Source organism: Pseudochaenichthys georgianus, unplaced genomic scaffold (assembly GCF_902827115.2).
Source record: "Pseudochaenichthys georgianus unplaced genomic scaffold, fPseGeo1.2 scaffold_622_arrow_ctg1, whole genome shotgun sequence".
Classification (NCBI taxonomy): domain Eukaryota; kingdom Metazoa; phylum Chordata; class Actinopteri; order Perciformes; family Channichthyidae; genus Pseudochaenichthys; species Pseudochaenichthys georgianus.
The window spans coordinates 37,501-102,222 of record NW_027263180.1 but is presented as its reverse complement, the minus strand read 5'-3'; the positions used below and the strand labels follow the sequence as shown (position 1 = coordinate 102,222).

At 42.1% G+C, this 64,722-nt stretch overlaps 2 protein-coding genes across 3 annotated transcripts; one reads left to right on the top strand and one right to left on the bottom strand.

Moving 5' to 3' along the window:
• Nucleotides 1-16,989: 16,989 nt before the first annotated feature.
• LOC117443528 (sulfotransferase 2B1-like) lies at nucleotides 16,990-24,742 on the top strand. Of its 2 annotated transcripts, none has more exons than XM_034079457.2 (6): nucleotides 16,990-17,203; nucleotides 21,137-21,348; nucleotides 21,442-21,568; nucleotides 22,050-22,144; nucleotides 22,308-22,470; nucleotides 22,853-22,943. In XM_034079457.2, coding segments are annotated over exons 1-6 (738 nt in total). In that variant the 5' UTR covers nucleotides 16,990-17,064; the 3' UTR covers nucleotides 22,855-22,943. The 2 variants fall into 2 exon arrangements, with proteins under 2 accessions (XP_033935348.1, XP_033935346.1); XM_034079455.2 differs by having other exon boundaries at nucleotides 16,991-17,203; nucleotides 22,308-22,488; nucleotides 22,853-24,742.
• Nucleotides 24,743-29,720: 4,978 nt separating this feature from the next.
• On the bottom strand, nucleotides 29,721-50,638 carry esd (esterase D/formylglutathione hydrolase). Its single transcript, XM_034079458.2, has 9 exons — nucleotides 50,528-50,638; nucleotides 49,108-49,182; nucleotides 48,500-48,588; nucleotides 48,038-48,136; nucleotides 46,890-47,014; nucleotides 40,003-40,122; nucleotides 36,087-36,185; nucleotides 35,112-35,279; nucleotides 29,721-30,041 (listed from the first exon to the last, which is right to left on the bottom strand). Exons 2-9 carry the CDS (start codon nucleotides 49,173-49,175, stop codon nucleotides 29,961-29,963), a joined length of 849 nt encoding a protein of 282 aa, XP_033935349.1. The 5' UTR covers nucleotides 49,176-49,182; nucleotides 50,528-50,638; the 3' UTR covers nucleotides 29,721-29,960.
• Between the last annotated feature and the right edge of the window lie 14,084 nt (nucleotides 50,639-64,722).

The following is a 64,722-nucleotide window of genomic DNA, read 5'->3' as shown; positions in this document are numbered from 1 at the left end:
TGTAATATAATTGCATATAATGCAAGATTTCTTTTCAGCACTGTAGCCAGGCTGACAGAGAGCCACAGCTCGATTGAGCCTTCTATTCCCTTAGCACTCAGTAGTAATGATTTTATGTGCTTTTTTAACGATAAAATTGTTACTCTTAGAAACAAAATTAATGACCTCTTGCCTTCGACCAGTATAGTGTTATCAACAGCTCCCGGAATCGTAAGTTCTAATATTACACTAGATAGTAAACTAGAATGCTTTTCAGCCATTAACCTTGAACAATTACATTCAATGATTCTCTCTTCTAAACCATCAACGTGCATGTTAGACCCAATTCCAACTAAGCTGTTGAAGGAAGTTTTTCCATTAATTAGCACTTCTTTATTAAATATTATGAATATGTCTTTATTATCAGGCTATGTTCCACAATCATTCAAAGTAGCAGTGATAAAACCGCTTCTTAAAAAGCACAACCTCGATCCAGAGGTTTTAGCCAACTATAGACCTATTTCTAATCTTCCGTTCCTCTCAAAAATTCTTGAGAAAGCGGTCGCAAAACAGTTGTGTGATTACTTAAAAAACAATGATTTATTTGAAGATTTTCAGTCTGGCTTTAGAACACATCATAGCACAGAGACAGCTCTGGTTAAAGTCACAAATGATATTCTAATAGCCTCAGACAAGGGACTTGTCTCTATTCTTGTTTTGCTCGATCTTAGTGCTGCATTTGATACTATCGACCATGATATCCTATTGCAAAGACTAGAGCACTTAGTTGGCATACAGGGAACTGCTTTAGGCTGGTTTAGGTCCTATCTATCTGAACGCTCTCAGTTTGTACGTGTTAACGATGAATCTTCCACGCAAACCAAAGTTAGCCATGGAGTGCCACAGGGCTCAGTGCTCGGACCTATTTTGTTCACATTATATATGCTTCCGTTTTATTATATATATATATTATAAGGAATCATTCTGTAAACTTTCATTGTTATGCGGATGATACTCAACTATATTTATCAATCAAGCCTGATGAAATTAATCATCTAAATAAAATTCAAGACTGCCTTAAGGACTTAAAAACGTGGATGACCTTAAACTTTTTGATGTTAAACACGACCAAAACTGAAGTTATTGTACTTGGCCCGAAGAATCTACGAAACAAATTATCTAAAGACATACTAACTATGGATGGCATTAATTTGGCCTCCAGTGAGACTGTAAGGAATCTTGGTGTTATATTTGATCAGGATTTATCCTTTAACGCCCACATAAAATCAATTTCAAGGACCGCCTACTTCCATCTACGTAACATTGCAAAAATCAGGCATATCTTGCCTCAAAACGATGCAGAGAAACTAGTCCATGCATTTGTTACTTCTAGGCTGGATTATTGTAACTCTTTATTATCAGGGAGTACCAAGAAGTCAATCAAGTCGCTTCAGCTGATTCAAAATGCTGCGGCTCGTGTACTAACCAGAGTTAGGAAAAGGGACCACATTACTCCTGTTCTGGCTGCCTTACACTGGCTCCCTATAGAACACAGGATAGAATTTAAAATTCTTCTTCTCGCCTACAAAGCCCTTAATGGGCAGGCGCCATCTTACCTTAAAGAACTCATTATACCCTACTGTCCTACTAGGGCATTGCGTTCCAAGAATGCAGGGTTGTTGGTTGTTCCTAGAATCTTTAAAAGTACAATGGGAGCCAGAGCCTTTTCTTATCAAGCTCCACATTTGTGGAATCAGCTTCCAGTTTGTGTTCGGGCGGCAGACACCCTATCCGTGTTTAAGAGTGCGCTTAAGACCTTCCTTTTTGATAAAGCTTATAGTTAGGGCTGATTAGATTCAGCCCCTAGTTTTGCTGATATAGGCTTAGTTTGTCGGGGGACATCTTACTTCTTCCTTCTCTCTGTCTATACCTGTGTACACTCATGTTCCGATTAACCCAGCTTCCCCACATGTCTTTCTTTTTGGTGTCTATATACGCTGGGATCCGGAGTCATGGATGATCCTGCGGTCCTGTGTCCTGGATCGCGAGCGCTGGATCTTGAGTCGTGGCTGTGGTCCTGGATCATAGGTCCTGGATGGATATCCTCGTGGATTCATCTTCCTATTATACACACATGCATTTCCAAATATCTGGACTACCTATGTTGCAAATGTATTATCTTTTCAATTTACACACGGCATCTATTGCACGTCTGTCCGTCCTGGGAGAGGGATCCCTCCTCTGTTGCTCTCCCTGAGGTTTCTCCCATTTTTCCCTTTAAACTGGGTTTTCTTTGGAAGTTTTTCCTTGTACGATGTGAGGGTCTAAGGACAGAGGGTGTCGTATTGTCATACTGATATTCTGTACACACTGTGAAGACCACTGAGACAAATGTAACATTTGTGATATTGGGCTATATAAATAAACATTGATTGATTGATTGATAATGTACCGGTCACATCCTCACGATGCTGATGGCAAACACTCTACCGATGCAATAGGGAACGTTCTGAGTGCCTCATAACAGCCTTCATAAAGATCTCATCAGCATCAGAACCAGAAGTCCTTTATTCGTCCCGCATCGTGGAAATGTTCATGAACAGCAGATCGTGCAGGTAAGGTCAAGAGACAAATAAAAGAATGGCTAAGTATGCACACGTCATTAATAACACAATAGGTACAAAACAATATGACAGACATGTTCGCCATGTTAGTAAAAGTAGCAGTAGGAGGGTATATTGCACAAAGTATTGTATATTTTTAATTGGAAGATAAAAACCTCTTTATTGGTCACAAATTCATTTAAAAAGCACACAGTGAAATGTGGTCTCTGCTTTTAACCCATTTAAAAAAAATGCATTCATCATCATAATTATTCTATATATATAATTTACACAGTGCCTGTAAACCGGAGGAGAACGCTGGCATGTCTCCTCCTACTTGAAAGACTATGGAGGGACAGGGTCTGCAAAATGAGTTTGTGTGTGTGTTTTTATATATATATATATATATATATATATACACAGGGTTGGGTGAAGTGTTTTGCCCAAAATACCAAAATGCCTCATCAGCAATTTTCCCCCTAAAAATGAATTGTAATCAATACTTTTAGATGTAAATGATTTATTGCATGATTACTATGGGTCTCTGAAACAATGTTACCGCACTGTTAGCAGACTGTTAGCAGACTGTTAGCACTCTTTTCCCCACTGAAACAACTTCAAATCATCAGTGTCACTATTGTGGGGATGTAGGAATGTACCTGTGCCTGGTGTGGAGCCTCCCTGCACTTTACATCAATTGATTTGCCTTTATTGATCGTATTTTCTGCTGTTAATGCACTGTGCTCATGTTGGGTGATGCGCTCCCTGGAGCCCTCTTGCGGGGAAACTTGGAACTGCACTTAAATCACTTAAATCACTCTGTTTTCATTGGTTAACCTCCGACCTTTTCTTTCTTTCTCCTGCTGGATCGTTCCTCCTCTTTGTCGATGACACGTCTTTTTTTCACTTTTTATATTTCTATTTTTTATTCTTTCTCTTCTCTGTTGTTTCCTTTTTCCTTCATCTCTAATCTCCTCCTTAATCCTCGTTGTCCTCTTGTATCACCTGCTTGTTACCTCCATCTTCATCTTTCCTCCTCCTCCTCCACCTCCTCCTCCTCCACCTGGTGTTGTGTTTTTTCTATCCATCTTTTATCCTTTTTATTTGTAAAACTCCTAACCCTTCAACGTTCCTCCATCTTCTCACCTCTTCCTTTTCTTCCACATACTATTCATCAATCTTTTTTCATCTTCCTCTCTCTTGCTTCTCTCCTCGTCTCAAATTCATTTGATTTTAATTTCCAATTTTTTCGTATTCCCTTTCTTCCTCCCCCTCCCTTGTACTCCCTTGTATCCTTCCCTCATCATCTTATTCAATGTTTCTTAACTCTTCCTCGTTCCCTTTCCTAATCATTTCCACACTTGCTGTCAGCCCTGCCCACTTCCTGTCAGTCATCTGAAAGTCCCGCCAACTTCTCGTCAGTCATCTAAAAGTCCAGCCACTTCCTGTCAGTCATCTAAAAGTCCCGCCCACTTACTTGTCAGACATCAAGTAGACTCCGCCCACTTACTGTCAGTCATCTAAAAGACCCGCCCACTTCATGTCAGTCATCGGAAAGTCCCGCCCACTTACTGTCAGTCATCTAAAAGTCCCGCCCACTTACTGTCAGTCAACTGAAAGTCACGCCCTCTCCATGTCAGTCATCGGAAAGTCCCGCCCACTTACTGTCAGTCATCTAAAAGTCCCGCCCACTTACTGTCAGTCAACTGAAAGTCACGCCCACTTCATGTCAGTCATCGGAAAGTCCCGCCCACTAACTGTCGGTCATCTTAAAAGTCCCGCCCACTTACTGTCAATCATCTGAAAGTCCAGCCCACTTACTGTCATTCATCTGAAAGTCCAGCCCACTTACTGTCAGTCATCTGAAAGTCCCGCCCACTTGCTGTCGATTATCTGAAAGTCCCGCCCCCTTACTGTCAGTCATCTGTAAGTCCCGCCCACTTACTGTCAGTCATCTGAAAGTCCCGCCCACTTACTGTCGATCATCTGAAAGTCCCGCCTCCTTACTGTCAGTCATCTGTAAGTCACGCCCTCTTACTGTCAGTCAACTTATAGTCCCGCTCACTTCTTATCAGTCATCTGAAAGTCCCACCCACTTACTGTCAGTCATCTGAAAGTCCCGCCCACTTACTCTCAGTCATCTGAAAGTCCCACCCACTTACTGTTAGTCATCTGAAAGTCCCGCCCACTTACGGGCAGTCATCTGAAAGTCCCGCCCACTTACTGTAAGTCATCTGAAAGTCCCGCCCACTTACTGTTAGCCATCTGAAAGTCCCGCCCATTTACTGTCTTGGATAGTTTTAGGAAAAAACACACTAATATTCTCTGAGATTACATTTTTAAAAAATAAATTAAATTATAATATATACTATATATACTCTTAAATTAAATTAGCTTATTTCTTAGAAAAAAAACTGAAAATTCTCTGAGATTTTAAAGTCATACATTTCCAAGAAAGACCGACAGAGAAAATTCAGTTAACTAATAATTAATTGCATTTATTTTAGCGCTTTACGTTATCCCACAGAATACAGCAAACAATCAATACCATATAAATAAAATCCAGATTAAATTAGGAGGCATTACGTACCGCCCCTTTAAGAACACTCTCTATCCGGCATCATGTTTTTATTTAAATGCAATAAAAGACCTTTATTTCCTGACGCTCTGAACCTGCAGGATTTAATGAACGAATGAATATTAGTTGTTATTGTTTGTGTAAATACGAAGCAGCTTGGTATCCAAAGCTTTATCTCCTTATAGATTCAGCAGGTCAATAAAATGAGACGTTTCCACCGGACCATTCAACGGTTGCCAAAACAAACATTTCTCTTTATTTAAATGTGAATATAATAAATCAATAAATAAAAGTATCTCTGCTTCTTGTATATTTCACCAGAAAACACCTGAATCATCCACAAGATCACGTGTTTTAATGCCAATAGATCTTGCATTTTGACACTCTTGTAACACACGTACTGGTTTGTATTGATCAGATATAATGTGATTATTATCATGTGTGAAATAGAAATAAAGCAGCGATATATCTTCCTTATATTTCTTATATTTCCTGCTGAAAAACAACTCTAGGACTTTTATTATTATTTATTATAGTTATTTTAGCGTTTCTCACACTGGTTAAATATGTGGTCAAATTTGAGAGGAGAAACATGTAGATTAAATATAAATAATATTATGAGAATAAAGCTTTATCGGGAGTTTAATAAATATATATAATTCAACATAAAAATGACAATTAAGTTGTGATTTTATTATTCATTTAAGTGGCTTCATTATTTTTATAATATTGTGTTTAAGCCACATTTTATGGGGGAAAATGCATCTTTATTCTCACAATATAACACATTTTCTTAAATAATTACATTTATTTCTAAAACATTCTTTGTGGTTTTAAAATATATGTTTTTTACGATTGATATAAAGTCAGAATTGATGATATTTGGTTGTAATTTTATTGGTGAAAACAGGAAGAAATCAGGAGTAAAACGTGATTAAAAACTTTAAATAAAGCTGGGTTTTGCTCCACAGTTCTGTTCACAGAATCTGCACTTTAATCAACTTTAATACACTTTATTTATATCTTTGTTTTGGCAACTGAGGGAATCTGAAATGAGCGTTTTTAAATGTGTAAATAATCCCTGCTGAGTTTGTAAATAAATCTTTCCTGTTTTCACAGTTTTGTACTTTTCTGAGCGAGGAGGAGGAGATTTATTTAGATGTGACTTTGTGAACCTTTTGTAGCGTTTGCTGTTCAGCAGAATGCATGTTCCTCTAGCTGCTGAGAGATCTGTAAATAAAGCTCCAGAAACACCTCAGACTGACTCCACTACTTTCTCTACACATATCAGGATATGCAAATTAACTATTTACACTTCAATCTTTTCCAAACATTATACTATGACTTTTTCATGGATTAGTTTTTCGACAAACTAAATATTCCCTTTTTTAAAAACATTTCAAAATACTTTACTGGAACTTTGATGATTTTTTTGGGAAATGAAACTCAGCGCAAGTTCAACCAGGAAGTCTGTCTTTACTCATTCATTTACTATTTCCATGTAACTACTCTCTCTCCTCTCCATAAGTGATCGGGGGCGTCACTCTCCAGCTTAACCAATCACTTTGCTCTATTCCCACAAGCCTATTGTAGCGCTCTGCCAAACCTTTTAAATCTGCTCTCCCCTCTGACAGCTTTCATTTCAGGTGACTCGACGCAACCCTCCTCCCCCCTTTTCACCTCCTGTCCCTCGGAATCCCGGGTTGCAGTCGAATAGTCCATTTAGCTGAGGAACCTTCCTAACAGTGAAATGACCCGGAAGTCCCTCAGTGGCAGCCATGATAAGTGCTGTTCGAATTCTCTACATGACAGGAAAGGAGGTTTCAAACTTCCTTTATAACCTCCTTTAGCTTAGGAACCACTGGACCTCCCTCACCGAGAGGAGAGGAGAAAATGCTGCCCCACAATGCCTTGCAGCCGCAGCATTTGCGTCACACAACAGTCGGCCGTTCACGGAAACAAACGATTATGACGGAGAAATTATATCATGAAAGTTACGGTGCTTATTAAGCATTTTAAAACCTATGTGGTAAGTTGCCAAAGTGCTTTGTTCTGAACGTTCATCAGTATTATAATCAAAGAGAGAAATATGAACATTAGTTTTTACTGAAATGATCAAATAAAGTCAACATTTCAGTCTTTACTGAGCTGTGTGGGGTTTGTTCAACTTCTAAAAGATGTTTGAATGGTGATATACACAGTGATAGATGTTAAGGACTAACGTTTATAATAAATACATCTGTATTGATTTAAGATCTTTAGTTCATACAATCATACGTATTGGGATCATTGGTATTAATGTGGACCGGAGGGAGAGGGTGACGAGCATAAGTTTCACTTTCCTTTTTTATTTCAATTCCAGCTTTGGTCCTGAAGAATATGTGTTACGCTCCTCGTAAAGAGACTCAAAACTTGAACCCGCTATGCAAGAACACTTGGGACGGAGACTTAGGGGAAGTGTCAAAAAGACTGGATTTATTTAAGTCTTCAAAAAACAGGCAGGAGACAAAGTAAACTCTCAACAGAGTGAGAAGAACGTGGAGCAGGGCTGAGACGGAGGTTGGGCTGGACGTGGCAGGCAGGACGGAATGGAATATGGAGTTTCTGGAACAGGCACAAAACAGAACAGGATTAGTATATGAACAAATCCAACTGGAAGAGTATACAAAAAGACTAGCAATTCTAGTCAGCCGGAACTGGAGTTTACCACTGTGAGTATACGAAGAACTGGCGAAGTGTGATGATCGAACCGGAGTTTTAAGCAGCAGCAGGTGAGTAGTGGTAATCAGTGATGATGAGAAACAGGAGCGGAGGTGAGTTGGCGGGAAACGGAAAGTAGGTCAACCACGCCCAGCCAGGAAGACAGACAAACAGAAAAAAGGAGAAGGAGATACTGCAATCCCTCACAGTACCCCCCCCCCCCTCAATGGGAGCCACCTGGCGACCACCAGGCTTGTTTGGATGAGCCCTGTGAAAGGCCCTCACCATGATTGGGTCCAGGACACGGGAACGAGGAACCCAGCATCGCTCCTCGAGGCCATAACCCTCCCAGTCCACCAGATACTGGAAACCCCTGCCCCGACATCTGACATCCAAAAGACGGTGCACCGTATAAGCAGGGTGATTGTCGATGATACGGGCGGGAGGAGGGGGTAAGGCCGGAGGGCTCAATTCACTGGTGAGAACCTGCTTAATCTGAGACACGTGGAAAGTGGGGTGAATTCTCAGAGCTCTGGGAAGCTTTAACCGAACCGCGGAAGGGTTAATGATCCTTAGGATGGGAAAAGATGAAGCGTGGGGAAAGCTTCTTGGACTCAGAGATGAGAGGAATGTTGCGGGAGGACAACCAGACTGACTGGCCTGGGACATATAGAGGAGCTGCCTTTCTGTGACGGTTGGCTGATCGCTGGTTCTGTGCCGAAGTCTGGAGAAGGGCAGATCGTGTATCTCTCCAGATTTTCTGACAGCGACGCACATGCTGCTGGACTGAGGGAACTGCTAAGTCTCGCTCCTCTTCGGGGAACAGGGGCGGCTGGTACCCTAATTAAGCCTCAAATGGGGAGAGACCAGTAGCCAGGGTTCGTACGGGTGCTTGAAATCCTTGAAAATGCTTGAAATTTGACGTGGTGTTTTCAAGGTTGGGAAAGTGCTTGCATTTTGGGAATGGTGCTTGAAATTGAGATAAAGTGCTTGAAAATGTAAATGCTTTACTTTTACAATAAATTGCTGTCTGACTGAATAGTTCGCTTTTTAGATTAAAAGAAAATAATTGCTTCGCTTCTACATAAAACAGCTCGCTGCACCTTCCCGCGCTATGCGCGCGACCTGCAAGTGTTTGTGTTACGTGTGACCTGGGCATTCTGATGAGAGATAGATGACTGTGTGCCAGGAGGCTGCCGTTTCAACGAGCGTTGGCTAGCAGAAGACAAATACAAGCCATGGCTAAGACGAGGGTCAAGCCCACGAGTAGCCTCCTGCAAAGTTTGCAAAAATAACGATGCGAGAGTCTGCGCTGACGAGCCACATGACAGGTACGCCGGAGAGCATTTTAGATTAGGCTAACGTTGCATGTTACGTTTGTTTAAGCTAACGTTAGCGAGCTGAATAGCAAACTCCATGAGGGATAATAATAATTGCAGGGGACAATCATTTCAGAGGAGCGTACCTATCTTATGTGCGTTACAGTCGCCATCGTGTGGTGTTCAGAGGACGAAGCTCTCACGGCATTTCGTGTTATAGTCACGAAATATAATCTATTGATTCGACACAGAGCGATTTTGAAAGCAATGTATTTCTACTGTATGTTTCGTGCCTAAACCAAATGAGACTTGCTCTATCGAAATCAGTTGCATTGACCCGTTTGTATTACTGGTCTGGGGGAAGCTCGCGAGTGTGTGTGTGTGTGTGTGTGTGTGTGTGTGTGTGTGTGTGTGTGTGTGTGTGTGTGTGTGTGTGTGTGTGTGTGTGTGTGTGTGTGTGTGTGTGTGTGTGTGTGTGTGTGTGTGTGTGTGTGTGTGTGTGTGTGTGTGTGTGTGTATTTTTGCGTTTGTGTACCGGGGAAACACTCACAAGAAACACCGGCTGTTGTTCTGCCTGCTGTGATGTTACATTAGTCCGTTCTCTGCTTGTAATTATGCCGAAGCTTCAAAGTTGTATTTATCATCTGAATTTGCCGAAACAAGTTTAATATTCTGAAAGCCAAGACTTTGTTTATTTGAAAACATGAAAACAAACTGTCTTTTATATAAAATTGAAGTATTATACAATTAAAACTACATTTTGCTTTAATGCCATGTAATTGTAGAATGAACAGTCTTCCTTTGGAGATGTATAAGTCAGGAGTCTTGAGTCGTCAACATTACCTAAAATCATTGTACACATTTGTAAATATTATTTTCCACTTGTTACCATTGTGAGTCTATTCGTATGCAGCTCTGCGTGATTTTGTGGCTACAATTCAGGCTAATACACTACCAGAGGTGGAGAAGTACTCAGATGTTTTACTTGAGTAAAAGTAGAAGTACTCAGATCTTGTTCTTGAGTAAAAGTAGAAGTACTCAGATATTGTTTGAGTAAAAGTAGAAGTACTCAGATCTTGTAGTGAAATTATAAGTACTCAGATATTGTACTTAGTAAAAGTAGAAGTACTCAGATCTTGTACTTGAGTAAAAGTAGAAGTACTCAGATCGTGTACTTGAGTAAAAGTAGAAGTACTCAGGTCTTGTACTTGAGTAAAAGTAGAAGTACTCAGGTCTTGTACTTGAGTAAAAGTAGAAGTACTCAGATCTTGTACTTGTGTTAAATTAGAAGTACTCAGATCTTGTACTTAGTAAAAGTAGAAGTACTCAGATCTTGTACTTGAGTAAAAGTAGAAGTACTCAGATCTTGTACTTCGTAAAAGTAGAAGTACCAGAGTGTAGGAATACTCTGTTACAGTAAAAGTCCTGCATTCAAAATGTTCCTCAAGTGAAAGTAGAAAAGTATTCTCATCTAAATATAGTGAAAGACAGTAAAAGTAGTCGTTGTGCAGATTGGTCCATTTCAGAATAATATATATGATATGTTTTATAATGATTGATCATGAAAGTGTTCTCAAAGCTGGTGAAGGTGCAGCTAGTCTGAAGTACTTTGTAGACTGCATGGTAGCTGGTGGATTTACTCCAGGTGGAACTAAAGTCTGATTCAACACTTGGTTATATTTCACATCATTCATCTGTGAAGTAACTGAAGGGATTAAATACATGTAGTGGAGGAAAGTACACCATGTACCTCTGAACTGTAGAGGAGTAGAAGTACACCATGTACCTCTGACTTGCGTTCACTACCAACAATTAATCAATAATGTATTAAAGTTATTTGGCTGATTGTTGTATATCGGCTCAGACAGGTTATATGGGAGGCCCAGTCTACGTACAGGTCACTCATTTTGAAATATTAAACTGAGTTTTCTTTTCTTGAATTTTGCATCCTCGTGTAGAATGCTATCACGAAACACACATGTGGTTGTTTACAGCATAAAGAACATCTGATTTAATGTGAGGTAGGGAAATAATCATTTGAGTATGTGTATATAAATATGTAATTTACAACAGCTGTGAGATGCTTGAAAAGCTGGAAAATGCACCTTGAAAATGCTTGAAAAGTGCTTGAATTTGACTTTTGAAAAGGTGTAAGAACCCTGTGTTAAGTCCTGCATTCAAAATGTTACTCAAGTAGAAGTACAAAAGTATCAGCAATCAGCATCAAAATATACTTAAAGTACCAAAAGTAAAAGTACTCATTATGCAAATGTTAATATGTGTTGCCCTTCAGAAAGCCTGAGTCTGCTACTACTCCACAAATTGTCATAACACTACTGTATCTGGGGGTGGGATAATAATGCAAAAGTTGTAACATCCTTTTGTGACCTCTGGAGGAAGCTGCACAAAGGTCAGGGGTCACCTTTCTCAGTAGGATGTATACTCTTGGGACAACAAATGTGTATAACAATCCACTAAAAAGCTGAGTTGTTGAAATGGAATCTCATGATAGTAATATCTTTGAATACACTCAAATAGAAATACTTTCCCATGGCTCTTCGCCGACTGGATGTAGGAGAGATTCTTGTGGTCCGTCCAGACCAGGAAAGGCTGCTTGCTGCCTTCGAGCCAGTGTCTCCACTCCTCTAGTGCCAACTTAACAGCCAGAAGCTCCCTGTTACCAACATCATAATTGTTTCCACCTGTGCCCACTTACCTCATGTATATATTGTCCTGTCTCCCCTTGTTAGTTGTCGGTTCGTCTTGTTCATTGCTCCAAGAAGTAAGATCTAAGCCATTGTTTAATGAAAGTCAGTGTTTTGCCTTTTACCCTCCACGAGAGCGCTTTACGTTTGTCAGTTTGTTCATTCCTCTAAAAGAGTGATTTTGTTTATTTGCAAGTAAAGACTATTTTTTCTTCAAAACCTTTTTGTCTCTGGGTCGTGCATTTGAGTCCTCCAAGCTATTGAGTCAAGGTTCCTGGATTCCTGGAGAAAATCAGGATGTCGTCTAAGTAGACAAAGACAAAGCGGTTAAGGAAGTCACGCAATACATCATTGATCATAGCCTGGAAAACTGCTGGGGCGTTAGTGAGACCAAAAGGCATGACCAGATATTCAAAACGGTGTTAAACGCTGTCTTCCATTCATCCCCCTGGCGGATGCGGATCAGATGATAGGCGTTTCGAAGGTCAAGCTTGGTGAACAGGGTTGCCTCTTGGAGAGGTTCAAAAGCTGAGGTGAGAAGGGGTAATGGGTACTTGTTCTTGACCGTGATATTGTTTAACCCCCGAAAGTCTATGCAAGGTCGTAGCGACTTATCCTTCTTGCCTACAAAGAAGAACCCGGCACCCACAGGAGAAGAGGAGGGACGAATAATACCAGCAGCCACAGAGTCCGTGATATAAAGCTCCATAGCCTCCCTCTCAGGACGGGACAGATTGTAGAGGCGGCTGGAGGGTAGAGGAGCTCCAGAGAGCAGATCAATTGGGCAGTCGTAGGGTCGGTGGGGAGGAAGAGAGAGAGCAGACGTGCGTCCCTTCTTCAGGGGGTACGCAGGCTGCGACAGGGGGCGACAGTGACAGCTTTTACTGTCATGCAGACACTGGGTCTCATGGCGGCTGCTCACATGGTGGTCCCGTTAGGGTTACTACATATGCGCCGCCTGCAGAGGTGGTTCTCCAGGCACAAGCGGCGGCTGGTGACCATCCCCCCCTCAGTGGAGGGCAACCTCCGGTTTTGGGGGTCCCCGGATCACCTCCGGAGGGGTCACACCTCCTACATCACAGTGTTCACGGATGCATCCAGAACAGGATGGGGAGGGACCTGCCTGAAGAGGGCTATAGGTGAGCGCTGGGCTATAACAGAGTCTCGACACAGCAACCTCCTAGAGCTACGGGTGGTAGTGTTAGTCCTCCAGCATTTCAGGCCCCTAATTTAGGGAGGCATGTAATGGTCAGGAGCAACAACAGCACCACAGTGGCTTATATCAACAAGCAGGGCGGAGTCCGCCTTGTTGACCGCAGCGGAGGAACTGTGGTTATGGGCTTCAGAGGTGGTGTTATCTCTGAGAGCCCTCCATATCCCGGGACTGGAGAATAGAGGGGCCGACCTCATGTCGAGGGGCGGCCCCCTGCCGCAGCAGCAGCAGCAGCAGGCTGTGACCCTGGCGGAAATAAATTGATTGTTTTAGCCAGGAATAAGTGTTTAGAAGGCGGGTAAAGTGTTCCTGCAGCTCCTCCATGACGGTAATAATGATTAGAAATCATTTACAGGGCAGAAAGCTGTTTGTAAAAGTGAAAAAACGATTTGAAACCGTTTGAAATGACTGGCGGGTGCTGATGGAAAGCAGGCGGAAACAAATGGATTGTTTACCCAGGAAAAAGTGTTTAAAAGGTGGGTAAAGTGTTCCTGCAGCCCCTAAGTGCCTGATTGTTTCAGAGACCCATAGCCGTGACACAGTGAACCATTTACATCCAAAAGTATCCATTTAAAAGTCATTTTTGTAGGGGGAAAAGGGTGCAGAGAGAAGCCTGAATATGCCTCTCCAGGACCCCGGAGAGCTCGCAGGTGCTGGAGAGGGGGAGACAGGCTCACAGGCAGGCCCGGGGACCCCTGCAGAACCCACAGCATCCCTCCCTGCCTTGAGCAAACAGGCTAGTTCACACTTCCATTACGTACACCGACAAAGCCACCTCTTTGGGGCCGCTCCAAGACCCCCAAAACATGGACGCAGCAGCCCCAGCATCTCTCTCTGACATGAGCAAACAGGCTATTTCAGACTTCCATGAAATACACCGGGGAAAAGCACCTCTCTGTGGCCGCTCCAAGACCCCCAAAACACGGACTAAGGAGCTCCAGGGTCCCTCCCTGCCTTGAGCAAACAGGCTATTTCAGACTTCCATGAAATACACCGACAAAGTCACCTCGTTGGGGCCGCTCCAAGACCCCCAAAACACGGACTAAGGAGCTCCAGGATCCCTCCCTGACATGCGTACTTCCAGAACCTCGCGCACCTTGGGTCCCCGGGCCCCCGAACTTAAGCACTCCCCCACGGACTAAACCCAGATGATCACACCCTCAAGAATCTCGTGCCCCTGGGAATCTTAAAGGGGGGTGTATTTTGCGGTGCTTTATCGTCCGCCCATCGGCATACATATTCGGCCTTCTTCACAGCAGCAGCACCCACCCTCCAGTGGAGGATATTCTCGTGCCCCTGGGAATCTTAAAGGGGGGTGTATTTTGCGGTGCTTTATCATCCGCCCATCGGCACCCATAGTCGGCCTTCTTCACAGCAGCAGCACCCACCCTCCAGTGGAGGATATTCTCGTGCCCCTGGCAACACTTAAAGGTGGTGTATTTTGCGGTGCTTTATCGTCCGCCCATTGGCACCCATAGTCGGCCTTCTTTACAGCAGCAGCACCCACCCTCCAGTGGAGGATATTCTCGTGCCCCTGGCAACACTTAAAGGTGGTGTATTTTGCGGTGCTTTATCGTCCGCCCATCGGCACCCATAGTCGGCCTTCTTCACAGCAGCAGCACCCACCCTCCAGTGGAGGATATTCTCGTGCCCCTGGCAACACTGGTAAACACTGGTAACATTTGTCCAGCCGCTGGCAGGGACTTGACATCGGAAGTTGACATCGCATTTCCATTGAGCGGACACGGGTACATTTGAAGGACAAGTCCCACGTTACCTCTGTCCACAAGGCTGACATTTGCCTTACATACTGAAGGGAGAAGGTTTTAGCTTGGCCCTGTATTAGGAGACAGGAGGCGAAGTGGTGGAGGAGGGTTGTGCGTTGACACCTGAAATGACAACTGACAGGGAGGGGAGAGCAGATTTAAAGGGGTTAGCAGGTGCGATCAGATTGGCTAGCCGGGGCGTAACACCCCTGATCGCTTATTGAGATAACTTGTGACACCTGATGATATTGTCTTCCTGATTGAACTTACGCTGAGCTACATTAGTCAAGATACAAACGTCATAAAGCTCTGGAGGCTCCAATAAATACTTAAATAATTAGAATAAATATTAAAGAAACTGAAAAATAGGTGCTTTTTCTACACTATAAACCTCCAGTTAGCTTTTAAAATGCTCTTTAAAATAGATTACCAAATAAGATCATGATAATTATTTGACAAAAATGCAGCTTTAATCCATCTTTGTTTTCATCTAATTTGTACGTTCTGGTACTTTTATACAACCACAACAAAGATGAATATGTTTTAAGGGTAATGAAAAATATCTGATAATAGTCATATATTTTGTTCACACCTATTCTTGCGACAAAGATATGTAGAATCAATATAAATCTGATGACACTCAGGTGTGTTTCCTCTCACCTGCCAGGTGTCTCTGTCCGACCCCAGGTATCCAGAGAAAGCCTTCTGACCCCAGGGACTCTGGACAGGGTTACAGATCGGAGCGAACGCCGACACAGTCTGAGGGAACACGGAGAAATCAGATATAACGCCCAGAATATGTGAACACACACACACTGGATTCAAGATTCAACGTTTTAACATCAGTATATTGTAGCTGGATCTCTTACAGCCACCTTGTAGAGAAGGAACAATAGTTTATATGTGATTGTTGTTTTATAATCTCTAAACAAACAACATACGTTTTTATCTGCACATTCTTGCACACAAACAGGAAAGGAGGCAATGTCAGTGTGACCATATAAGGGCACTACGATGCAAGCTAATGTCATAAATGGTCGAGAAAATGCTGAATTCTTCCCCCTAAAGTAGACTATTGTTCATCAAATTCATAACTTCTGAAGCTCAGCGCAAGTTCAACCAGGAAGACCGTCTTTACTCATTCATGTATTTCTATCTCCATGTTTCTACTCTCTCTCCTCTCAATAAGTGACCGGGGGTGTCACTCTTCAGCTTAGCCAATCACTTCGCTCTATTCCCAAGAGCCTATCATAGCGTGCCGTCATACCCTTTAAACTCTGCTCTTTCCCCTCTGACAGCTGTCATTTCAGGTGCCTCAACGCAACCCCCCCTCCACCCCTTTTCACCTCCCGTCCCTCCGAATCCAGGGTCAAGCTAAACCACTCCTCCTCAGACCGACCCAACTATCCATTCACGACCACCAGTGACCCCGGGGGGTTTTCATCGGATCGGTTCTACCCTCCAGAATGATACTTCCTGCACAACGGGGCCTAATCGCCGAAACTATTGTCACATTCATTTGTGTATCTGCGCATTAAATATGTATCATCACATCAAAACCGTCTCTCCTGATTGAACTAATGTTGCATCATTATCTTACATGTTTGTTTTGTGGGCTGGTGTTTCGGGGTATACAGTAGCCACTGATGATGTCTCTGATGGCGCCGAATGAATCACACTGAGCACCAACTGGCACGTCATCCCTGTCCCTGATAGGCTCTTCAGCAGCCGGCCAGTGTCTCTGCTTTAGGTCCAGCCCTTGGTTGAATAATGTATCCCAGCAGACGCTGCAAAGGGCATGGCCTGGTTTATATTTCCCTAAATAACTGGGACAATGGGAACACATATTATTGATAACATTTAAAATTCTAGTGAGGGGTCTAGAAGTTTCCAAAGGTATTGGGATGCAGTGAGTAAGGTTGCATTTGAAGTTAAGGACATTTACATTTTTTACATTTGATAAATGATGTGTGATACCTTCAAACAATCTGTAGGATATTCATGTTAAACTCTAAAGGTGAAAAATGTTTCATTTGGATTATAAACTATGGCAAAGGTGAGAGCCCGGGGGATGTTTGACAGTGTTGGCTAACTATTTACTCAATGCCTTCTCATTTAAACAGGGAACGAGCACACACGCATAAGCACACATCATCCACTATATAAGTTCCCTCGTCCACAGAGATTCTGCACCTTAAACTATGACGGAGGAAGAGTTATACACGGTGTACAAGGGGGTCTACGTGGTCTCATCTGTGCACACGCCAGAGAGTCTGAAATACTTTGAAGAGTTTGCTTTTCGCCCAGATGATATCATCATCGTGACGTATCCCAGGTCAGGTGAGTTGTAAGTGTTCGGTGTTGAATCTGTGCACCACTACTCAAGATACGTTTTTATTATTTGATATGTGAAATAAATGTAAAATCAAAAGGAAGACATTTCCTGCTGCTTTGTATTTCTGTGAGGAGCCAGATGAGACAAGAGCAAGTCAAAATAATTCCCAAGCACTGATATTGTTTGCCATTCACACGATATGAGTCCTGATGCAACAGTTCACCAAAGAGAGTTTCACAGGCAGTTAGGGATAAGGCTCTGTACAAATACAAAAATTCCAAATGTTGTTGATCACTGCTAAAACATAGCTATTTTCCAAGATTTTTTTTTTAAACACTAGACCCCATGTCTTTCAAAAGATACTTCATAGATAATTGCAGTGTAGATATATGTACTGGGTTTTCTGTTACTGTAAAAGATGGGCTTTAGCTATAGCTAGCTCATTTTTCAGATGGGTCTGTTGGGTTGTCCTGAGGCAGTGTTCAAAGACATCCGGTGTCAAGGCCTACAGTGGTACCATGATCTCTCTGTCCATGCTCGGAGGTCCGGTTGAGGACAATGACCCTATACTGTATGCCAAAGATCCAATTATCAACAAGTTAGTTCCTCTGATTTTGACTTACTTAATGTTTTAAAGCTCACCTATCATGCTATTTTTAGGCAATAGCATAGGTCTCAGATATATATAAATATATACAAAACATGTCTATGATACAGTGGCGTTTTTATATGTACAAAAGTGGTGGGGCACAAACAACTTAGATGTCTATAAGCTGCTGCAGTGAGGTGCAGTGAGGTTCATGGCAGTTCAATAAAAGGATACCCAACAAACAAACACATTTTATCATTTAAATATTGAATTGTTCTCTCTTAGTAAGATCCCATTTTCAATAAAATTGTGGTCTGACCTTGACTTGAAGATGAAGTCCATTTGCCGATCTCTCTGGACAAAAATTACTTGTTTGTAAAAGTCCTCCTTATCTTCTTGTAGTTTCAAAAGTCTATCATAAATCTAAATGACGGATTTATGATTCGAAAATTATAAAAGTAGGATATTATCTGGCTGAACAAAACGTGCATTTATCTAACAGGTACGTTTCCCACAGATCTTATTTTGAGCTATTTTCTAAAATGCTAAGGAGAAATCTCTTTTGTGGAACCCATGCGCAGCTTACTTCCTGGTTTTAGGACGCGTCTCTCGTCTCCTCTTCACACACTACACTTTTCGCGGCACACGTACGTCCATCTTCTCCCGCTTATCCGCGACCACGGATAAGCGGGAGAAGATGGACGTACTTACAGCCAATCAGCTCTGAATTATGTGAGATGGCGTATGGTGGGGATGGCAGCTCTATGCCCCTATGGTCATAATTTTTTTGCCACACACATTAAATAGGAAAATACTCTGAGCATGCGCAGTGTAGTTTTTACAGTCACCATTGACTGAGACCAGTGGTTCTCAAATGGGGGTACGCGGATTCCTAGGGGTACGTTGGAGTACTGCAGGGGGTACGCAAGATTTATTTTATGTTAATGAAAAAAAAACATACGTAATACATTTAAACAAACTACTAATAGTAGATTAACTACTTTATTCAAAGTTTACAGTAATTCTGGATAATAAAATGGGAACAATAAACGGGGTGCTCTCTTTTCCTCGCCCTCTCCTGACAGCCCGTCAGTCTCGTGCAGCTCGCTGAACCTGTAGTGAGTGACTCGACAGTAAAGAATAAACATATTTATAACTAGTTTAGCTAGTTCCAGAGTAGATAAACTATCTAAGTGTGTTAGGTCTAACTCTTAGTGTATTTAATTGTGCTCCACTCAACGGTCCGTCATAGCGGGCGAAGCTGTGATCATGCAGAGCTGCATATTCTCCGTCAGCAGCAGCTGATCTGATCTCTCTCTCGGTTATACTTCACTCACGTTTATGTCCAAATCTATCAGATCTAGCAAGTTCTAGTTAATGATATCAAAGGACACCTAAACAATGAGCGTTGCTTGGCAACGGCGTGTGGCCGCAAAGTATAGCATTATGCATATGTTTATATGAGGGGTCAAAATCCCATGCTCATAAAATGCTCATATATTTTTTCTCTTCATTCCCCACGCCCCAAAATAAATAGGTAGATAAATAAATATACCAATTTTAGGAAAAGTAAGGAAGTTTGAGCAGTGTGGGTTTTATATTAACAGAGTTACACATATTTCAAAACGTGAAGTGTAATAGCTGCAGTTAGCCTCCCTGTCAGAATGACGAAGGTCTCAGTGAAGCTCAAGCCCATGTTTCTCACTACATTGTACAACTTATTAAAAAGTTCAATGCAACTAATGTCGTCTCAGTGTTATTGCATGATGTTAAAATTGGTTTGCCATGAATTTAGTGATGGATTGTAAATATTTGAAATGTAGCATTTAAGTGTTTCTCAGTTACTGTTGTTGTTTTAATGAATCAGACACTGATGGTGCAGTGCTGTAGGCTACTGTACCTCTTTATAGGCATTTTTTCCTTAACAAATTGTGTTTGCGCTGATCAGGGGGTACTTGGCTCAATTTTTTTTCAAAGGGGGTACATGATTGAAAAAAGTTTGAGAACCACTGACTTAGACAGTGAGAGGGAGGGGCATGATCGGGTTTTGTCCCACATGGCTCAAAACAGCTCAATAGGCACACACTGTAGACACTAATTAGAAGAACACGGACTAAAACAGCAATGTACAGACGAATCAGATGATTAAACATGATCTTAAAATATATGTTATATATATATATTTTTTTTATTTGCATTTTTTTGTAATCATTATTTTTTATACTTTCTGCTGACACTAGGTGTGGCTGTGTTTTGCTCAAAATACCAAACAGATCACCCATTCTAGCCATGCCTCATATCCCTCTATTTCACTTCCTGTTTCTAAAGTGCTGATTTGGGGATAAAGCTTTAAAGAATAAAAAAGGAGGGGGCTGAGCTCATGCAGCTACTGTCTAAACTAAACACTGCCGTGATGAAACGCCATATCATGGATTATCAAGGATTCTCTCTGAAACAGTCTGGAGCTCAAAGGCTTTCTCTCTTGTCGGTTATACCACAAGGTGAGTTCCTTTTTACTTCCTGCTTCTTCACACACATGCTCTCCAGTACAGGTTAGCTCTGAGTGTTAGCGATGCTAATGTAAACACCAACCATATTACGTCCAAAACAGTCGGCCATTGTTTCTGATAGCAACGTTTCTGATTGGCCCGTGGGTCCACATTTCAGATATTACGTCATATCGGACGCTAATCTGGATCAGCTCCGTTGTTCCCCCGTTTTTAGAGATTTGGGTACGGAGGAAAAAAGAGAGGGTTTTATTTTCTGACGCTGCGTGAGTTCCCCGACACACCGGGGACACATGGTTATGTATAAAAGACATCAACAAGTGCATTTTGCATGATAGGTCCCCTTTAAGTTGTTTCTAATGGTGTGTCCCTTCATGTATTCAATCTGCACAAACAATTAACAGATAGCTACAAAGCAATGTTTTTACTGGTGATTCAACATAATATCCAAACGACATAGTAACATTTCTTGTAAAATCATATGAAATAAGAAGTTAACTTGAGACAGAGTGGAGATTGACATTTGGCCAGAGATTTCAATAATAGTTGAACCATCTTTTGGATGGTGTGTTTGTGTATGAAGTATTCCATTTGGCAAGCACACAAGATAAGAAAAAACCCTCCCTCCTGGTTGGCTATTGCCTGTGACTTTGGGAATGTTTTCATGGTATTAACAATTCACGAGTAATTAATTAGTGGTTATCTTATTCTGAAGGCCGCATTTAAGCACAAGCAAACGAGTAAGGGGTGAGGTGAAAATGGGTATAATTTCACCTCACCCCAAGTTTTACAAGGGCTAATAAATACATATTTAAGAACATCTATTTTTTCTTTTTGTTTAGGTACACACTGGATGAAGGAGATTGTCCCTCTGATCATGAGTGGAGGAGATCCAGAACCTGTTGACACGATTGTTAACTGGAAACGTGTTCCCTGGCTTGAAGTGCAGCAGACCGCCTCCCTCGAACTTGAACAGAGGCCCTCTCCACGACTGTTGAATACACACTTCCAGTACAACATGATGCCACCATCTTTCTTTGAAGTAAAGCCAAAGGTAAACCTATCAACTAAGGTGGATCAGATTCATTGTGATAAACGCAGACAGTATGTGTGAAGGAAAGGGTCTGACGTGTTGTCATCACTGCAGGTCATCTATGTGACGAGGAACCCCAAAGATGTGTTCACATCGTCTTTTCATCATGATGAGGCGGCTTCCTTCCTGGTGGACCCAGGCCCACAGACCCAGTTCCTCCACAAGTTCCTTGATGGAAAAGGTTTTTCTGATTTTACAGCTATGTAATGTTTAGAATGCGTTCATAACACCATACATATCAGTGAGTGGGCCGAAAACTCTTAAAAAACCTTTTACCTGGTATCATGATTTAAAGGGGACTTATCATGCACATTCTCAATTGTGTTTTGGGATTTTACTAGCCCATGATTACGAACTTTAATGTTCAAAAAACACATTCTTGTTCTTATAAATTCTCTGAAAATGCTCATTTGAAGCACCTGTCTTTTTAAAGCAACCCAAAATACCAGCAAGAGTCAAATAGAGAAGACGGTCCATTCTTATACATTGTGGGTCGCTAGCACACCAGGGATACATGTTTATCTTGCAAAGCCACTTAGTGCTTTTTGCATTATGTGTAGCCTTTAACAAGGGAGATCATGAAAGACCATGAAGTTCAGTAAACAAACTAAGTTATGATAACCTCTTATGAAAGGAACACTTGTGTCTCCTGTTCCTTCCAGTTCTGTTTGGCTCGTGGTTTGATCATGTGAAGAGCTGGCTGAATGCTGCAGATGAAGAGCACATCATGCACATCTCCTATGAACAGATGATAATGGTGAGACTCAGGAACAATCCTCAAATCTGCCTCAAATCACTTTTCTAAATATTTCCCCAATAATTCTGACCTTGATTTAGCAATCATCTTCAAACTCCTCCTAAGATATTGTATACTGAGAGAGCCACTGCAGGTCTATGAGCGTATCTGTGTTTGTCTGCAGGACCTGAAGGACTCTGTTTGCAACATAGCTCAGTTCCTGCAGAAACCTCTGGACCATGAAGCGATAGAGAAGATAGCCGACCGATGTTTGTTCAAGAACATGAAGAAGAACAACATGTCAAACTTCTCTAATGTTCCTCGTGAATTACTGGACCAGACAAAGTGTGAGTTTCTCAGGAAAGGTGAGTGTCATTAAATAATACATAGAATACAAGGTTTATTTGAATCTGGAGCAGCTATAACCGAGGACACACTGATGTATTTCCGTTGTGCAATACATCCTGAAATGATCTCTTCATGAAATACATAACGATGTTTATGGAGAGTTTGCTGGGCTTTATTTTCTCACTAATATTGTAATATCTAGTCATAGCATGTCTCTGGGGGTAGGGCATTCATTGGTGCTGAGTCATGTTTGGTGGATGGTATCAGGACCATCAGGGAATCCTCAGAAACTGACATACTGTATTTCTAAATAGCAAGAACATAAAGATAGAAAGGTGCACATATTTCTCCAACTGAATAAGGATTTCCTTTTCTTCCCAGGAATTGCTGGAGACTGGAAAAACCTGCTAACCCCGGCAGAAGCAGCGTACTTTGACGCTGTTTACAAAGACAACATGAAAGATGTCAAATATACATTTGCATGGGATTAAATGGGAATACTTTGACATTGCCTCCTGCAGCATACCATGGTTCTCAGAAATGAATAAGCCATTTCTTAATCACAACAAATTGTTTGGTTAATGAAGTGTGTAGCAGCAGAATTGGAGAAACACAAACGTTCTTTAACTCCTCTTGATAGATTAAACTGTGTTATCGTTTTCATAGACAGACCATCAGAATCAAAGATGATGTGTTTGAAGTAGTAACTTCTTGATGTGTTCATACAACACTGCCTTAACAGAGTTGTTGTTGTTGTGTGACCTGAGGTGTTCACCTTGGCTGGTTTGTGTTATGGCCAAACCGATTATTGATTTACCATAAGTCATGTATTATTTCTAGGGCTGTCAAGTTTAACGCGTTAATTGTTACGGTGTGAAGCAGGCAGGACCCAAATGCAGAATAAAGTGAAAATTCCTTTATTTCAAGGCTAGGTGATAAACAAAGACAAAACAGAACACTCACCGACAAACTAGTCATGACACAAGACAAACCGACAAAGACAGACAGACAAACCAGAACTTAAATACACACAAGACTAATCATACAAACAAGACACAGGTGAGGAAGGAGGAGAAAACACGGGGACACCAGGTGAACACAATCGGGTAAATTAGACACACCAGGGAAACTAACGACAGGGAACCACAGACAGATTTAAACAAGACAAAACGCAGACAGAAAACCAAAAATAGATCTAGACAAGACACCATAGAGACAGATAGTGACATTAATAACACGTTAACGCAAAACATTTTTAACGCCACTAATTCAATTTATAGCATGTTACATTTATTTTAACATGCGATTAACACGTGCATTTCTCCTCGGCCCGTCTCGTAGTTTCAGAGCCCAAAGGCTTGACGTTGTTGTTGTTGTTAGTTGAATGGTGGGAGATTCTAGCGAGAGATATGGATATAAAAACATGTATTTTAAACAGCAAGCCAAGCACACAGCTGATGCTGACAGCTGATGCTGACAGCCGGCTTGCGGCAGACCACGCTTGAAAGTTTTACGGGACACGGCATCTACGAGCAGCAAGCTTTCAACAGCTAAATGGGGGGCTACAGCTTAACATTGTGGAGGACGAGGGACTGTGTTAGATAATTTGGATCGCATCCAACGTGTCGACTGCACATCACAGCACATTATGGGAACCACAGTGGGAACTTCGTTCTCATGCTTTGACTGCTATGAAGACAGAGGAGCGGCATTTTGCCGAAAACTGTAAACAGGCGTGTCTGTTAGAGCAACTGGCTCAGTGCAGAGAAGAACACGGGGTTGGGAGAGAGAGAAGAGAGAGAGCGGTTCCAGGTTGTTGTATTGAGAATATTCAGCAGAATATTTGTCATTGTTCCCATGATAATAAACATATTTGTCCTCTCATATGTTGATAAGAGTATTAAAAACTTGACAAATATTCCTCTTAGGTACATTTAGAACAGATAATAAATGTGCGATTAATTTGCGATTAATCGCGATTACATATTTTAATCGACTGACAGCCCTACAAATTTCATTAAGCTTTATGCATCACCAGGCTGCATGTTTGATGTAAAACATCTGTAATGAAGTCAACCTTCACTTGAACTAGTAACAAATAAACCCAATGAGCCTCAGGTGGCCTTACTTGAATGTGTTCATGTGTAACAATGCAAATGTGATATCAGACACGGTCACACCAAAACTCTAAAGCAACATGAACCTGCTTGCCTTATAGAGAACGGATGAAGATCACAATGATTAATAAAACATTGCATTTCCAGTCAAAAATGTCTGCATCAAATGTTGTAACTAAATCACAGAATGTTTTGCTCCTCCTTCATTTTACAATATTTGTATTTTTCGAGTTTCATTTAATCTATTCATCTGCCCTGCTTTTACACATCCTCATCTTTGCATTTACGTTTATTTTATATAAAGATAGAATAGAAGAATAGATTCGGAGGGATGAAACGATGGATTACGTATTGTAACCCTAGTTATATAAGCACAGGCGGAGCCCTCTACTGGACTCTATGGGTACTACCCCTTGACCTCACTATGCGAGCGTTCACCGACTGAGATATCTTTAAAAGTAGCTGGCCCTCTGGGCGGGCCTACCTGAGTGCGCGCGCAAGCCCACCGTATATAAGGCGGCCTCGCCTCCTGACTGTCATCCTACACCCTCTTCAGCGAGCAGCATAGGACAGACAGGGCCCCTAGTAGAGGGCTCCACCTGTGCTTATATACTATGGTTACAATACGTAACCTATCGTTATATCTCACAGGCTCCGCCCTCTACTGGAATATAGAGTGGCGAAGTCCCTCCCCTTCCGGGGAGCTCCATGGGACCTTATTTCGGAAAAATTATGTATTGAAGTCAATGGAGAGAGAAAGATTATCTTTCGATCCCGTTTGAATTGTGCCACGAATTACACATATGATGTTTGTCAATTTAAAAGATAATTTTGCAAGTCAAAAAAATACAAATGTGTCGTAAAACTGTGAAGTAACACATTTGTTTGTGTGAAACGCTGAATGAACTACATCTCTGATCTCGCACAACAACACACGTCACCAAGATGGCCGTCACTACTGTCTTGTCAACAAAACAATTGTCTATCCTCACTATCACCACAATGAAACACGTCCAGAAGAATGTCATGCGAAGCTGCCTGCCTGCCTTCCTTTGATTCTCTCTGAACTGCCTGATCTTTTTAAAGTTTAATGGAAACCATTAGTGCAGATAGCATGAAGTAGAAAAGATCGGCGATCGCCGATGCTAGCGTTAGCATTTCTCCCCCGGCCTTAAATAGTGTGTTATAGAATGATCACACCGGTGACAGTACTCTTCAAAGGGTTCACGAAATATGACTACTACTCTTACTGTTTAACATTGTGGGTTACTTCATGTTACTTCATGTTAAGGCTAATAAAAATGACAAGGCTGTAATGCTAACTAACGTGCTAGCTACTAGCTAGGTAGCTAACTTGATCCAGCCACTCCTGGTCCTTTGATCAGACGGGAAGCGAAAGAACGAGCAAGACCCATTGCTGGTATGATAACAAACTGGTACTAAGCACACAGGCATCTTGTTAAAGTTATCTTATCGAGCTCTCATATTTAGCGGAGGAAAACAATTGTGACATCACTTACGCGACTCTGGGTTTTGTAGTCTTTCTAGTTGCGTATTTTTCATAGTCATATTTCAACAGTTTTACGAAAAACTGTGACTTTTTTGACATGGAAATGATTTTTTAAGAATGACAAACATCATATGTGTAATTCGTGGCACAATTCAAACGGAATCGAAAGATACGTTTTCTCTCTCCATTGACTTCAATACATAATTTTCCCCGAAATAAGGTCCCATGGACCGGAAGTAGATGGGCGTGACTTCGCCACTCTATATGGGTACAGTGGGTGGAGCCCTGATGGATACACGCCCTGTCGTCTAACAACCCATCACACTGCACCGCAACCTCTCCTCCCTCGGCATGACCGTGGAGGAGTCAGGGCCGCAGCTTACTTGGCTGATAGAGTACACTCAGACACGCTTACCTCGTGAAGAGTGTTGTAAGAGTCGGTGAGGTCCTGATAATTTATTCCGGTAAATTACTCAGACCTACTAATTGACCTAACCGAAGTTATTGAGTCCATGTGAGTTTACTGCTTGGCTCAGATCCACCAACTTCAGCAAGATCGCACCTCTATTAACTCCTGAAGAACCAGGTTCAATTAACTGCTGTTTCAATTCAGACAAATCTCTTAAATCTGTTTAAGCGATCCCGAAGGATTTTGATATCAGTAAGGTGTGTTCCTACCTAAGAGTGAGTGTGGCAGGGTGCAATGTTACCTTTGAAGCAGGAGAGGAGAGCGCAGATGTCTTTTAAGTTGTCCCAATCCAAAAGATAGGATCAGTTTATTTGAAGAAAAATAGGTCCAAACTAATACAGGGTTTTTAGCTTCTCTCATATCACATATCATGCTGTGATCATGTTCAAATATGAAACTTTAATTCACAGTTTTACATTTATTACCAATATTGTAATCACAACTGCCCAATTCAGTTGTGATTTTCTCATAAACGACCGGTGATAATAAAAAGCACATTCAAACTTTCATTTTCACCCAATCAATTCACATCAATTTCATACCTTTTTTCCGACACAGAAGATGTTTCTACAATGATGTGGAGGAGAGTCCTCTCCAGTCAGACTGAGAGGCTGATGACTACAGCTCAGTGAGGTAAAGGACTGAGTGTTTAGATAGTTCACTTTAGTCTATTCACACCTAATAGTCCGCTCTCAGGTGCGCACCAGACGACAGTTTGTTACATTGTTTCATTTTTCAGAAGGTTTGGTTTGCGTTCACACAGGCAAAACTCAAACGGACTATAAACTTTAAACACAAGTCATGTGCACGGAAATGCTGTTCAACCATTGGTCAGACATTAAGGGGGTACAAACGCAAATCCCGGCAATTTCTACCGGAGCCTCCGCCATGGAGCATTGGCACTTTCGGCAGGTTATTCTCATGCCAGATGTCTGGCAACCGGGGCGAAACGAAGGCCGGCTGCGCATGGGAAGCTGGGCCGTAAAACCCCTCACCGGCTTTGGCGATAGTGGTGGGGGGAGCGGTAACCCTACACGCTCCGCGATGGCCATCACCGATGGGAAGTCCTGACGTGTGGACCTGTGTGGCGGCCTGTCCTGGGCACCGGAACCAGAAGCACCCGACATCGAGGAACCCTCGTCGTCTTCCTCCTCGACGAACGGGGCCGGCGAAAGAGAATGGCACCGCTCCAGCCGCATCCTGTTCCTCCAGCACCACCACCTCGAGGTCCACATGGTCCTCCGTTTCCTCCGGTGACACATAGTAGGCCTGAAAATGCTCCATGCGGTGCTAAGTTGTGGTAGCATCCGGCAGGCATTACAGGAAGGAGACTGCAAGCCGGCCCCGGCGTGTTCAGGCCCCAGACACTCGAAACACAGGCGGTGGGGATCAGCACCTGCAATAAGGCCGCTGCACGTAGGACAGGGTCGGTGCTCGAGGACTGGTGAGTTTTCCATTCTTCTCGATCTTCTTCTCTCTTTCGCTCTCTCAGTTGTTTATCCTGCTCGCTGAAGAGAAAAGGATGACAGTCAGGAGGCGAGGCCGCCTTATTTAGGGTGGGCTTGCGCCCGCACTCAGGTAAGCCCTGAGAAGATATCTAAATGATAAATCTGTTGTCTAACATTTTCCAAAGTTAAAATCTTACATGTGTCACTTTGGTCACACATTGTCTTTCTAAGGGACATTGTTAATTTGGATTAGACACTAGGACATTATGTAAACTGGACCTGTTTGGTTATGATGATTACTGAGCTTCAGGGGTGTCACTATGCATATTTTAATACTGTTATATATTATATTAATCAACTAGGTGCAAGTTGCCTTTACCGGTGGCCTAGTACTCTGACTGGCAAGCTTCAGATTGATTAGGATTTTCTTAACTAACTCTTAAGATAAGAAGTACTTTATTGATCACAATGTGGGAAACTTTTGCCCACAAATAAGAAAATGTGTGTGTTTACTTAAATGACGAACTCAATCTTTACTACATGGACTAGACCAGGGATGGGCAACTTTGATGGTGGTGGGGGCCACATAATTGATGTACTGGCCACCAGGGGGCCGCAGATTCACTTGGAACACACAAAAATTCCATGTGTTGTATGTAATTATTAACAAATATACTAAGTCTGACATCTTCATTGACATTTTACAATCAAAGGGAACATCCCCAATAAATGGGAACATCCTCTAATAAGCTCACTAAACAAATATCAGTTCACAGAAATGTTATTTCATTTGTACAAGTGGCATGTTTGTATTGAACAGGTTATTAAACAGTGGAATAAAGCTATTTTAAACTATTGGAAAGCACGGAAATGGTGTGTATTGAGATTAACCCAGACATTAGTTGTCTAACTTGAACCTAAAACACTTGTAGCCAGTCTCTGCATTCTCCTTATTCCACAATAAGGGGAATGTCAACACGCCCGCACTTTGCTGTTCCTCAGCACCACTCCCCCTCCCTCCTGCTGAAATTATGAATGAAAAGCGTAGTAATCATAGATAACACGGCAGGGTACGTGACAGTTTGTTTTCATCTGATTTCAAATAAACAAAGTATTTTTAAGAATATTAAACTTTTTTCGCCAAATTCAGATGATAAATACAACTTTTAAGCTTGTAAAGGCATAATTATAAGAGGCAACTTAACGTCACATCAGGCATAACAGCCGGTGTTTCTTGTGAGGGTTTCCCCGGGAAACAAACACAATACACACAAATGCATCACAGATTATTTTGTGGTATTTGAAATCATGTACGCAGCTCGCGACGTAACTAGGAGTCTAGTGGACGGTATCAGTACTACAAGTAAAACAAATGGAAAACATTTTTTTTATTTTTTTATTTTTTAATTAATTACGTTGTTTATAAATTAATATGAGGGCCGCAAAAAGAGGAGGTTGGGGCCGCATGCGGCCCGCGGGCCGCCATTTGCCCATCCCTGGACTAGACTATTGTTCATCATATATATATAACTTCTAATGTTGCATAATTATTTCTACATGTTTGTTTTGTGGGCTGGTGTTTCGGGGATATACAGTAGCCACTGATGATGTATATATTATTTCTGTTCATTTGGTGGCTCCTATAAAAAGGGACAGCATAATGATTTCACACATTAAACTTCAATCACAAACAAAACAACAAAAAGATTATCTGAGGATTTTATTTTGAGAATCTCCGCTGAGTCTCTGCAACATCCAATCAGCTCTCAGCAAACATTTCCTGTGGCTCCATGATCCAAAACTAATACTCCCGTTATGTAAACCCTCAGGTAAGTGCTGCTCAAACTTAAAGAAGTGACTTAATTATGATTTAGAAACCAGAAGTGATTTTTTTGAACTGCATCCTGCAGGAAGTCCGGGCTGAGCTTCCTGTCCCGTGGTGCGTTCAGGCGTTCAGGAACTTTGCGTGATGTTTGATGTGATCGCTCATGAAGGAGTAGATGAAGAAGTAGCTGTGGTCGTATCCCTGCAGCACAAACACAACACACAGCTTTAAAAACTCCTCATTTCATGCATTAAGTGAAGAATCTCTGACCAGGGTTCTTACACCTTTTCAAAAGTCAAATTCAAGCACTTTTCAAGCATTTTCAAGGTGCATTTTCCAGCTTTTCAAGCATCTCACAGCTGTTGTAAATTACATATTTATATACACATACTCAAATGATTATTTCCCTACCTCACATTAAATCAGATGTTCTTTATGCTGTAAACAACCACGTGTGTGTTTCGTGATAGCATTAGACACGAGGATGAAAAATTAAAGAAAAGAAAACTAAGTTTAATATTTCAAAATGAGTGACCTGTACGTAGACTGGGCCTCCCATATAACCTGGCTGAGCCGATATACAACAATCAGCCAAATAACTTTAATACATTATTGATTAATTGTTGGTAGTGAACGCAAGTCAGAGGTACATGGTGTACTTCTACTCCACTGCAGTTCAGAGGTACATGGTGTACTTCTACTCCACTGCAGTTCAGAGGTACATGGTGTACTTCTACTGCACAACAGTTCAGAGGTACATGGTGTACTTCTACTCCACTGCAGTTCAGAGGTACATGATGTACTTCTACTGCACTACATGTATTTAACACCTTTAGTTACTTCACAGATGTGGATGAATGATGTGAAATATAATCAAGTGTTGAATCAGACTTCAGTTCCACCTGGAGTAAATCCACCAGCTACCCTGCAGTCTACAAAGTACTTCAGACTAGCTGCACCTCCACCAGCTTTGAGAACACTTTCATGATCAATCATTATAAAACATATCATATATATTATTCTGGAATGGACCAATCTGCACGACTACTTTTACTGTCTTTCACTATATGTTGATGAGAATACTTTCTACTTTCACTTGAGGAACATTTTGAATGCAGGACTTTTACTGTAACAGAGTATTCCTACACTCTGGTACTTCTACTTTTACTCAAGTACAAGACCTGAGTACTTCTACTTTTACTCAAGAACAAGACCTGAGTACTTCTACTTTTACTAAGTACAAGATCTGAGTACTTCTACTTTTACTCAAGTACAAGATCTGAGTACTTCTACTTTTACTAAGTACAAGATCTGAGTACTTCTACTTTTACTCAAGTACAAGATCTGAGTACTTCTACTTTTACTCAAGTGCAAGACCTGAGTACTTCTACTTTTACTCAAGTACAATATCTGAGTACTTCTACTTTTACTCAAGAACAAGATCTGAGTACTTCTACTCAAGTACAAGACCTGAGTACTTCTACTTTTACTCAAGTACAAGATCTGAGTACTTCTACTTTTACTCAAGTACAAGACCCGAGTACTTCTACTCAAGTACACGATCTGAGTACTTCTACTTTTACTCAAGTACAAGATCTGAGTACTTCTACTTTTACTAAGTACACAATCTGAGTACTTCTACTTTTACTCAAGTACAAGATCTGAGTACTTCTACTTTTACTAAAGTACAACATCTGAGTACCTATTAGGGATGCCAGCGATTATTCGATTATTCGAATATTCGCTACAGTCTCCATAATCGAATATTATTTTTAAAAATCGATTTTATTTATATATATTATTTTTTTTATGTTTTTTTTTTTTTTTCTGGCTTAGTTTCAACCAAAATATATATAAATATATATATGCTAATAATAGTAATAGTATTAATAATTGTAAATGGCCATTGCTCACACCACCAGTTTGTTTTACTGTAAACTTGGAGGAAGCCTGCGTGCAGAGCAGACTGCTGCTGCAGCTGCTACACACCGCCCCCACCCCCCTCTCCCTCTCCCTCACACGTGCGACTAAAGATGAACAAAGCGGCAGGTAAAAAGAGTTCCTCCTCGTGGAACTACTTCGAACTTACAAGTCCAAAGGAAGTTAAATGCAAGCTCTGCGAAAAGACGTTGGTCTATCACAGCTCAACCTCAACAATGCGTTGGCATTTGAGTGCGAAGCACGCCAAAGAGGTTACAGAGAAAGACGCAGCACAGCCGGCCATTACCGACTTCACTTCAAGGCCACGTCGTTGTGATGAGATGTGATGAGCTTGTTTGTTGTTTGTACTGTTAAACATGGTCCAGTAAAGAAAACAACGGAATTCCTTCTTTTTTTTTTTTTTTTTTTAATTCTATCGCGGGGGGGGGGTCGGTCGAATAATCGATTATTATTCGCCAGGGCTGAAAATAATATTTACAAATGTGTCCAATGATTTTAGGTAATGCTACTCAAGACTCCTGACTTATACATCTCCAAAGGAAGACTATGTTCATTCTACAAATGGGATTAAAGCAAAATGTAGTTTTACTATAATACTTCAATTTTATATAAAAGACAGTTTGTTTTCATCTGTTTTCAAAAAAACAAAGTCTTGGCTTTCAGAATATTAAACTTGTTTCGGCAAATTCAGATGATAAATACAACTTTGAAGCTTCGGCATAATTACAAGCGGAGAACGGACTAATGTAACGTCACAGCAGGCAGAACAGCCGCCGGTGTTTCCCCGGTACACAAACGCAAAAACACACAAACACACTCGCGAGCTTCCCCCAGACCAGTAATACAAACGGGTCAATGCGACTGATTTCGATAGAGCAAGTCTCATTTGGTTTAGGCACGAAACATACAGTAGAAATACATTGCTTTCAAAATCGCTCTGTGTCGAATCAATAGATTATATTTCGTGACTATAACACGAAATGCCGTGAGAGCTTCGTCCTCTGAACACCACACGATGGCGACTGTAACGCACATAACATAGGTACGCTCCTCTGAAATGATTGTCCCCTGCAATTATTATTATCCCTCATGGAGTTCGCTATTCAGCTCGCTAACGTTAGCTTAAACAAACGTAACAAGCAACGTTAGCCTAATCTAAAATGCTCTCCGGCGTACCTGTCATGTGGCTCGTCAGCGCAGACTCTCGCATCGTTATTTTTGCAAACTTTGCAGGAGGCTACTCGTGGGCTTGACCCTCGTCTTAGCCATGGCTTGTATTTGTCTTCTGCTAGCCAACGCTCGTTGAAACGGCAGCCTCCTGGCACACAGTCATCTATCTCTCATCAGAATGCCCAGGTCACACGTAACACAAACACTTGCAGGTCGCGCGCATAGCGCGGGAAGGTGCAGCGAGCTGTTTTATGTAGAAGCGAAGCAATTATTTTCTTTTAATCTAAAAAGCGAACTATTCAGTCAGACAGCAATTTATTGTAAAAGTAAAGCATTTACATTTTCAAGCACTTTATCTCAATTTCAAGCACCATTCCCAAAATGCAAGCACTTTCCCAACCTTGAAAACACCACGTCAAATTTCAAGCATTTCAAGCACCCGTACGAACCCTGTCTGACAGAGATTTTACCTCCTGAGATATTTAAACGTTATTTTCCATTCACAGAAAATAAATAAACAACTTTTTTGAAAATAAAAGAGAGATTTAAGACCAAACCAACCAAAGAAAAAGAGCTTTTATAACCCTCCTGGTAATCAGAACAACAAATGAATGGTGTTGTTTGAAAATAATGGATTCAGGTGCATTCAGGCACGGAACATCTAATTAAAGCCAATTATTATTATTATTTAATTAAGAGTACAATTGATGCTTTTGGGAAAACTGGTTATGAATAAAATGCAGATTTAAATAATTTACTTTGAAGTTTTGGGGTTGATTTGAATTCCGTCACAAAAGGACGTGTTTGGGTTTTAACTAGGGCTGTCAAACGATTACAAAACAGCACTAGTTTTAACATCAGTATATTGTAGCTGGATCTCTAACAGCCACCGTGTAGAAAAGGAAAAACGTGTGATTATTGTTTTATAATCTCTAAACTAACAACATATTTTACAAACAGGAAATGAGGCCCTCAGTCAGTGTGAGCACGAGAGGGCTCACCGACAGAGGGCGCACCGACAGAGGGCGCACCGACAGAGGGCGCACCGACAGAGGGCGCACCGACAGAGGGCTCACCGACAGAGGGCGCACCGACAGAGGGCGCACCGACAGAGGGCGCACCGACAGAGGGCGCACCGACAGAGGGCTCACCGACAGAGGGCTCACCGACAGAGGGCTCACCGACAGAGGGCTCACCGACAGAGGGCGCACCGACAGAGGGCTCACCGACAGAGGGCTCACCGACAGAGGGCGCACCGACAGAGGGCGCACCGACAGAGGGCGCACCGACAGAGGGCGCTCACCGACAGAGGGCGCACCGACAGAGGGCTCACCGACAGAGGGCGCACCGACAGAGGGCGCACCGACAGAGGGCTCACCGACAGAGGGCGCACCGACAGAGGGCGCACCGACAGAGGGCTCACCGACAGAGGGCTCACCGACAGAGGGCTCACCGACAGAGGGCTCACCGACAGAGGGCTCACCGACAGAGGGCGCACCGACAGAGGGCGCACCGACAGAGGGCTCACCGACAGAGGGCGCACCGACAGAGGGCGCACCGACAGAGGGCGCACCGACAGAGGGCTCACCGACAGAGGGCGCACCGACAGAGGGCGCACCGACAGAGGGCTCACCGACAGAGGGCGCACCGACAGAGGGCGCACCGACAGAGGGCTCACCGACAGAGGGCGCACCGACAGAGGGCTCACCGACAGAGGGCTCACCGACAGAGGGCTCACCGACAGAGGGCTCACCGACAGAGGGCTCACCAACAGAGGGCGCACCGACAGAGGGCTCACCAACAGAGGGCGCACCAACAGAGGTGATAAGATAAAATAAGATCAAGTCGACTCCCTAATTAGTCATTCCAAAAACTTTGATAAAAACATTATATTCAAAAAAAACTGTCACCACTTTTTTGGGTTCAATTTTTAAAGAAACTTCAGTCCTAATGAAAAATATCATATTTCATCATTGTCAGGATTTTAACCCTTTAAATGCCATTTTGAAAACATTAAATTACTGTTTTCCATATAATACATATCTGGGGAGTGGCTTCTTTTTATTTTTTATCAGTCTTGGATATGTCACAGATAGTGAGAGTGATACGGAGGATGGCGGTTATAAAGACACGTGTTTCTGAGACACTTTAAAGACGCACCGGCTGCAGTCTGAAGACGACGGGGATCTTCTTCTCGGAGCAGACGGCGATCAGGTTGTCTGGCAGCAGCTGATTGGCCGACAGGAACTGATCGTCCCGCCCCTGATCGATCAGGACGTCCAATGGAGGGCCGGAGTACGAAGCAGCCAATACTGTGGCATCGTAAGCCTGGAACACACACACACACACACACACACACACACACACACACACACACACACACACACACACACACACACACACACACACACACACACACACACACACACACACACACACACACACACACACACACACACACACACACACACACACACACACACACACACACACACACACACACACACACACACACACACACACACACACACACACACACACACACACACACACACACACACACACACACACACACACACACACACACATTATATGTACATTTATTGGACATTAAAGTATTCTGAATCTGAATTCTCCAGCTGAAAGAGGAAAGAAAAAGACATACACACACACACACACACACTGAAATAATACAATAGCGGATGGCAGGTTATTTACTGTTTCTGTAGGTAGATTCAGTTTGCAGAAAAAAGACAACGAGTCAATAGACAAACGTCATAAAGCTCTGCAGGCTCCAATGAACGTTTCAATAAATAGAATAAATATGAAAGAAACTGAAAAATAGGTGCTTTTTCTATAAACCTCCAGTTTGCTTTTAAAATGCTCTTTAAAATAGATTACAAAATAAGATCATTATAATTATTTCCAAACCAAAAATGCAGCTTTAATCCATCTTTGTTTTCATCTAATTTGTTCGTTCTGGTACTTTTATACAACCACAACAACAATATAAATGTTTTTAAGGGTGATGATAAAATCTGATAATAGTCATATATTTTGTTCACACCTATTCTTGCGACAAAGATATGTAGAATCAATATAAATCTGATGACACTCAGGTGTGTTTCCTCTCACCTGCCAGGTGTCTCTGTCCGACCCCAGGTATCCAGAGAAAGCCTTCTGACCCCAGGGACTCTGGACAGGGTTACAGATCGGAGCGAACGCCGACACAGTCTGAGGGAACACGGAGAAATCAGATATTTTATGTTTAAAGGTCACCTATTGTGCAAAATCCTCTTCTTCATGTCTCTTCTTCATCAACATGTGTCCCCTCTTCTACATCAACATGTGTCCCCTCTTCTTCATGTCTCTTCTCCATCAACATGTGTCCCCTCTTCTTCATGTCTCTCCTACATCAACATGTGTCCCCTCTTCTTCATGTCTCTTCTACATCAACATGTGTCCCCTCTTTTTCAAGTCTCTCCTACATCAACATGTGTCCCCTCTTCTTCATGTCTCTCCTACATCAACATGTGTCCCCTCTTCTTCGTGTCTCTTCTTCATCAACATGTGTCCCCTCTTCTCCATCAACATGTGTCCCCTCTTCTTCATGTCTCTTCTACATCAACATGTGTCCCCTCTTCTTCATGTCTCTTCTACATCAACATGTGTCCCCTCTTCTTCGTGTCTCTTCTTCATCAACATGTGTCCCCTCTTCTTCATGTCTCTTCTACATCAACATGTGTCCCCTCTTCTTCATGTCTCTTCTACATCAACATGTGTCCCCTCTTCTTCATGTCTCTTCTACATCAACATGTGTCCCCTCTTCTTCATGTCTCTTCTCCATCAACATGTGTCCCCTCTCCTCCATGTCTCTTCTACATCAACATGTGTCCCCTCTTCTCCATGTCTCTTCTACATAAACATGTGTCCCCTCTTCTTCATGTCTCTTCTACATCAACATGTGTCCCCTCTTCTCCATGTCTCTTCTACATCAACATGTGTCCCCTCTTCTCCATGTCTCTTCTACATCAACATGTGTCCCCTCTTCTTCACGTCTCTTCTACATCAACATGTGTCCCCTCTTCTTCACGTCTCTTCTACATCAACATGTGTCCCCTCTTCTTCATGTCTCTTCTACATCAACATGTGTCCCCTCTTCTCCATGTCTCTTCTACATCAACATGTGTCCCCTCTTCTCCATGTCTCTTCTACATCAACATGTGTCCCCTCTTCTTCACGTCTCTTCTACATCAACATGTGTCCCCTCTTCTTCACGTCTCTTCTACATCAACATGTGTCCCCTCTTCTTCACGTCTCTTCTACATCAACATGTGTCCCCTCTTCTTCATGCAATGTGAGAAAAAGTTTTTAGAGAGTACTTGTCCATGGACAAGTGAGTTTGGCAATGTACTTGTCCGAATACATTTTTCACTTGTCCAGAACGGACAAAAATTGGGGCCACTGGAATCTTCTTCTTCGTCATCGTATTTTACATTTTTACGTAAGTGAGCGGTAAGATTTTACTGAATCCCACAAAGGGTTGGATATCGTTTGGATTTTAACGATTCCGGTTCTGCTTTTCGATTCCGGTTATTTTCGGTTCTCGATTCCGGTTCTTTGAGAGGGTAAAAATGAGTCAAACTAGGAGAAAAATATATTTATGAAAACATTAAGTCAAATCTGTATTCCTATTTACAAATCACTTCATACTGTTTAATTTCTTACAGTTATTGAATACAATTATATAAAAATAATCTCTGCATTGTTTAGTTAGTTCTAAGTGGTGCAGTTTGAGAATGTAGAATTGGCCCAGTGTCCTCTGATGTTACACTGCAACCTGCCTGTGAGACAGAGTCCAACCACACATGTCCAACACATAGGACATAACCTAATAATACATTATATTTGTTAGCCTATATGCCTAGCACTTTTCTACAACTCGCTTGCACGCTTACACCTGCTGCAGCTGCCCAGCTGCTCACTGTTTGTAAAAGTAAATAAATAGTATTTTCATTTCAATAATGTACTTTCTATACCCTGCTTCATAAACAATACTGACATCCCTGTGCTGCTCCGAGTCTGGGGGTCCGGGGATGTGCGGACAGCGCGAGGACACAGACAGGGAGGCTGCTTCACTTCATAAAGGAAATGGCGGTCAATATTAACAACACAGGAGCTAAAACGCTTAATAACCTTCATTACGTGTTAGAGAAAGAACATAAGAAAGTTTGACAAAGATGAGGCTGTTAAACGGGCAGCGGATCCGCTGTGTGTAGAAAGAGAGAGAGACGCTGAGTTGCACCGTGCAGCGATCAGCTGATACGGAGCATAGAGAGAGCTGCAGTCCGCGGGGCTCGGCCTCGCCTCCTGTCCTCACAACTCTTATTAATCCCGGTACCGGACAATTGTTATTTGTTCCTACTCGGAACCGAGTTTTGCTTCCCAACCCGGCCACTGTGCTACACTTCCCACTGTGCTAAATGGTCAAAAATGGTACAGTCTCCGTTAACCTACGAGCTCCCCGTTCGAGTGAAGGACTATTCCTTCGCAATGTAGCATGACATTGGATATGCGCTTGAGTTGTTGTGGATTGGAATTTTTTCGATCATATCCGTAGGAGGAGTTTGCAAAAATGTGCTTGAAATGCATGAAAAACGCACATTCTTCAATATCGTCAACTTCCTGGGGGGCGGGGCTAATAAAAGCAAATTTGAAATATGTCCTCAATCATAAGAGAAATTTGTATACAGCGTTTCGTGAATATTGGAAAAACTATATGCGAATAGTTTGGAGTCATTTGTAGTCATTTGCGACATGTAAATCGTAAAAAATTGTATATTCTCCGTTAGCTTACGACCTGCCCGATTGAGCTAGCAACTATTTTCTTCGCAATTTAGCATCACATTGGATATGGGCTGAACGTGTCGGGGATTGGAATTTTTCCCATTATTCCCCTAGGAGGAATTCGCAAAAATGTCCTTAAAATGCATGAAAAACGCACATTTTTCAAAATGGCCGACTTATTGGGGGGCGGGGCTAATGGAAGCTAAATAGTAATATGTCCGCAATTCCATGAGGAATGTCTGTGCCAAAATTCGTGAAGTTCTGAGAAACTATATGTGACTACCACACAATAGGGGGCACTTAGTGAGCAATTTTTTTTTTAAATTACGTGTTTTTTTTTACATTCTCGAAAAGGTCGTGGACTGTGACGTGTGTCCCAAGTTTTGCGTCCGAAGCTGATTTTATGCTATCGCAATAAAAAAAAAAAGTATAGGCCACGCCTACATTCGGATTCTTTAAATCTCAGTTCGTAGTCACCCACAAAGTATGTGTAAAAACAAATGTGGCGATGTTTTTGGCGCCCCCTATAGTCCAACATGGAAATGCTTTGGTGTGCCTATTCCCCAAGACAGACTGAACCTATCCACCAAAATCTGTGATGTTTGGAGACATTGTTGATGAGTTATGAGCATTTCTTTCTAAGCCCCGCCTTTTTGCGAGTATGTTTTGATTCATGGCGGCAACATTTATCGTCTGAACATGCTCATTTTCTACGGTAATGTGTCTGACCCTCCAGCGATGCTGTATACGAAGTTTGGTGTTGAAAAACGGAAAATTTAAATTGAAGTTAACATTTCATTGTTTTGTAAATTATGCTAATTAAAATAAAAGTAGGCGGAGTTCAGGGGTTCAAGGAGATTATATGTAGAGCAGGTCCAGCCGAATAAGTGTGGAAAATGTCAGCTCATTCGGAGTTATGGTACGACTTTGTACATCTTTCCAAAAATGGAAATGGCCATAGGTGGCGCTAGAGAGCACGTTGGACAATTTGAACCCATTGACTCCAGATGTTGAATTTTTCACTGATTCTGGAATCCTTGCAAAATTATACAACTTTTGAAGCATCCTAAAGCCCTCAAAAACAGGAAACGCCAGCAGAAAAATATTCCCCCAATAACAATAGGTTCCTCGCACTTCGTGCTAGGATGCCGTTGGGTCCTAGCGCTCCGTGCTCGGGCCCTAATAAAAGTAAAATGTGCAGCACCTTATATTTCCCAGGGTTCTTCAGGGCGCAGATCAGAGCTCCGTGTCCGCCCATAGAGTGCCCGCTGACCGACATCCTGTCAGGGTCCGAGGGGAAGTTAGAGTTGATCAGTTTGGGGAGCTGAGAGAGAGAGAGAGAGGGGGGGGAGAGAGAGAGAGGGGGGGGGGAGAGAGGGGAGGGAGAGAGAGAGGGAGAGAGAGAGAGGGGGGAGGGAGAAAGAGAGAGAGAGAGAGGGGAGAGAGAGAGGGGGGAGAGAGAGAGGGGGGGGAGAGAGAGAGAGGGGGGGGAGAGAGAGAGGGGGGGAAAGAGAGAGAGGGGGAGAGGGGGGAGAGAGAGAGAGAGGGGGGGGAGAGAGAGAGAGAGAGAGAGAGAGGGGGGAGAGAGAGCATAAACAAATATGTTAGGTCACATTCACACCTAATAGTCCGCACCAGACGACAGTTTGTTGCATTGTTTCATTTTTGCTGGGAGTCCCAGCAGCTTCTACTGAAGCCTTCAGAGTAAATCGCCAGAACGCCGACACCTCCTCATCTCCACCGCTCCCATGTTTTATTTTGTGTTGCCAAAAGTTAGTCTCTCTGCGTTTGTGCGCTGGGCGAATGCTAATGCTAACAATGCTAATGCGAGGATAATAAAATGGCGGCTCAAAACATTTCACAGTTTTTTACGGGGCGTGGTTTCAATTCGCCCAGCCAATCAGAACTGGGGCACTTTTTTCCCCTCAGGAGAGTACCGCCTCTCAGCAGGCACTAACAATGGAAATGGGGGTAAAAGTTCCCGGCGCTAAGTACTCTTTTTGGTGTGAACGCGACATAAGGGGTACTAACGGAACTAAACGTGAAAAGTACAGGGAAAAGTACTCCGGTGTGAACGCGCCTTTTGTTGCTGAAACTTTCAGAATCTCTTTACACAGAGGGGACACATGTTGATGTAGAAGAGACAGGGAGAAGTGGATTTAGCATAATAGGTGACCTGTAAAGCAGCTTCTTCCTTCCAGCTGGAGCTTTATATTCTCAAGGTGGAGAGAAACGCTCTGAACACAGCTCTTACTCAAGTTATTTAAGTGTTTATTGGCGCCTGCAGTTGTACCTGTGCTGCACCACAGATACAATAAACAACCTGCCATCCATCCAGGAGGACTTTTACACTGTAACTAATTCTTCTAATGATGTGGATTAGGGGTCGATTATCGGGGCCGATATTCCGCATTTGACCGATTATCGGTATCGGCCTTTTCTTTTTATCAAATTGCCGATAAAACTTTGGCTCTGATGCGGCCGTTTCTCTGGCTGCAGTCACCACTCTCTGTACACGAGCAATGTCCCGCCCACAGCGCTATCTGATAGGCTATTACTGAAGTGTCTATCAACACTGAAGATTTTCCGGGCGGGAGCCAGTCATAGAGGCGGGACCTTCTCAGATTACAGGCAGGTGCGAAGAACGCAGACACAGACAGAGGCGAGCAGCAGCGCTGAGCGGCAGAGCCATACATGTGTTTCGAAGTCAGAGTTGGGGGTGCGTGCAGCGTCTCGCAGCGGAGTATCTGTGGGGGGTGCGTGCAGCGTCTCGTCAGGAGCCTCGCCGTTTTTCAGGTTGATATGTGAAGCTCATTAGCTAGCCAACATGTATCTAGCAAATGTTTAGCAACATATTAGAAGTGAGGCTACTAGACTAACGTTAGGTCTACTGCAATAGCCTCAAAACATTAGCTAGCACTAGTGTTTTGCAGTTGCTAGCAGCTTATTGGGATGTCATGCTAGATAGACAGATATAATAAATTAAGCATTATTGTTAGTTAAGCATGTCTGCCTGCAGCCCCACTTTTAACTCTCGGTCTCTCTCCAACTCATTGCAGATGGCTGCACTAAAGAAAAGGGCAACACGTGCAGTGTGGGAGTATTACACTCAAACAACACAGGGGAAGGCAGTCTGCAACACATGCAAAGTAGGTGTCAGCATGGGATCAAAGTGCAAAGCGACAAATACGTCAAACCTGTGGTCCCAGCTTAGGAATCATCACCCTATGGAACCGCACAGGGGCAACGTGAATCTGAATCTCAGCAGGGGACAATGACTCAGCCTACAATGCTTGAGAAACAACAAACAACAAAAGTGGCCAAAATCTGATAACCGATCTATACTGATGGACAAACCGTTCACACTGGTCTCTTGGCTTTAAGCGCCTCATGGCTGCAGCGGAACCACGATATGCGCTGAAAAACGAGAAGTATTACCGCGCTGTAAAGCTGTATGATGTTCACCACAAGGTTGTAGAGAAGATACAAGCCCTGATCCAAGCAGAGAATGCTGGCCACTCACTCTCCTTCCCTACAGACTGCTGGTCTGGATCGACCGAGTCACTGATGAGCCTAACATGCCACTTTATTGACAATGAATGGACCAGAAAGCAGGTTATTTTGAATACAAAGGCGATGCATGGATCCCACACTGGGGAATATATCGGAGAGACATTCCTTGGCATGATAACTGGAAAATAAGCAAAGACCGTGTAGCACTTGTGCTTCGAGACGGTGGAGCAAATATGGTCAAGGGAATGAGGCTTGCTGAACTCCCAGACCTCGGCTGCACAGCGCACTCATTGCAGCTCGTGGTGAATGATGGTCTGTCAAGTCAAAGCGCCGTCATAGATGTCTTTGCGATGGTAAAGAGGTGTGCCACCCATTTCCACCACTCAATTCTTGTCAAGCAGCGTTTGAGGACCATTCAGAAGGACCTTGGCCTGCCCGAACACAACCTAGTCCAGGCAGTCCCGACCAGGTGGAACTCAACGCTCCACATGCTGCAAAGAGCCCTGCAGCAAAAGCGTGCTCTTAGCATCTACGTCCTAATTCTCACCAGTGGGACATTGTGTCCAATGTGGTCGAAACTCTCATCCCAATAGAGGAAGTGACACTCGAGGTGAGCCATAACAACTCCTCAGCGTCCTGCATCATTCCATGTCTGGCTGTGCTGAAGATGCTATTTCAAGGTGAAGGGCCCTCGACACAAGGCATCAGAACACTCAGGCAAGTCATGAGGGAGAGCCTGGTCAAACGTTTCTCAAAACTGGAAGAAACAAAGATGGCGGTGCTGGCATGCAGTGTTTCCCCTATATACAAATAGTGGCGGCGCAGCGCCGCTGCTGAAATATGCGCGCCGCTGCTAGGGGGCGCCAGCTAGGTACCCAAAAAAAAAGAAATCTATTTTTTTTTTTAATTAAAATAATAATAAGTGGCGACCCTTTTTCATTTTTGATTGTTTGTTATGTGGATTTGTAGTATTTGTGTTACTGTATGTTCAATAAAGGTGTATTTTTGCTAAATGTTGAGAAATTGCCACTGTATGTACTAGGCAGGGCCGATTTTTGGTATAGGGCACCAGATCTGTGGAGGCGCTGCGCTGGCAGCTCTGGGAGGAAAAACAAATGTTTTGACCATTGGCGCTCATCCTAATGTGCGGCCTTGATGTAACAACATTCATAATTAAGTAAATGTAACATCCCTTTTCATCCCGGTTACACTTTCCATTTGCCCTGTATGATGGGCGCTGTAAGTGATGAAAGTGGGGGATGTTGGCTTATCAGGCGCCTGCAGCTCACAGCCAAAGTGCGAGAGTGGGAGCGAGAGAGCGAGCGAGGGAGAGAGAGAGAGAGAGAGAGAGAGAGAGAGAGAGAGGGCGCACCGGTACCGGCGCTGTTGTTATTAGAATCTGGTGCTAGCTGCGCTAACGGATATAAGAAGTAGATGTTTCTACAACCAGGGTGGAGGAGAGCTCTCCTGTCAGACTGAGAGGCTCAGTGAGGTAAAGGACTCTGAGTGTTTAGATAGTTCATTTCAGTCTAAGGGTGTGTTCACACCTAATAGTCCGCTATCTGGTGCGCACCAGACCACAGTTTGTTACATTGTTTCATTTTTCAGAAGGTTCGGTTTGCGTTCACACTGGCAAAAACTCAAAGGGACTATACACTTTAAACACAAATCATGTGCACAGAAATGCTGTTCATTGGTCAGACATTAAGGGGGTACAAACGCAAATCCCGGCAATTTCTAGCGGAGCCTCCGCCATGGAGCATCGGCACTTTCGGTAGGTTATTCTCATGCTGCTGTTAGTCTGGAGATCAACAGACATATGCTTATATAATCAAACAACGTCCGTTAAAAAACATTATTACATGGCATTGTTGAATACTCGATTCTGATTGGTCAATTCAAAACACGTGACACGTTTTTAATCCAGAACAGACAGACCGCTGTCAAGGATTTATTGACCGTTGTTAAGGACGCTCACATCTGCACAAAGAAGTCCGTTCGATTTAACTGTATACAGTTTGGCTGAAACTAACTGACAAGACAAGAGCGACAAGAAAACAGCGGAGAAGTAACGGGCAGAAACCCTCCTTTTTACGCAGCGGTCCAGACATAGGTCAGACAGCGACACATATTCAGTTGCCAGCATTAGGGCAGGGATATCTAGATACTTCCCAAGGTTTGACATAATGAATTGTGCTACTTTTAAAGCAAGCAACGATTTATTCAAATCTGTAATCAAAAAGCTCCTCAAAAACGCTATCGAAGCAGTTGCTGCCGTTGCTACGTTAGTTCAAACAGTAACAACGGACTATTTTTCTTAGCGGATGCATGTACATTTAAATACAACTATTTTTTAAATCAATAAAATAATGTTCTAAATCCACAAAATCATTTCAATTAATATTGGGAGTCATGTCGTTACTTTGTTGAGAATGTGGCCGTGTAATAAGCGGGATAATGTGAAGCAGCGCGGTCATTATGGGGAAAAGAACACCTTCATGCCGATCTAGATCCCTCCGCTTCGCGTCGGGCTCCTGATCAGCCTGTCGGTGTTCTTTTCCTGCTTATCCATGAGAGACGTTCTGCAGAGGAGGGGTGTTTCACCGACGACAGGTGTTCTTACTTTTATGTAGCTGACGGAGAATTTTTACTTTACACGACACTGTTCAACACTTAATTCTGCTTCACTCTTTAACTAAACAACCGCGGATGTCTTGAAAGACTCTTTCGCTAAAGATTTTTGAAGATATCCGCGTTCTTGTGACACGTAAATACTGCGCTTCCTATGTTTTGGTGCGGACTGCGTTCACACCAGCGATGAACCGCTCCAGAGTTCGCAAGCAAGCGCTCCGAGACCATCTATTTTAGCGGACCAGAGTCCGGTTGTTTAGTTCACTTCAGAGGTCTCGGACTGTGTTCACACCGACCCAAATGAACCGCACCAAGCGGCTAAACGCACCAGGGTTCGATTCAACCGGACTATACAAGGCAGGTGTGAACGCACCCCTAAGTCATCTCAGTGGGTCTCAAACGTTTTGACCACAAATTATGTAAACACATATTTCTAAGGCACTCCAACAGGTTTGAAATCATTCCAATGTATACTATAGGACAGTAAACCAAAAATATCGTTTAAAGTTGGAGAGATACAAAAATATGCATAAATAAATGTTAAGATAAAATAAGATATGAATGAACAACAAAAATAAAATAAGTGACATGTATTTGTTATTGGCTATGGGTTATTGGTTATGTTCACATACTTATTTGATTATTAAAATGTAAACAGATCTTTTTCATATGGGTGTTTTAGAGTTGTACCCCCTAGATCAGGTCTCTAGTAATTGTGTGCTCAAAGTGCACCAGATTGAAGCATTTTACTTTAAAATGTTAAAAAAATATATATCTTCCCGGGGGGGGGGGGGGGGGCATACCCCCGGACCCCCCTAGAGGATGTGACGTCCACCCCCCAATTAAAACAAGCTCATACAATCCTGAATACATTTGAAGCCATTTTGACGGATATGACCTATGTCAACAAGTTTCTGTTTTTTGTAGTGTATTTGCCTTTTGTAGAGATTTCTCATTTATTCTTTACATATAAAATCTAGGGCAGCAAATTAGCTAGAACCGGCCCTGGTACTAGGCCTCAAGAGCCTTTCTTGTGCTGACACATAGAAACAAATTGGCGTGGCGCACTTCGCACGCTCACACACTAAAAAATTCCATGCGGTCCGTGCTCACATTATACTGGGCCCACGTGCCTTAGCACCGCTGCTATGACTCCATCCTAGGGAAACACTGGGCATGTCTCCTAGATCCTCATGTATTCTCCTCTGACACTACACTGACCAAGGCCAAAGAATGGCTGAAAGAGGATGTGACCAGTCAAGAAGAGCCTGCTGCTGCTGCAGAAGGGACCAGTGAGGAAGACAGAAGAAACCCCAAAAGGCAACGAAGAGAACAGATATCTTGTCGTAGCCGTATTGATAACATGTTCAGTTCTCTTCTAGCATCCCACACTGCTGCCTCGAGGATGAGTTACGTATGTACCTCAAGGAGCCAGTGATCGACAGGCGTAAGGGGGATCCACTCCAGTGGTGGAGGCAGAATGAAGGGCGCTTCAAGCTACTTGCCACACAAGCAAGAAAGTTTCTTTGCCCACCACCCTCGTCTGTTCCAAGTGAGCGGGTCTTCAGCGACGTCTCTGCCATCTACGAGAAGAACAGAAGCCGTCTCACGGGAGAGCATGCTGAGCAACTCTGCTTTCCGCACCGTAATCTGGTGCTGCTGGGAATACTAAACTCAATTTTCAGAAGTTCAGAACAAGTTTTAGTAGTTTTTTTATTTTATTTGTACCTCATTTACTTTAATGTAATTAAAGATGTTTAAAAGTTCATTAAACATAATATATGCTTAAATGCATTTCAAATAAGTTGTGTTGGAGTTTGATTTTCTGATTTTACTGAAAATGTATATCGGTTTCAAATATCGGTTATCGGTCTCCTTGATTACTAATAATCGGTATCGGTCTTGAAAAAGCCATATCGGTCGATCCCTAATGTGGATGACTCTCACCTCCTCAGTGATGTAGGAGTACATCCTGTAGTTCTTCTTCCAAGGATCCTCGGTGGCGTCAACGTAGAAACCGGCTCCTGTCCCGAAGTCCCAGCTCTCGTCTTCTCCCTCGATGCTACAGCCGCCTGGAGAGACGTTTAAATACACAAAGTACTTCTACATATCATCTAACAGAACATCAGATTCAGTCTAGTGTACGAGTCTAAAGAAGTTACATATCTGCAGAAATACGTGACTTCACAGGCTCTGCTGCACGATACATTAACAGCTACTAGCATAACACACTTTAATCTGTGGTGGAGCTGATGCATTGTGGGTAATGTAGTCACCAGCTTTTGGTATAAAATAAGGATTTTATGAAATAGTGTGTGTGTGTGTGTGTGTGGTGTGTGTGTGTGTGTGTGTGTGTGTGTGTGTGTGTGTGTGTGTGTGTGTGTGGTGACTGTGTGTGACTGTGTGTGACTGTGTGTGTGTGTGCTGTGTGTGATGTGTGTGTGTGTGTGTGTGTGTGTGTGGTGTGTGTTGTGTGTGTGTGTGTGTGTGTGTGTGACTGTGTGTGACTGTGTGTGTGACTGTGTGTGTGTGTGACTGTGTGTGTGTGTGACTGTGTGTGTGTGTGTGTGTGTGTGTGTGTGTGTGTGTGTGGTGTGTGTGTGTGTGTGTGTGTGTGTGTGTGTGTGTGTGATGGTGTGTGTGGTGTGTGTGTGTGTTGTTGTGTGTTGTGTGTGTGTGTGTGTTGTGTGTGTGTGTGTGTGTGTGGTGTGTGTGTGTGTGTGTGTGTGGTGTGTGTGTGTGTTGTGTGTGTGTGTGTGTGTGTGTGTGTGTGTGGTGTGTTGCTGTGCCTGTTGTGTGTGTGTGTGTGTGTGTGTGTGTGTGTGTGTGTGTGTGTGTGTGTGTGTGTGTGTGTGTGTGTGTGTGTGTGTGTGTGTGTGTGTGTGTGTGGTGTGTGTGTGGTGTGTGTGTGTGTGTGTGTGTGTGTGTGTGTGTGTGTGTGTGTGTGTGTGTGTGTGTGTGTGTGTGTGTGTGTGTGTGTGTGTGTGTGTGTGTGTGTGTGTGTGTGTGCCTGTTCCTGTGTGTGTGTGTGTGTGTGTGTGTGTGTGTGTGTGTGTGTGTGTGTGTGTGTGTGTGTGTGTGTGTGTGTGTGTTACGTGGGCTGGTGTCTGGAGCTACGATGATGATCCCGTGTTCTGCAGCAAGAACTTGACTTCCTGCCTTCGTGATGAAGTTCTGCTCCGTGCACGTCAGCCCTGAGAGAGGAGGACATGAGATTAAAGAATATCTTAGTTTAGAATTATTAGGTTCACTCATATTTTGTTCGGCATCATTCGCATCAGATTATTCATCTTGTTTCACGGACATCATATTTGTTTTGATTTTTTTTTAAAGCACAAGTCTGATTTTTGTTTATTATATTTTTAGTAAATGTCGTTTAAAAAACCCAAAAATTAGGCTCTATTGTTAGAAATAACACTTGTCTAGGAGTCACATGCTGCTTATTGAAAAGAGCAACACATGTGGATTAATCCCCGCTGAAAATAGTCCATTAAGAAAACACTATTACTATTCATTGGACTATTGTTTGGACACTCCCCCAGTAGCCGTCCACTCACCTGAGAGCCAGTAGAGGACGGGACATCTGTCCGTCTCAGCTTTAGGAGGCAGGTAGACGGCAAACTTCATCTTACACCTGAGCTCAGTGCTGCACACACACACACACACACACACACACACACACACACACACACACACACACACACACACACACACACACACACACACACACACACACACACACACACACACACACACACACACACACACACACACACACACACACACACACACACACACACACACACACACACACACACACACACGTTGATTCATAACATACCTCCACAGGTGTGTGTGTGTGTGTGTGTGTGTGTGCGCGCGCGTGCGTGCGTGGTCTAGCATTACTATACTTGTGGGGACCTAAATCTGATAAGGATAAGTCTCCAGGAAATGCATGTAAGTCAATGTAATGTCCCCTGAAGTGATGTATACATGGTGTGTGTGTGTGTGTGTGTGTGTGTGTGTGTGTGTGTGTGTGTGTGTGTGTGTGTGTGTGTGTGTGTGTGTGTGTGTGTGTGTGTGTGTGTGTGTGTGTGTGTGTGTGTGTGTGTGTGTGTGTGTGTGTGTGTGTGTGTGTGTGTGTGTAAATGTATTGAATATTCACCTCTCATGTTCGAAGACCTTCTGGAAGCCTCCGGCACATTTGTTGGATGAAACCTGAGTGAGAGACATCTCTGATCTGCAGGAAGACAACAAAGAGACTTTAACATTATATTTAAACAATTATCAATAACTGAGTTGTATATGAACGCCTGCTCACGTACTGTTATCATAATACATCACATGTCACTTGTCAGATGCTTTTCTCCAAAGCGACTCACATACTCAGTACTGTGGGCAATCTGTGTCTCAGGGACACAACGACATGCTGACTGCAGTGGGGATCGAACCTGTGACCACCTGATCCAAAGATCAACACACTACTCCACTGAGCCACAGCCTCCCAAAAACAGTATATATTTCCTATTGACTCTAAACTAAAGGTTTGTTGTTGGACTTTCAAAATAAAACGAGATTAAGTGTTAAACCGGAACACAACAGCGTCACATAACACACACATCACATAACACACACATCACATAACACACACATCTGTTATCTCGGGAGCAAAGGTGAAGAAATGCATCGGACGTTTCAACTAAAAGCACATTGTAGTCCGACTGCATGGAGACAATACATAATAGACTTTGACTTCACACCACCTCTGATACTGATACATACATGTTAGGTCAGAGTCATTTTAAATGGACTTGTACGAGGTAATACTATTTGTGAAGCTGATCATGCTTGGATGTAGAAACCATAGAGATGTGCAGGTAGGGCCTCCTGCAGCATCTGACTTCTCCTGTCACATGTATGTTGAGAACAATAGTTCATATACATTCATGTCTAAATGGTATGGGTAATTAGCACACATGTGTACGTTTAATACACATTTAGTTATTAATAAGTAATGCAAAACGTGTTCAACTGTCTCCGCTGTAACCTCATGCATGTGGACACCTAACAGCTGCAGGTAAAAATAGCAGCTTAAATACAACTTCTGCAAACCAGTAGCTCCGTTAGACACCATTAGCTAAAAGGAAATAGGCTCAAGATAAAAAACGGCAGATAAAACCCTTTAAATGTGTTTTTTGCAAGACATTAAGCTGTTGAAACAGACAGTGTTCACGTGTATCTGATTAACTGTCAGATACACGCTAATCAGATGCACGTGTATCTGACAGTTAATCAGATACAAAAACGTCTTTAAAAACAAAAAGCGTTTTGCAACATGCATTATGAATCTGCCGAATAATGCACAACACTGTTACACATTAAGAAAGTGCATAAATATAGTCAAACACTTAATTAATAAGCAGAAATGTGCATGTTTTGAGTGGAGTTTGGTGAAAGCGAGTACATTTAGCTCGTTTAAAGTACCGTTATCTGCTATTTACGGCTATCTGCATTGAAGTTAAATCACTTTATAGTTTGTGACAAAGCAAACAAACAAATATGAGACATAAATATCCAGTTTTTACCTTTTTAAACCAAAGTATCTGGTTAAAACTTTGCAGAAACGGTTTGCTAACTTCACCGCCGTTGCAGCATCCGGAGTCCAACGACGTGACGGTGAACGCGATGACGTCACGGGATCCTCCCCCTCCACGTTTGACGTCTGACGTAATGCGTGCGTTCAGTCGCTAGATGGCGGTAGTGTCTAATAGAAATATATACAGCACATTATACATTGATTTATTTATTAATTAATTAAGCATTATGATGTAATTTAGACCCAAGCTAATCTCACATGATCGATACATGAATATAAATGATATTTAAAATAAAGCCGTTTAAATGTGTAATCAAACATCCATCAAACATTACAGAATGAAAACTCAAGGTAAAAAGAGTTGTGCATTTCTTCTTCTACTAAAACAACTCCCACAAAATGTTAAAGCCCAAACTGAGCAGGAGGAAACACCATCTGACAAAACGTGATAGAAAATATAATGCCATTTAAATCAAATCTTGGCTGCATTGGAAACACATATAGCACTGTGGGATCAATCTGCACAAAACATATATAATACATATAAATATATAATTAAACCCTCCTCTTGCACGTCTGTTATTATCACTTATTTGTCTCTCTGTCCTAAAGCATCGTCACGACTTTCCAAAAGAAGCCCATGATGTGAGAGCAAATAAAACAATGAATCCGCCGTCCTGCTGTGTCTACAAAAGCTTCTCTCAAATAAATCTGTTTCTCTCTTCCTTTAGCTTCCTCTCTCAGAGCAGAATCTGTATAACATGTATTCATATAGTACATTAATACCCAGAGGTGTAAAGTAACTAAGTACATTTACTCATTCTACCTAAGTACAAGATCTGAGTACTTCTACTTTTACTCAAGTCCAAGTCCTGAGTACTTCTACTTTTACTCAAGTCCAAGACCTGAGTACTTCTACTTTTACTCAAGAACAAGATCTGAGTACTTCTACTTTTACTCAAGTCCAAGACCTGAGTACTTCTACTCAAGTACAAGACCTGAGTACTTCTACTTCTACTCAAGTACAATATCTGAGTACTTCTGCTCAAGTACTAGATCTGAGAACTTCTACTTTTAATCAAGTACTAGACCTGAGTACTTCTACTCAAGTACTAGACCTGAGTACTTCTACTTTTACTCAAGAACAAGACCTGAGTACTTCTACTTTTACTCAAGTACAATATCTGAGTACTTCTACTTTTACTCAAGTACAAGATCTGAGTACTTCTACTTTTACTCAAGTACAATATCTGAGTACTTCTACTTGTACTCAAGTACTACACATGAGTACTTCTACTTTTACTCAAGTACTAGACCTGAGTACTTCTACTTTTACTCAAGAACAAGATCTGAGTACTTCTACTTTTACTCAAGAACAAGATCTGAGTACTTCTACTTTTACTCAAGTACAATATCTGAGTACTTCTACTTTTACTCAAGAACAAGATCTGAGTACTTCTACTTTTACTCAAGTACAATATCTGAGTACTTCTACTCAAGTACTAGACCTGAGTACTTCTACTTTTACTCAAGAACAAGACCTGAGTACTTCTACTTTTACTCAAGTACAATATCTGAGTACTTCTACTTTTACTCAAGTACAAGATCTGAGTACTTCTACTTTTACTCAAGTACAATATCTGAGTACTTCTACTTGTACTCAAGTACTACACATGAGTACTTCTACTTTTACTCAAGAACAAGATCTGAGTACTTCTACTTTTACTCAAGAACAAGATCTGAGTACTTCTACTTTTACTCAAGTACAATATCTGAGTACTTCTACTTCTACTCAAGTACTAGATCTGAGTACTTCTACTTTTACTCAAGTACAATATCTAAGTACTTCTACTCAAGTACTAGACCTGAGTACTTCTACTTTTACTCAAGAACAAGACCTGAGTACTTCTACTTTTACTCAAGTACAATATCTGAGTACTTCTACTTTTACTCAAGTACAAGATCTGAGTACTTCTACTTTTACTCAAGTACAATATCTGAGTACTTCTACTTGTACTCAAGTACTACACATGAGTACTTCTACTTTTACTCAAGTACTAGACCTGAGTACTTCTCCTCCTCTGCTTGTATATCTAGAGTCTCAGAGTATACGTCCTCTCTGATTCTGCAGCTTCTTCCTAAATTAGAGTGTTTCAAATCCCCCTCCCACACGCCCCTAAAATCAAACAGATTATAATTCTCTCTCTCATCGAGACGCCTTCAGACATGTTTATTTTTAAATGAGATACAAATGAGAGAGTATTTTAAGAATAAGATCATAAACTTGTTGGAAGTAAAGTCTTTTTTTTATATTTTGGAGATTTATTTGTAATACTTTAAGAATAAAATCAGCTTTTTTTCATAATACTGATTATATTCTATATTTTTATCAAATTCTTCATATTTTTTACTCACTTTATTTATTTATTTAATTATTTGTATCACTGTCTTTTCATTCTTTGTTTTTAAATATATCTTATTTTGAGGAAATAATAATATATTTTGTATTTTGGTTCTCAGCAGGAAACCGATGGACTGTCCACTCCAAGTAGGGAATGAGTCCTTACCCCAAGTGAAGGAGTTCAAGTATCTCGGGGTCTTGTTCTCGAGTGAGGGAACAATGGAGCGTGAGATGGGCCGGAGAATCGGAGCAGCGGGAGCGGTACTGCAGTCGCTTTACCGCACCGTTGTGACGAAAAGGGAGCTGAGCCGGAAGGCAAAGCTCTCTGTCTACCGGGCCATTTTCGTTCCTACCCTCACCTCTGGTCATGAAGGATGGGTCATGACCGAAAGAACGAGATCGCGGATACAAGCGGCCGAGATGGGTTTTCTCCGCCGGGGGGCTGGCGTCTCCCTTAGAGATAAGGTGAGAAGTTCGGTCATCAGGGAGGGACTCGGAGTTGAGCCGCTCCTCCTTCGCGTCGAAAGGAGCCAGTTGAGGTGGTTCGGGCACCTAGTTAGGATGCCACCTGGGCGCCTCCCTAGGGAGGTGTTCCAGGCACGTCCAGCTGGGAAGAGACCAAGGGGTAGACCTAGGACCAGGTGGAGGGATTATATCTCTTCACTGGCCTGGGAGCGCCTTGGGATCCCCCAGTCAGAGCTGGTTGATGAGGGGAAAGGAACGTTTGGGGCTCTCTGCTGGAACTGCTACCCCCGAGACCCGACCACGGATAAACGGGAGAAGATGGATGGATGGGACAAGCTAATATTTCACACACACACGCACGCACACACACACACACACACACACACACACACACACACACACACACACACACACACACACACACACACACACACACACACACACACACACACACACACACACACACACACACACACACAAAGTCAACTATAATATTAGACATATGAAGAAGTTAAACTTTAAACATCCATGACTTGAACACTTGATCAGGATCAAAGCAACAGAGCTGCAGCTGAGAGGTGAACACAGCTGGAGCAGAACACGTGTTTGAATGCGTACATTAACAGGTTTATGATATCACTGCCCGTCTAAAACACGATCTGACTTTAATTACATTTGTCTCGAGTGTTTCGTCAACTTAATGTGTTGCTTAAAATAATACTTCTGCATACAGTCTGTGACACACCGTGGTACATGTGGTTTTATATTGGACGTTGGATATTCGACACATTCGAAAAATCTATTTAACACTGGCTTCGATGGACGAATGTTTGTCAAACCAACTTCGATGTGTTAATACAAGGCCTGCCTATATAACACAAAGCTTCTTTTGTCAAAAAACCCACCTTTTGATTTTATACTATTTTTTTAATGTTAAAAAATGCTATAAATCTATTTTGCGGCTTGACCTTACCCATGTCAAAACACATCTGATGAACTCAGCTAACAGAGTCTTAGTGTACGGAGGGAGTTTATCTGGCTGTTAAGATATACCCACTACATATACCGGGGACAGCACAGTGAAAATACGGCATTCTAGCGGGCAGGACAACGCAGTTTAAGCTGGCAGACAATGACAGCATCTTCACATACAGCCACTGGATGACCGTCAAACCAGTGTCTAAAGAGAGGTACACTATCAGACGGTGCCATGACAGAAAAGGCTTCTTCGCTAAACCTGCGCTCTCGTGTTTCAGGCTCCCAACTACGATCAAAAGCATCCTCAACTGGGTCCGCTGCAGTCAGGGCACGAGCGAGAGCAGAAGCAGCTAAAGCACGTCTTTCCTACGCCGAAGAGGAAATTAATCTAAGGCTGGGAAAAGCTAAGTTGGAAGCATCTATGGAAATGCTCAACATACAGAAAGAGACAGCTGCGGCTTTAGCTGAAGCAGAAGTATTTGAAGCGGCTGAGGATTTAGACATTGAGAAAGAAAGGAGTACAACATGTTTAAGCTCTGTATCATTGGAAGCAGCATTACGCACACAGCAATATGTTGCTGACCAAGCCAAAATAACGGAGGCTAAACCTCAACTAAGTGATCTTTATGTACCAGCAAATACATAGCCAAGTCCTGGAGACAGCATTTCACATTCACAGCTCAAACCAGAAGCCAAACCTTTCATTCTCCATCAAACCAATCCTGGATCCCAATCACCTCATCTACCTCACAGCAGCCTGGCATCAAGGAGACGAGTGTGCTCGTGGTTCACGCAATGGAAAGTTTGAGAACAACCGTTGTACTCCTGGACAGTATCACCGGCCTCAAAACCACAGTGGTAATCCTTCCTCATCGCCCCATCCCATGTCTCCAAATTACAATCACGACGACTCAAGCCTGAATGACTTTGTGAGATACTTTGCACGGCACGCGCTTGTTGCTACAGGTTTGCTTCAATTCAATGAAAAACCTCAGAATTACAGAGCATGGAAACGGACCGCAACCCGGGGTTTAAACCTGACACCAAGTGAGGAGATGGATCTTCTGCACAGGTGGCTTGGGAACGAGGCAAGACAACATGTCGAACAGATAAGAGCAATACACATAAATCACCCAGAAGCTGGATTAGCAATGACATGGGACAGACTCGAGCGAACATATGGCTCGCCAGAAGTCATTGAAGACGCTCTGTTCAAACGCATTGACACCTTTCCTAAAATAACAAATCAAGATTATTCCAAACTGACAAAGTTAAGTGATCTATTAATGGAACTTCAATCTGCCAAAGCAGAAGGAGACTTGCCTGGTCTCTCCTTCCTCGACACAGCCAGAGGCGTCAACCCAATAGTTCAGAAGCTTCCATTCGGTCTGCAGGAAAAGAGGGCATCAGTCGGTGCATCCTACAAGCGGCAAAATCTTGTCCACTATCCACCCTTTGACTTCTTCGTGAACTTTGTCAGCCAGGAGGCTATCATGAGGAATGATCCAAGCTTCAACTTCGCCTCCCACACAGACACAGCTAAACAGAATGATAAGACAGGTTGGAAACCAAACAAATATCGGGAGGTCTCTGTCCACAAAACAGAGATCTTCCCCGGAGTCGTTCCTGAAACCGGTGAGCAAGATCTGAGGACATTGATAAAATGTGTCCGATACATGAAAAGCCACATCCACTACGCAAATGTCGTACATTCCGAGCAAAGCCCATTGATGAGCGTAAGGCATTTTTTTGACATGGGTAGGTGAAAAGGTCAAGCCGCAAAATAGATTTATAGCATTTTCTAACATTAAAAAATAGTATAAAATCAAAAGGTGGGTTTTTTAAACAAAAGAAGCTTTGTGTTATATAGGCAGGCCTTGTATTAACACACAGTTGCTTTGAAAAAGATGCGTCCATCGAAGCCAGTGTTAAATAGATTTTTCGAATGTGTCGAATATCCAACGTCCAATATAAAACCAAATGTACCACGGTGTGTGACACTGTGAGTGTTGCACGGCCAGATACGGCTCAGCTGACTCAGATCAGGAGATATGTGATACATTATGAAGTGATATGCCGCGGACTGTACTTAATGTTACTCTGATCCGGTTACTGATGTTGTGGCAGATATTTAAGTAAGCTTTCTTAACGCTAATGTTATAATAGTCAGATTGCTCTGAAGATGGAGGTGATATTCTATTCATGTTCACGTTCACACAGTCGGTGATTTCTGCCGGCCGTCTTTCCTGCGACGGCAGCTTTCCTGTATTTCCTTTCTCCTGTAATATGACTTGATCGCTTTAAACTCCGCCCACTGAGCTCTGATTGGTCAGCAGGCGGTGCTTTCACTGAGTTGAGCTCTTAGCCTGCAACCTAACCTGGGGGGTATACTACGAAGCAGGATTTTTGTTTAGCAAGATAACTTCTGGGATTTCCGAAGCTGGTTCACTTTTAGATCTCCATGGTGACTTATCCTGGAACCTAGTCTGTGCTCCGAAGCAGGATAGGTTCCAGGATAAGAGATCAACTCAGCGAAAGCACCACGCCTGCTGACCAATCAGAGCTCATTGTGCGGAGGAAATACAGTTTGAACTGCCTTTGCAGGAAAGACGGCCGGCCAAAATCACCGACTGTGTGAACGTGAAAATGAATAGAACATCTCCCATCTTCAGAGCAATCTGACTATTATAACTATTATACTATTATGTTAAGAAAGCTTAATTAAATATCTGCCGCAACATAAGTAACCGGATCAAAGTAACATTACGTTGCCTACAGTCCGTGGCACTATGAGTGCAGACGTCGATGTGTCCCATTATCATCCATATCACTTCATAATGTATCGTATATCTCCTTATCTGAGTCAGCTGAGCCGTATCTGGCCGTGCAACACTCACAGCGTCACAGACTGGATGCAGAAGTATTATTTTAAGCAACACATTAAGTTGAGGAAACACTCGAGTCAAATGTAATTAAAGTCAGATCGTGTTTTAGACGGGCAGTGATATCATAAACCTGTTAATGGACGCATTCAAACACTTGTTCTGCTCCAGCTGTATTCACCTTGCAGGTGCAGCTCTGTGCTTTGATCCTGATCAAGTGTTCAAGTCATGGATGTTTAAAGTTTAACTTCTTCATATGTCTAATATTATAGTTCACTTTTCATTCAGGAAGTATGACGCTGCGCTGTCAGTGCGCTTCTCCATGTTTGTGATTGGTCGAATGCTCCAGATACCACCCCTTTCATGTAATTAGATAGAACACGGCTGGCTTGAGCGAACGAGTTGATAGCCAGCGTTGTAGGACAGTTTAGCGAGAGCGGCTTTGTTTTGGATTAAGTCAACCGGATAGCTCAAAACATATCCAGGATAGGTTGAACTAGATTCGTAGTATACCCCCCTGCTCCGGGGCAGGTTAGCCGCTCAGCATAAGTTACCATGGAGATCAACACGTTCTCACTCCCAACCCGTCACATATTGACTGACGGTCAGGGCCCCTCCCCGTCACTGTATTACGAACAGGGTACCCCTTGGAAGTCAGTTTTCAACGGGAAGCGCGTCCCATAGCCCTTCATAGACCTCCCATAGCGTTGATGATAGACGCCATGAGAACGCTCTCCGGCAAATGCTACCCCGACGGTCGCATTGTCAATATTAATACAATAATAATTTCTTTTTTAATAGTCACACTCAATTTCGCCGATGTTCTTGTTGCCCCAGCTGGTCGACACCTCTTTTAGCAGAAACAAAGGCTACATTAATGTATTAAATCGATGTTAATCCATGTGTGTGGTTGTGGAATTAATGGACGTGCCGTTGTGCGATTGCGCAACGTAATAATTTACAAACTCTTCAACTGCAACCCTAATTATATTTAAAAACATTTTAGAAGGCCTCACGAAATACTTTAATGTAAATTTAAATGTGAAGGGATGTGTGTAATGTGGTGATTGACATTATTCACCCGCGGATCTATGGGTTGGGGTATTGTTGCGCACGGACATTTTAGTTAACCGGACTTCCTGTTGATGTGAAATCCGAAAACATTTTTTAAAAATAAAATAATACTTTATTCCGTGTTTGCTTGCTTTTCTTTTTGAAAGTCATCACATAACGGCATTGTAATACACGGTTCGGCTGCATTAAATATTACATATCTGCCGTAGTTCTCTATTTATAGAGCCCTGCTGAGAAGACTTCTGGACAAACATGAGGAACTGCCGCCAACACTGAAAATGTGACGTGGATCATAAATATATAAGCAATTAAACAACATCTTCAATTTCTCTTCACAATATACGTCTCCTTGCAGTATCAACACTAATTCGGCTGACTTTTATATTTGATCCAATCGGTAGATAGGCTGTATTTACACCATAACGGTGCACAGCTGATAGAAAGGACACCTGGTGGTTAGAGCACGTTATTGGAATGTATTATTTTTATTATTAGATATTAATAGGAGACACAGACAGACAAACTAATAAGGCTTTATTTAAACATTAAAGATGACTTTAGATTAAGGTCTTATTTTGAATAAGAAAAAAGCGTTGGTGGTATAAATATTAAGCCTGACAAAGTACTAATATATTGCTTTCTTGCAATGTTAACTACTGTATGTGTAAGCACTTATTTTAACTGATATTATACATATGTATTATACTCTTATAATATGTATGTAGATACTATAATAAATGTGCAGAATACGACAGTTTAATGGTGGAGGTATACACACATATTGATAGATGTCTTGTAATGCACTGTTGAGGAACCTGCGACCCAAGTTGTTCATCTCCGGCCTTGTCAGGTATTGAACAATCAATAAATAAAGAACACAGAATTATTAAATATAAAACACAGAATGTGTGTGATTATACTAAATGATTTACAAATAAACACCACTGCATATTTACAACTGTTACACATGCTGATGTAACGCAAATGTTTCCAACTTGGGATCAATAAAGTATATCTTATCTTAAGCTGATCGATGGCTTCTGCCATATTTGCACAATGTGCCTCTGAACCTTGACAAGTGCATGTTTCAGGCTCATCAATGAACAACAGGGGTCACAGACATGAGACCAGCTGTTAAATAAAGCTCTTCTGACCTTAGCTGGCATGTGGGTATATATATTAATGCTGCCCATTATGGGCACAAGCCATTTTCACCCATGTATTAATTATATGTTTTAAATGTGAGTGTTTCCTGTCCCCTAAACCTCCAGGGATGTACACAGTTTAATATTGGCAACTTCTTATTATGGGAAATACGAAAACGTCTTTTAAAAGTGCAACTCCCAGTAGAGACGAGCCATAGATAGAGAACATGTTGCGAAACAGAATAGCCAGCATGTGTAGTTCTGGGGACGGGGTGGGGGAGGGGGGACGCGGTGGACCCGTTCAAATCCAGTTTTAGACAGTCTGCCGTGGTTCCATCCCATTTCAAGTGCTGTTCGAGGCTCGGCGTAACCCTCGGAGCACACTCAAACATCCAATCACAGAGCTTGAGGACTATCACGCGGTTTGTCAAGCGAAGCAGAGAGAATACTTACTTCCGGGTGTAATATTCTCTAAAGCAAATGAGCTGCTCCGACCCTCGGTCCTGACGGACTCCAACTTGTGTTTATTAATCAAACAAATAAATAAACACAAGGATAATTATGTGTTATTGTTGAGTAAATAACAGTGTGGTTTAGAAAAGAATACAAAATTAGAAGGAAAAAACGATGAAACAGTACAGATTTCATAACTGACGGCAACACAAGTCCTAAATTATTCAATTAAAATAAGGAAGTAAAAGCAATAAGTGTGGCTTGATATTGAGTTAGAAAAAGGTTGATAAACGCTGTGAGAATGGATCTGTGGAGAGCATTTCTCCGCGATCCCAACTCGTCTATTACCAACGTTCAGGGAGCACTATGCAAGTCAATGGGACGCCCTGCCCGTTGAAAACTGACTTCCAAGGGGTACCCTGTCCGTAATACAGTGCGGGGAGGGGCCCTGACCGACCGTCAACATGTGACGGGTTGGGAGTGAGAACGTGTTGCGGAGATCGAGCCCACTAAAAAGAGAACCAGCGTCGTAGGACCGGAAACCCCGAGTTCTCCCTGTAGTTAGCCGGCAAAGTGAAAATCCTGCTTCGTAGTATCCTCTGGTGAGTAGGGATTGCCTTCCTGTCGTAGGGTGTATATGTACATTATATTATATTAGTATATTCTGGGCCTTTTTGAATAGTTAACGGGAATGCCGTTGTCTTTAGATGATTATGACGATATTGTTTTGATCTAAAAACCACAAAAATAATTTCCCCAGATGATCAGAAATCACTCTGAGGACCTCCTAATATGGTATCTAACTATTGTAGTTTGAACATGTGCTTTGTTGTGACCTGAACTTATCTCCACATTAGAAAACATGACAGAAGAGCTGGAGAAAGTATAAAATAAATACAAATACTAACATTTTTGCTCAAAAGTGTAAAAACCGTGCAAACCGTATGAGAGAGGTATGGACAGATCACTCCGGCTCCTCCCGACGAGGTCTCATCACCAGCGGATACATTGGGCCTCTGGTACTCAGGGTAATACATAATGTTCTTCACACCAAACAACCTGATTGTCTCCTGATTGAAACACCACGTCTGTGTTTCTGTGTCTCATTCTGAAGAAAGTGTTGATGTGGAGCCTCCCACTGGAAACCTCTCAGACAGAGTTTGACCTCGAGAGCATCGTCCAATCAGCAGCAGGATATCAGCGAGGGTTTTATTGTTATATGTCATCCTGTAATATCTGCAGAGAGGAAACACAGCTGCTGGAGAAGTGTCTCATTTCTGATCAACACGAGAGAGCAGACAGGGTTCTGTTTGAGTTTTCTATCTGCTTCTGATTCTGTGTTTATCTTCTGACCGTCTCAGCAGGTCAGGGTGTGCATACGAAGTGATGGAGGAAGTATTTAGATCCTTTAATGCAGTAAAAGTACAAATAAAACCCTGTAAAAATACTACAAAACGAGTAAGTATCATAAACACAAAGAGGTTCTTTTCTGCAGGCGGCACATGTTGAGCTAATCTCTCTCTCTCTCTCTATATATCTATATATCCATCTATCTATCCATCTATCTATCCATCTATCTCTCTATCTATCTATCCATCTATATATCCATCTATCTCTCTATCTATCTATCCATCTATCTCTCTATCTATCTATCCATCTATCCATCTATCTATCTATCTATCTATCCATCTATCTATCCATCTCTCTATCCATCTATCTATCCATCTATCTATCTATCTATCTATCTATATATATATATATCCATCTATCTATCCATCTATATATCCATCTATCTATCCATCTATCCATATATCTCTCTATCCATCTATCTATCCATCCATCTCTCTATCTATCTATCTATCCATCTATCCATCTATCTATCCATCTATCTATCCATCTATATATCCATCTATCTATCCATCTATCTATCCATCTATCCATCTATCTCTCTATCCATCTATCTATCCATCCATCTCTCTATCTATCTATCCATCTATCCATCTATCTATCTATCTATCTATCTATCTATCCATCTATCTATCCATCTCTCTATCCATCTATCCATCTATCCATCTATCTATCTATCTATCTATCTATCTATATATCCATCTCTCTATCCATCTATCTATCTCTCTATCTATCCATCTATCCATCTATCTATCTATCTATCTATCTATCCATCTATCCATCTCTCTATTCATCTATCCATCTATCTATCTATCTATCTATCCATCTATCTATCCATCTCTCTATCCATCTATCCATCTATCTATCTATCTATCTATCTATATATCTATATATCCATCTATCTATCCATCTATCTATCTCTCTATCTATCCATCTATCTATCCATCTCTCTATCCATCTATCTATCTATCTATATATCTATCTATATATCCATCTATCTATCCATCTATATATCCATCTATCTATCCATCTATCTATCCATCTATCTATCTATCCATCTATCCATATATCTCTCTATCCATCTATCTATCCATCCATCTCTCTATCTATCTATCCATCTATCTATCCATCCATCTCTCTATCTATCTATCTATCTATCTATCCATCTATCTATCTATCTATCTATCTATCCATCCATCTCTCTATCTATCTATCCATCTATCTATCTATCTATCTATCCATCTATCTATCCATCTATCTATCCATCTATCTCTCTGTCTATCGATTTCGCATAATAGGTAAAATACGTTTTTACCATATGATATTAGTACTTTTACTGCACTTAAGGCTCTGAAAACGTTGATGACAACATGAATACATGAATCAGTATATTGAATATAAACCCTTCTGCACAGAGGAACTTCCTCCATCTGCAGACAGAAGTAAGGACTGTGATCTCCGTCCTCGTGTATACCCCGATGTCCTCCCCATGCTCTCCTGTCTTTGATTTAATATCCACTTTAAAACACATGTTGTTTTCTTCTTCTGTGGTTTTTCATCTCTATCTTAATCTTCTGCTACCAAAACAGCACATTCCCCCTTAGGCGTCGCAGCTTATCTGCATCTCCTCAGATTGTGAAATCTACTGTAACTTTATAGAGATAAAGCGGGGAAGAAATCCAAGTCGTACTTATTTTATGCAGAAAACTGAACTGTGAGATTAGTGTCTCTTTTGTCGCGTCTCCATGATGTTCAAGTATCCACTGCCAAGAAAAACAGATTCGATTTCTGGCTTCATTTCACTGCGCTGCTTTCCATGCCCAGATTGTAACTATTACTGTTTGTTTAGCTGGGATATTTTGAGTAAATATCGATGGAGCCAAGAGGATAATATTCTCAGATTGTTCTTCTAGCATCAAAGTTGTGCTTTTGACTGAATTATCTGAAGCACGGCTTAAAAACCTGCTTTTGTTAAACTCTTCCTCTTTTATCTTTAGTCTTATTTACCTGTGTTACCTCCAAAGAGATCATGTGTTCAATCAGGAGAGACTTCATCTGAGTACTTCTACTTTTACTCAAGTACAAGACCTGAGTACTTCTACTTTTACTCAAGTACAAGACCTGAGTACTTCTACTTTTACTCGAGTACAAGATCTGAGTACTTCTACTTTTACTCGAGTACAAGATCTGAGTACTTCTACTTTTACTCAAGTACAAGATCTGAGTACTTCTACTTTGACTCAAGTACAAGATCTGAGTACTTCTACTTTTACTCGAGTACAAGACCTGAGTACTTCTACTTTTACTCAAGTACAAGACCTGAGTACTTCTACTTTTACTCGAGTACAAGACCTGAGTACTTCTACTTTTCCTCGAGTACAAGACCTGAGTACTTCTACTTTTCCTCGAGTACAAGACCTGAGTACTTCTACTTTTACTCAATTACAAGACCTGAGTACTTCTACTTTTACTCGAGTACAAGATCTGAGTACTTCTACTTTTACTCGAGTACAAGATCTGAGTACTTCTACTTTTACTCAATTACAAGATCTGAGTACTTCTACTTTGACTCAAGTACAAGATCTGAGTACTTCTACTTTTACTCGAGTACAAGACCTGAGTACTTCTACTTTTACTCAAGTACAAGACCTGAGTACTTCTACTTTTACTCGAGTACAAGACCTGAGTACTTCTACTTTTACTCAAGTACAAGACCTGAGTACTTCTACTTTTCCTCGAGTACAAGATCTGAGTACTTCTACTTTTACTGAAGTACAAGATCTGAGTACTTCTACTTTTACTCGAGTACAAGATCTGAGTACTTCTACTTTTACTCAACTACAAGATCTGAGTACTTCTACTTTTACTCGAGTACAAGACCTGAGTACTTCTACTTTTACTCGAGTACAAGATCTGAGTACTTCTACTTTTACTCGAGTACAAGATCTGAGTACTTCTACTTTTACTCGAGTACAAGATCTGAGTACTTCTACTTTTACTCAAGTCTGAGTACTTCTACTTTTACTCAAGTCTGAGTACTTCTACTTTTACTCAAGTCTGAGTACTTCTACTTTTACTCAAGTACAAGATCTGAGTACTTCTACTTTTACTCAAGTACAATATCTGAGTACTTCTACTTTTACTCCGAGTACAATGTCTGAGTACTTCTACTTTTACTCGAGTACAAGACCTGAGTACTTCTACTTTTACTCGAGTACAAGATCTGAGTACTTCTACTTTTACTCAAGTACAAGACCTGAGTACTTCTACTTTTACTCAAGTACAAGATCTGAGTACTTCTACTTTTACTCAAGTACAAGATCTGAGTACTTCTACTTTTACTCAAGTACAATATCTGAGTACTTCTACTTTTACTGGA

Coding starts and splice junctions, on each gene's coding strand:
- LOC117443528 (XM_034079455.2), top strand. CDS start 17,065: ATGACGGAGGAAGAGTTATACACGGTGTACAAGGGGGTCTACGTGGTC. Junction 22,145..22,307: donor CCTATGAACAGATGATAATG/GTGAGACTCAGG, acceptor GTTTGTCTGCAG/GACCTGAAGGACTCTGTTTG. Junction 22,489..22,852: donor GTGTGAGTTTCTCAGGAAAG/GTGAGTGTCATT, acceptor TTTTCTTCCCAG/GAATTGCTGGAGACTGGAAA.
- esd (XM_034079458.2), bottom strand. CDS start 49,175: ATGTCTCTCACTCAGGTTTCATCCAACAAATGTGCCGGAGGCTTCCAG. Junction 48,137..48,499: donor CGTCCTCTACTGGCTCTCAG/GTGAGTGGACGG, acceptor CTCCTCTCTCAG/GGCTGACGTGCACGGAGCAG. Junction 35,280..36,086: donor CGGACAGAGACACCTGGCAG/GTGAGAGGAAAC, acceptor TGTGTGTTCCAG/GCTTACGATGCCACAGTATT.